The sequence below is a fragment of the Odocoileus virginianus genome, chromosome 17 (assembly GCF_023699985.2).
Source record: "Odocoileus virginianus isolate 20LAN1187 ecotype Illinois chromosome 17, Ovbor_1.2, whole genome shotgun sequence".
NCBI classification, from domain to species: Eukaryota; Metazoa; Chordata; class Mammalia; order Artiodactyla; family Cervidae; genus Odocoileus; species Odocoileus virginianus.
In genome coordinates this window covers 5,022,485-5,094,573 of record NC_069690.1, presented here as the reverse complement: position 1 = coordinate 5,094,573, position 72,089 = coordinate 5,022,485, and the positions used below count along the sequence as shown (strand labels likewise).

General features: G+C 41.5%; 1 protein-coding gene and 1 pseudogene across 1 annotated transcript; both read left to right on the top strand.

The window, feature by feature from the left end:
- Window positions 1-7,777: 7,777 nt before the first annotated feature.
- Window positions 7,778-9,510, top strand: LOC110147207 (growth hormone-inducible transmembrane protein-like; annotated as a pseudogene).
- Window positions 9,511-40,587: 31,077 nt separating this feature from the next.
- SMIM36 (small integral membrane protein 36) lies at window positions 40,588-41,095 on the top strand. The gene has a single exon (XM_070478389.1). It carries the CDS (start codon window positions 40,659-40,661, stop codon window positions 40,938-40,940), a length of 282 nt encoding a protein of 93 aa, XP_070334490.1. The 5' UTR covers window positions 40,588-40,658; the 3' UTR covers window positions 40,941-41,095.
- Window positions 41,096-72,089: the final 30,994 nt, after the last annotated feature.

The following is a 72,089-nucleotide window of genomic DNA, read 5'->3' as shown; positions in this document are numbered from 1 at the left end:
ACTTTGGACAAGCTATGCAGTACCTTTAACCTTCATTTCCCTCATCTATAATATAGTGATAATGATACTTATACACTGTAAGGAATAAATGAGCTAATGTATATAATGCATTCAACATGGTGTGTGTGTGTGTGTGTGCATGCTCAGTTATGTCTGACTCTTTGCAACCCTATGGACTGTAACCCACCAGGCTCCTCTGTTCATGGGATTTTCCAGGCAAGAATTCTGGAGTGGGTTGCCATTTCTTTCTCCAATTCAACATGGTGCTAGCTAATTAGAATGCCCTTACTTACTATCTCCTTCTTCTATCTTGACTGTTTTTGCATATCAAAGCAGATCAATGTCTCTATTTCCAGATTATCATCAGGAGTATTTCATCCATTTCCTCAATGAATTAAGTCTATTTTGAAAATGAGACATAAAACTGGTGAAGAGTTAAACTTTGAGAATATTTATACATAATATTGAGCCAAAGATAAAAGAATTTTAATTAAAAAGTACATGATTAATTCTCAAATTAGCTCTGTGTACAATGAAATTTTCAGAGAAGAAAGTAAGACCTTATGGGGGAGTTGGGATTTGGATTTGGTCTTTAAGAGTAGGTTCTAGATAAGGATAAGAGGTAAGAATGAGGACAGAAGGCTCTATAGGAAGCTAAAATTATCTCCAAAAAAAAAAGCGAAGACCTAGAAAGCAGGGCAAAGACCTGAAAGACCAAGAAAGCAGGGACATGGGAGAAGAAGAGGGGAGAGGGAAAAGTTGAGAGACAACGGGATGATATGGTTTTTCTAAATGTATATGAGCAAAAAAGATTAAGCTTAAAAGGTAGGTTGGTGCTAATAGAAAGCTAAACTGTTAGCTTGTCCTTATAGACCAGTGACTAGCAAATCTAAATGTGTGGGAAATCCTCTTGCAGGCATGGGGAGATACATAAAAGGAGGTGGAATGTAGGAGTTCCAAGTTCTGTACAAGTTCCAGAGCCACTGCCTAATTCGAACCTTGACGCTGCCACTTGAAGCCTGTGACCTTGGCCAACTTTGCAAACCTGTCTGTGCCTTAGTGCTCTCATATGAAAAATGAGGTGACGAACTTTCTTGGAGTTGTTGGGAGAGCTGGATGGCTAAGCTCATGCAAACCCATTGGAATAAGACTGGGCACATGGTAGTGGTGGTCTACCCATTAGGGGAGACTTTTTTATCCCAAGATTGAAGTCAGCCTAGCTCTGTGCAGTTTCTACTAATAGGATACCTTTCTCTCTTAGTGATTATGAACTCCCTGGAATCTCTGGACCTTTAGAAACCTTTAATTAGTGTATGTTTCCCACTTGTTGTCATATATATAAGCAGACCCAGACATTTGCAAGTCCAACTCAAAATACCACTTGCCTTATTAATTCACTAGGGCTACCATAGCAAAATACCACAGACTGAGTGATCTAAGCAACCCAGTTTTTCTTTTCACAATTCTGGAGGCCAGAAGTTCAAATCCCAGATCTTGGCCAGTTTCATTCCTCCTAAGGTCACCTTCTTATGAATCCTCACACAGCCTTGACACTGTGTGTACAGCCCTGGTGTCTCCCTGCATGTCCAAAGTTCCTCTCTTATAAGTATAGCAACCATACTGGATGAGGACCCACTGTAAGGCTTCATTTTAGTTTAATCACCTCTCTAAGGGACCTGTCTCCAAATGCTGTCCTTCTGAGGTACTGGGGGTTAGGGCTTCATCATATAAATTTGAGGAGACACTATTCAACCCACAATACCAGGCTTGACCTTTCTGCCCATTGTATGATATTGTCTCCAGTCCCCTGTCTAGGAGGTCTCTTTTCATGACCATCATCTCATAATAAGCAATGTGAAACTTCACCAAGAAAGCCGAGAGGTGTGCTTGTGATAGCCATCCCCAGATACATACTCAACACCTCCTGTGCCATGCTCTGGGTGGTGTGCGGGGATCCATCCATACGTGGAATAGACTGCCTGCCCTCATGAAGCTTGCATTCTAGGGGATCTACATCTAACAAAACACGTAACAGGGCTCGGAGTACGTCAGATGTGAACAAGTGCCATGGAGAACAAGAAAGAAAATAAGGTAGAAGGGGAGCCCCCTGAATGGGGTTGGGGGGGTGACTATTTTGTAAAGAGTGGTCATGGAAAGCCCCTCTCCTGTGGTCATGTTTTAGCAACGAGATGAGGAAGTCACAAAACAAGTAATGTGGATAATTGGAGGACGAACATTTCAAGCCCAGAAAACATCAGGTTCTCAGATTCTGAGGGGAGCTGAGGTGGATGAACCTAGAGCCTGTTATACAGAGTGAGGTAAGTCAGAAAGAGAGACAAATATCATATATTCACGCATAAGTATGGAATCTAGAAAAGTGCTGCTGATGAATCTATCTGCAGGGCAGGAATAGAGGTGCTGACATAAAGAGCTGACTTGCGGACACAACGGGGAAAGGATAGGGTGGGACAGGTTGGAGAGCAGCCTTCACACACACACACTACCACGTGTAAAGTGGATGGCAGGTGGGAAGCTGCTGACAACACAGGGAGCTCGGCCCAGCGCTCCGTGAGCACCTAGATGGGGCTGGGGGCTGGGAGGGAGGCTCAAGAGCAAGGGGACGTATGTATACTTTTGGCTTAAGACTCAGCATGCAAAAACAAGATTATGGCACCCAGTCCCATCACTTCATCGCAAATGGATGGGGTTTTCCATTTTTTAATGGAAACAGCGGTAGTTTTTATCTTCTTGGGCTCCCAATCACTGAGGACAGTGATAGCAGCCATGAAATTAAAAGAAAACACGTCTCCTGAAAAGAAAAGCCATGACCAACGTAGACAGTGGATTAAAAAGCTGAGACATCACTTTGCTGACAAAGGTCTGTGTGGTCAAACCTATGGTTATTCTGGTAGTCATGTAAGGATGTGAGAGTTAAACCGTAAAGAAGGCTGAGCTCTGAAGAACTGATGCTTTTGAACTGGGGCACTGCAGGCCCTTGGACCTCAAGGAGATCAAACCAATCAAACCTAAAGGAGATCAGTCCTGAATATTCATTAGAAGGACTGATGCTGAGCTGAAGCTCCAATTCTTTGGGCACCTGATGTGAGGAGCTGATTCATTGGAAAATTCCCTGTTGCTGGGAAAGATTGAGGGCAGGAGGAGAAGGGGACGACAGAGGATGAGTGGTTGGATGGCATCACCAACTCAATGACCATGAGTCTGAGTAAACCCTGGGAGATAGTGAAGGACAGGGAAGCCTAGCATGCTGCAGCAAAGAGCCAGACATGACTGAGTGACTCTATAGCAACAATAGTTGATTCACGTTGTGTACGGCAGAAACCAGTACAGCACTGTAACTCCACTTTCTCCCAGTTTAAAAAAAAAAAAAGCTCCTGAGGTGGAAGTGGCTCTGAACATCCACATGGCTGGAGCAGAACAGGTGAGGAGGAAAGTGCTTGGATAGGAGAGGAGAGCCAGGTCGGGCCCCGTTCTGTCATTGTAGGGATGTTGACTCTTGCTGGAGTGAAGTGGGAAATCCCTAGAAGGTTTTGAGCATGGTCTGATTTATGTTTTTAAAGGATCACTCAGATTATCATGTTGAGAAGAGACTGAGTTGGGGAGTGGGGAATGGCGAGCGTTCCAACTAGTGACAATTGTCACATTGGGAGGGAACAGTAAAGTAGAAGTAGTGAAGTTACTGAGAAAGGTATTAGAGTCTTGATGTATTTCCAAAGGAAAACCACCAGGAATTTCTGTTATTCCATCTTCTGCTTATGATGCCCTCTAGATTGCATTTGGCATCCAGCCAATTAGCACTGTCAAAGTTGCAGGTGCATCAGAGCATTCTCTGTATCCTGGAGACAAGTGCACAGCTTAAATCCATGCATGTCCTCCCAAGCTCAGTCTCCATATCAAAATAAATGAGCACTAACATTACAGAAATCCTCCTAGGGAACTGGATAAAGCAGCCATCCTTAACCATCTATACTCTGATCATAGGTTATAAAAAGTCCAAAGCCAAGAGGAATGCAGAATGCCTCCAGCCAGTATGATATTTGGATAAAAAATATAGAATTCATCATGCCGGTGACACATTCCCAACCAGAAAGGGAAAAGAGAGCAGAAGAAAGGAAGGCAGACTGAGAAAGTGATAGAATTTGCTCTTCCTAAAGTGAGTGACTAGAATGGTGCAACAGTTCTTGTCAATACTTTAAAAAGCAAGCTACAAAATTGCAATTGCTTTCTAATTGCTAACATTAAGAATTTGTATCTTGAATTATTCTTATTTAAGATGAAGACATTAGCATGGTTCTACTAATCTATTCCTTGCCTGATTTTTGTTCAGATAGACTGAGATTTTTGTTGTTGTAATTCAGTTATCCAGTTGTGTCCAACTCTTTGTGGCCCCATGGACTGCAGCACACCAGACCTCCCCATCCCTCTCCATCTCCTGAAGTTTGTCCAAGTTCATGTCCATTGCATCAGTGATGCCATCCAGCAATATCATCCTCTGACACCTTCTTCTCCTTCTGCCCTCAGTCTTTCCCAGCATCAGGCACTCTCCAGTGAGTCAACTGTTCACATCAGGTGACCAAAACACTGAAGCTTCAGCTTCAACATCAATCCTTCCACTGAGCATTCAGGGTTGACTTCCCTTAAAACTGACTGGTTTGATCTCCTTGCTGTCCAAGACTTTCAGAAGTCTTCTCCAGCACCACAGTTTCAAGGCATCAATATTTTGGCATTCTGTCATCTTTATAGTCCAGCTCTTGCAACCATAAGTGACCACTGGGGACACCATACTCTTGACTATTCAGACCAGTGGCAGCAGAATGTCTTTGCCTTTGAACACACTGTCTAGGTTTGTCATAGTTTTCCTGCCAAGAAGCTTCTGATTTGATGGCTGCAGTCACCATTTGCAGTGATCCAAGAAGAGGAAATCTGTCACTACTTCCACTTTATACCCTTCTGTTTGCCATAAAGTAATGGGCCTGGATGCCATGGTCTTCAGTTCAGTTCAGTTGCTCAGTCATGTCCGACTCTCTGTGACCCCACAGAATGCAGCACACCAAGCTTCCCTGTACATCACCAACTCCCAGAGCTTGCTCAAACTCATGTCCATTGAGTTGGTGATGCCATTCAAACCATCTCATCCTCTGTCGTCCCCTTCTCCTCCAGTCTTCAATCTTTCCCAGAATCAGGGTCTTTTCCAATGAGTCAGTTTGTCGCATCAGGTGGCCAAAGTACTGGAGTTTCAGCTTCAGCATCAGTCCTTCCAATGAACACCCAGGACTGATCTCCTTTAGGATGGACTGGTTGGATCTCCTTGCAGTCCAGGGAACTCTCAAGAGTCTTCTCCAACACCATAGTTCAAAAGCATCAATTTTTCAGCGCTCAGCTTTCTTCACAGTCCGACTCTCACATCCATACATGACCACTGGAAAAACCATAGCCTTGACCAGATGGACCTTTGTTGGCAAAGTAATGTCTCTGCTTTTTAATAGGCTATCTAGGTTGGTCATAGCTTTTCTTCCAAGGAGCAAGAGTCTTTTAATTTCATGGCTGCAGTCACCATCAGCAGTGATTTTGGACCCCCAAAAATAAATTCTGTTCCTGTTTCCATTGTTTCCTCATCTATTTGCCATGAAGTGATAGGACTGGATGCCATGATCTTAGCTTTCTGAATGTTGAGTTTTAAGCCTACTTTTTCACTTTCCTCTTTCACCTTCATCAAGGGGCTCTTTAGTTAGTTCCTCTTCAGTTTCTGCCATAAGAGTGGCGTCATCTGCATATGTGAGGTTATTGATATTTCTCCCAGCAATCTTGATTCCAGCTTGTGCTTCCTCCAGCCCAGCGTTTCTCATGATGTACTCTGCATATAAGTTAAATAAGCAGGGTGACAATATACAGCCTTGACATACTCCTTTTCCTATTTGGAACCAGTCTGTTGTTCCATGTCCAGTTCTAACTGTTGCTTCTTGAACTGCATACAGATTTCTCAGGAGGCAGGTAGGTGGTCTGGTATTCCCATCTCTTTAAGAATTTTCCACAGTTTACTGTCATCCACACAGTCAAAGTCTTTAGCATAGTCAGTAAAGCAGAAATAGATGGTTTTTGTTTTTGGTTTTTGGTTTTTTTTGGAACTCTCTTGCTTTTTGATGATCCAGCGAATGTTGGCAATTCTCTGGTTCATCTGCCCTTTCTAAATCCAGCCTGAACATCTGGAAGTTCATAGTTCGAACTGAACTGTTGAAGCCTGGCTTGGAGGATTTTGAGCATTACTGTGCTAGCGTGTGAGATGAGTGCAACTATGTGGTAGTTTGAACATTCTTTGGCTTTGCCTTTCTTTGGGATTGGAATGAAAACTGACCTCTTCCAGTCCTGTGGCCACTGCTGAGTTTTCCAAATTTGCTGGCATATTGAGTGCAGCACTTTCGCAGCATCATCTTTCAGGATTTGAAATGGCGCAACTGGAATTCCATCACCTCCACTAGTTTTGTTCGTAGTGATGCTACATAAGGCCCACTTGACTTCACATTCCAGGATGTCTGGCTCTAGGTGAGTGATCACACCATCATGGTTATCTGGGTCATGAAGATCTTTTTTGTATCATTCTTCTGTGTATTCTTGCCACCTCTTCTTAATATCTTTTGCTTCTTTTAGATCCATACCATTTCTGTCCTTTATTGTGCCCATCTTTTCATGAAATGTTCCCTTGGTATCTATAACTTTCCTGAAGAGATCTCTAGTCTTTCCCATTCTATTGTTTTCCTCTATTTCTTTGCACTGATCACTGAGGAAGGCTTTCTTATCTCTCCTTGCTATTCTTTGGAACTCTGCACTCAAATGGGTATATCTTTCCTTTTCTCCTTTGCCTTTCACTTCCATGATCTTAGTTTTCTTTTTAATAATTAGTTTTAAGCCTGACTCTTTGACTCTCCTCCTTTACCCTCAAGAAGTTCTTTAGTTCCTTCTTTGCTTTCTGCCATTAGGGTTGTATCTTGTGCATATCTAAGGTTGTTGATGTTTCTCCCACCTATCTTGATTCCAGCTTGTAACTCATCCAGCCTGGCATTTCTCATGGTGTGCTCAGCATATAGGTTAAACAAACAGGGTGACAGCAGAGAGCCCTGTCACACTCCTTGCTCAATCTTGAACCAATCTGTTGTTCCATACAGGGTTCTAACTATTGCTTCTTGATCAGCATACAGGTTTCTCAGGAGACAGGTAAGATGGTCTGGTATTCTCATCTCTCTGAGAGCTTTCCACAGTTTGTTATGATCCCCACAAAGACTGTAGTGTAGTTGATGAAACAGAAGTAAATGTTTTTCTGGAATTTCCTTGCTTTCTCTATAATCCAGCGAATGTTGGCAATTGGATCTCTGGTTCATCTTCCTTTTCTAAACCCAGCTTGGACACCTGAAAGTTCACGGTTCACATAGCACTGAAGCCTAGCATGAAAGATTTTACGCATGACCTTACAGCATGGGAGATGAGTGCCACTGTCCAATAGTTAGCACATTCTTTAGAATTTTTCTTGTTTAAGATGAAGACTTTAGCATAGTTCTACTCATTTATTTCTTCCCTGATTTTTCTTCACATTGTCTGAGATCTTAGCTCAAGATAATTTTTATTAAGTGAAAAGTATAGAATAAGAGGTTGACGGAAGGCATGGGACATGTGTGTGGTTGCATTTTGCCAGCCCTGAAGGGAGATTGAGCACTTGAGGTGACCAGGGACTGAGCATTTCAGATATGCTTGTTAAACCTGGTGCACCATGCTGGCTGCAAGACTTGTGTGTCTGCGGACACCACCTTCCAGGGTTTTCCACCCGGCTTTCACCTTCCCTGTTGTGAAGAATCCCATCGATGGAAGATAACAAGAAAAAGAATATATATGAATATATATTATAAACTAACTCACTTTGCAAAAGTCTGACATGACTTAGGGACTAAACAATAACAACAACACATGAAACTAATACATCATTGTAGATCAACTACACTTCAATAAAATAAATTTAAACAAAGAAAGTATGAACAAGTGTTTATAGTATGCTACCCTCTGAGTAAGGAATTAGGGAAGATAATTATATATTTGCATTTGCCAATACCTGGAATAAGAAATACTGAAAGTATATGCAAGGAAAAAAACATATATATATATATATATATATATATGCACACATAAGGGTAGGGAATAGACTAAACAAGCACAGAAGTAAAGTGACTTCACAAAGTATACTTTTAAATAGTTGGGTTTTTTTTTATTTGAATCATGGACTTATTCTTTTCTGTTGTTGAAGTATAGTTAATTTACAGTATACAGCAAGGTGATTCAGTTATATATATGTATATTTATATGGATATATGTATGTATTCTTGTTCAGATTCTTTTCCACATATATTCTTGTTCAGATTCTTTTCCACTGTGGGTTATTGCGGGATACTAAGTATAGTTCCCTGTGCAATACAGTAGGTCCTAGTTGCTTATACAAACTTATTCTTTTTATGTAAAGAATTGGAAACATTAAAAAAGAATTGCAACATAACCTAATCTAAAAAAAAAACCAGAATTCCATGACAAAGAATCAGTAGCTCCTAACAGCCAGCAGGGAATATGCCACAAAGACAAGAATTGGGATCCAGCATGGGAAAACTGGCCAAAAAACTCACAGAGGCAGCTTTGGAACCATCACTGGAAAAAATATTTTAAATAGATCTGATGGGAAGATGTTGGTCTATGAGCATTGTGTTACTGTGGGCTGGGAATGTCTAATGAGATTGGAGCTATGGAAAAGGCTGCAATTTGGCCTCAGTAAGTAAAGGATAGAACTCGTTCCACCTACATGTACTTAGCTGCAAGTATCGGTTTCGCAGCATTCCTCTTTTCTGGTGGTGAGCAGAACTGCTCTCATGAACTTAATGACGAGAGGCTGGGGTAACAGTTGGTGCAGCTTTCAATTGCACCTGCTGTCATACAGCGATGATTGAAGCTGAATTGTCAGTACAGTGGATAACATATGACTAGAGCCCAGGCCCAAAGCATCTTGCTTGGTTACTATATCCTGCTGTGATGTGTGCAGTGGTGGTTCTGATGATGTTAAGGGGGCCTCTTCTCAGAGCTGAGTGGTAGACAGTTGGCCATTGTGGGAGGCCTCTTCCCTGTGACCACAGGTGTGTTTGCCCAGTGAGAAGTTTCTGAACATGGGAGCATGTGGGGGTGGGCCTGGGTCTGGTCTGTGTCCTCACCGGGATCTATGTTTTTTGACCTACCACGGCGGCTGCTGCCACTCTGTACTCAGTAGCAATTTATGGTGGATTAGTTCTTTGCAGCATGTTTTTTCCGTATGACAAACAGAAAGTAATCAAGCATGCAGAAGTCATACAGGTGTATGGAGTTCTAAAATATGATCCCATCAGTCTGATGCTGGGAATCTACCTGGATCCAGTAAACATATTTATGTGAGTTGCCAGTATTCTAACAACTGGAGGCAATAGAAAGAAGTGAAGTGACCAGCTTCTGACTTCTTAATACATCAACTACCTGGCTTGTTTAATAGGGGCAGATATTAAATAGTTTGTCCAAGCAGCTTTTGTTGAAGTTTAGAAGATGAGAATGTGAGACTTCCCTGGTAATCCAGTGGCTAAGAATCCTCCTGCCAATGCAAAGGACATGGGTTTGACCCCTAGTCTGGGAATGTTCCACATGCCATGGGGTGATGAAGCCCCATGTGACACAACTACTGAGTCTGCTCTCTAGAGCCTGCAGCTAGCAAGCCCACGAGCTGCAACTACTGAAGCCCATGCACCTGGAGCCTGTCCTCTGCAACAAGAGAAGACACACAATGAGAGACCCACACTCAGCCATGAAGATTCAGCACAGCCAAAAATAAATAAAAATAATAAATTTTTTAAAAGAGAGAGAGTGCTACCAATTATAGGGAACAGGATAGTCTCAAAGTATCTAGAGAAAAAAAGAAGATAAGAACTCATTGCCATATGTAAAACAGATAATCAGTGTGAATTCGATGCATGAAGCAAGGACCCAAAAGTTTAGGGAGAGGGGAGGGAGGGAGGCAGAAGGGGGGTTCAGGATGGAGGGGACACATCTATGCTTATAGCAAAAAAAAAGAAAAAGAAAAGAAAATCACAATATAGTAAAGTAATAATCCTCTGATTAAAATAATAAAAAAAAAGAACTGTGAGCACGTTTCAAGTGTGCCAGTAATATAACGCTTCAGGTCTGCTTTTTCTTCTAGAGAATAAATTCTGTAGTTCTCTGCCAAGTAGCACACACACATTTTCAATTCTCATGTTGAGTAACTCGAAAGTGTTCTTGGAAGTGGTCAAACAGGAGATGGCAAGAGTGAACACCGACATTCTAGGTATCAGTGGACTAAAATGGACTGGAATGGGAGAATTTACTTCAGATGACCATTATATCTACTACTGTGGGCAAGAATCCCTTAGAAGAAATGGAGTAGCCCTCATAGTCAGCAATAGCAAAATGCAGTACTTGGGTGTAGTCACAAAAATAACAGAAATGATCTCTGTTTGTTTCCAAGGGAAACCATTCAATATCACAGGTAATACAAGTCTATGCCCCAACCACTAATGCCGAAGAAGCTAAAGTTGAACAGGTCTGTGAAGGCCTACAAGACCTTCTAAAATGAAACCAAAAAAGAAAAAAAAAATGTCCTTTTCATCATAGGGGACTGGTCAGAGATACCTGGAGTAACAGGCAAGTTTGGCCGTGAAGTACAAAATGAAGCAGGGCAAAGTCTAACAGAGCTTTGCCAAGAGAACACACTCATCATAGCAAACATCCTCTTCCAACAACACAAGAGACAGCTTCACACATAACTGTATTCTTTGCAACACCAAAGATGGAGACATTCTATACAGTCAGCACAAACAGGAACAGGACTGGGAGCTGACTGTGGCTCAGATCATGAACTCCTTATTGAAAATTTCAGACTTAAACTGAAGAAAATAGGGAAAACCACTAGGCCATTTAGGTATGACCTAAATCAAGCCCCTTACAATCACATAGTGGAAGTGACAAATAGATTCAAGGGATTAGGTCTGATAAACAGAATGCCTGAACAACTATGGATGGAGGTTTATAACACTGTACAGGAGGCAGTGATCAAAAGCAGCCCCAAGAAAAAAAAACGCGAAAAAGCAGAATCATTGTTTAAGGAGGCCTTACAAATAGCTGAGAAAAGAAGAGAAGCAAAAGGCAAAGAAGAAAATGAAACGCAGAGTTCTGAATCTGCAGAATTCTGAAGAATATCACGGAGAGATAAGAAAGGTTTCCTAAATGAACCATGCAAAGAAATAGAGGAAAACAAAATAATGGGAAAGACTAGAGATCTCTTCAAGAAAATTGGAGATACCAAGGAAACACTTCATGCACAGATGGGCAGAATAAAGGAGAGAAATAGTATGGACCTAACAAGCAGAAGAGATTAAAAAGAGGTGGCAAGAATACACAGAGTGAAAGTCGCTAAGTCACATCTGACTCTTTGCAAACCCATGGACTATACAGTCCATGAAATTCTCCAGGCCAGAATACTAGAGTAGGTAACCTTTGCCTTCTCCAGGGAATCTTCCCATCCCAGGGATCAAATCCAGGTCTCCTGAATTGCATGCAGAGTCTCTATCAGCTGAGCCACAAAGGAAGCCCAAGAGTACTGGAGTGGGTAGCCTATCCCTTCTCCAGCAGATCTTCCTGACCCAGGAATTGAACTGGGGTCCCATAAATTGCAAGATGATTCTTTACCAACTGCACTCTCAGGGAAGCCCAGCATACACAGAAGAACTATCCAAAAAAAATTCTTCATGATCCAGATAACCACAGTGGTGTGATCACTCAGCTAGAGCCAGACATGCTGGAGTGAGAAGTCAAGTGGGCCTTAGGGAGCATCACTACGAACAAAGCTTAGGAACACATCACTTCAGCCATTCTGTTTATCAGATCTAATCCCTTGAATCTATTTGTCACTTCCACTGTGTAATTATAAGCGGTTTGATATAGGTCATACCTGAATAGTCTAGTAGTTTTCCCTACTTTCCTTTAACTCTGAAATTTTCAATAAGCAGTTCATGATCTGAGCCACAGTCAGCTCCCAGTCTTGTTTTTGCTATGAACAAAGTTAGTGGAGGTGCTGGAATTCCAGCTGAGCTTTTCAGATCTTAAAAAAAATGATGTTGTTAAAGTGCTGCACTCAACATGCCAGCAAATTTGGAAAACCTGTCAGCAGTAGCCACAGGACTGGAAAAGGTCAGGTTTTTATTCCAATCCCAAAGAAAGGTAATACCAAAAAAATGTTCAAACTCCAGCACAATTGCACTTATTTCACCCAAAAGCAAGGCCGTGCTCAAAATTCTCCAAGTGAGTCTTCAACAGTACATGAACTGAGAACTTCCAGAGGTACAAGCTGGATTTAGAAAAGCCAGAGAAACCAGAGATCCAATTGCCAGTATCCATTGGATCAGAGAAAAAGCAAGGGAACCCCAGAAAAACATCTACTTCTGCTTCATTGACTATGCTAAAGCCTTTGACTGTGTGAATTACAACAAATTGTGGAAAATTCTTAAAGACATGGGAATACCAGACCTCCTTACCTGCCTCCTGAGAAACCTGTATGCAGGTCAGGAAGCAACATTTAGAACCAGACATGGAAAAATGGACAGGTTCCAAACTGGGAAAAGGGTACATCAAGGCTGTATATTGTCACCCTGCTTATTTAACTTATATGCAGAGTACATCATGAGAAACACTGGGCTGGATGAAACACAAGCTGGAATCAAGATTGCCGGGAGAAATATCAAGAACCACCTTTAAGATGGTTATTGGTTAAAGATGACACCACCTTTATGGCAGAAAGTGAACAGGAACTAAAGAGCCTCTTGATGAAGGTGAAAGGGCAGAGTGAAAAAGTTGGTTTAAAACAACATTCAAAAACCAAAATCATGGCATCTGGTCCCATCACTTCATGGCAAATAGATGGGGAAACAGTGGAAACAGTGACAGACTTTCTTTTCTTGGGCTCCAAAATCACTGAAGATGGTGACTGCAGCCATGAAATTAAAAGACTCTTGCTCCTTTGAAGGAAAACTATGATAAACCTAGACAGGATATTAAAAAGCAGAGACTTTACTTTGCAGACAAAGGTCTGTATAGTCAAATCTATGGTTTTTCCAGTAGTCATGTATGGATGTGAGAGTTGGACTATAAAGAAAGCTGAGTGCCGAAGAATTGATGCTTTCGAACTGTGGTGTTGGAGAAGACTCTTGAGATTCCTTTGGACTGCAAGGAGATCAAACAAGTCAATCCTAAAGGAAATCAACTCTGAAGATTCATTGGAAAGACTGAGGCTGAAGCTGAAGCCGAAGCTCCAGTATTTTGGCCACCTGAAGGAAAGAGCCAAATCATTGAAAAAGACCCTGATGCTGGGAAATATTGAAGGCAGGAGAAGGGGACAACAGAGGATGGGATGGTTGGGTGGCATCTCTGACTCAATAAACATGAGTTTCATGCATCCAACCTGGACTGGCGATCTGTTTCACACTTGATAATTTACATGTTTTGATGCTGTTCTCTCAGATCATCCCATCCTTGCCTTCTCCCATAGAGTCCAAAAGTCTGTTCTATACATCTGTGTCTCTTTTTCTGTCTTGCATATAGGGTTATCATTACCATCTTTCTAAATTCCATATATATGCGTTAGTATACTGTATTGGTGTTTATTATTATTATACTGTATTGGTGTCTATTATCAAGTGTGAAACAAATTGCCAGTCCAGGTTGGATGCATGAGACAAGTGCTCGGGGCTGGTGCACTGGGATGACCCAAAGGGATGGGATGGGGAGAGAGGTGGGAGCGGGGTTCGGGATGGGGAACACATGTCAATCCATGGCTGATTCATGTCAATGTATGGCAAAAACCATTACAATATTGTAAAGTAATTAGCCTCCAACTAATAAAAATAAATGAAAACAAAAATAAAATAAAATAAACATGAGTTTTAGCAAGCTCCAGGAGATTCTGAAGGACAGGGAAGCCTGGTGTGCTGCAGTCCATGGGGTCGAAAGGAACCGGACATGACTGAGTGACTGAGCAACAACATTGAAATGTTCTAATGAGTGTGAAAACCAAGGTTTATGATGCAGGAATTAAGTATTTTATCTATTTTTAAATTGATTTGGTTAAGTGAAATTTAGCAAACTTGTGAACCTGCATTTTTTTTGGAATGTGGAATATTAATGAGTAGTGTCCTAAGTAATATATGGGTTTGGTAAAGGGGCCAGAGAGAAGTAAAGAGTCATCTGCAGTCTTTTTTTGAACACTTAGAACTTAGCACTTAACATAATTGTGGTGAGTCAGTGAGGGTTTCTGGATATCTGAGGGAAAGTGATGACTTTACTTCCACTGAACTTAGCAGAAGCACCAAACAGAAAACAAAGACATAGGAGATTCTCCAGGTTGTCCTCACAATACAGATGTAATCATGTTTGGCTTCTCATTGTTCAACATTGTTAGGGCAGTCCACGAAGTTAATCATGTGCAGAATTTCTGATCTATGTTAAACTGGCCGTGTTAATCACGTCCAACTCTTTGCAACCTCATGGACCCCAGTCTGCCAGGCTCCTCTGTCCTTGGGATTCTCCAGGCAAGAATATTGGAGTGGGTTGCCATGCCCTCCTCCAGGGGATTTTCCCAACCCAGGGATTGAACCCAGGTCTCCTGCATTGCAGGCAGATTCTTTACTGTCTGAGCCACTAGTTCTATATTATATTTGTATAATTCTTATTTTTGAAACTTCTAAAACAAAATATCCTTAAAACACTTGGGACAAAAGCTCAAAGCATGAAAAGTGTTGCTTTTTTAAGTATACAAACAATATATGCATAATTGCTGAATATTTTTGCAAAATTTATTGCAATGTTTAAAGGCATACATGCTTGCCTTTCTCATCTCTTCAAGCTTTAAAGCTTTTATCAGAAAAGCCTGTTTGTTTTACACTTGAAATTATTAATTTTTCCCCTTAGGTCTGGTTTCTTGCAATGCCTCTCAGAGGAATCACTAAGAAACAGAACAAAAAGTGAGACTTTCTTCATGAACTATATCAATCATAACTGTAATAGAGAGAATGCTTTGTTAGTTTCCCCTAGCAGAATTTTCCTTCTCTACTCCACAGACCGTTATTTAACTCTCTTACATCATTTGTAAATTTTTGATGCAGAATTACTTTTGCAATTTCTTAGGAATGAAATTAAGTGTATGATTATTAAAACAGGTGTCTTGACAAAAGATTTATTTCAGTAATCCAGAAATTCTAACTGCCTCAAGTTACATACAAGTTACATACATGCTTATTTCTGAAATAATAAAAGTTGCAGCCAGACTTTTTCAAGTAAAACTTATCACAATTACTGTTATTAACTAGTATCATTTTTATTGAGAAATAACCACCTCTGAAGACATTGATTCCCCACAGTTTTCTCAAACAAAAGCTGATTTTTTTTTTTTTCATACTCCATGTGGTAGGCTAAAAAATGAGCTCTAAGAAGAGATTCACATTCTAATTTCTGGAATGTTACTTTGTATGGCAATGTTTGCAGATGCTATTAAATTCAGGATCTTGAGATGGGGAGATTATCCTGGATTATCTGGGTGAGTTCAGAATGCAATCACATATATCCTAAGAGTGAGGCAGAGATTTAACACACACACAGAGGAGAAGGTAATATAAACATTGTTGTTGTTCGGTCGCTAAGCCATGTCTAATTCCTTGTGACCCCATGGACTGCACCTTGCCAGCCTTCTTTGTCCTTCACTGTCTCTGAATTTGCTCAAACTCCTTTCCATTGAGTCAGTGATGCCACCCAACCGTCTCATCCTCTGTCATCCCCTTCTCCTCCTGCCCTCAATCTTTCCCAGCATCAGTGTCTTGTTCAATGATTTAGTTCTTCACATCAGATGGCCAAAGTATTGGAGCTTCACCTTCAGCATCGGTCCTTCCAATGAATATTCAGAACTGATTTCCTTTAGGATGGATTGTTTTGATCTCCTTGTTGTCCAAGGGACTCCCAAAAGTCTCCTCCAGCACCACAGTTTGAAAGCATCAGTTCTTCAGCGCTCAGCCTTCTCTATGGTCCAGCTCTCACATCTATCTGTGACTACTGGAAAAACCATAGCTTTGACTACATGGACCTTTGTGGGCAAAGTGATGTCTCTGCTTTTTAATATGCTGTCTAGGAATATGAAGATAGAGCAGAGAAAGATTTGAATGTGCTAGCTTTGAAAATTGGAAAGATGTCAAGCGCAACCCAGGGAGTGCCAGGAGACTTCAAAGTATGAAAGAGACAAGAGCACATTCTCCCCTAGAATCTTGGGAGGAAGCGCAGCACCCTGATTTTGGCCCAGCAATACTGACTTTGGACTGCTGACCTCTAACTGTGGGAGAATAGATTTCTGTTGTCTCAAACTACAAAGCTTATGTTACGTTGTTATACCACCTACCTGATAGGTGCAGTTTAAGTAGATGGTTTGCTACCCTGAGTGCCTCTTCTAACATATCTTTCCCCCCCACACCCTGTCCCCAGACCCGTCTCCCTCTGACTGTCATCTGACCACTCACTGCTCCTCATGGGCTTTAGTGCTCATCTGGCTTCATTCTCTTTGCTCTTACCCTTTCAGCCTTCTTAGCAATTTCAACAATCTTCTCTTTTGCAGACTTTTTACTACTCAGTTAAGAGGATGTGCCCTGTTCATTCCACTTCAGCCATCCACACTCTCATGATTCTCCCCAAATCATTTGATCATCACCAATAAACTTACACCCTCCAAGATTTCAGTTCTAGTCATGCTCCTCTCCACCCACCATCTCCAACCTTCATGATGAGGACTCATTTATCTGCCCTGGCCCTCTCTTGACCACATAGGAGCTGTCATTGCACTGACCCTACTATATATCACTACTTCACCCCCCTCCATTTCCCTCCAGCTTAAGAAGCTTTGATCTGAGAATCATTTCCTTTTCAACACCATTATTGGCCCTACCCTCTGTTTTGTTCATCTGATTAAACCTCCAATCTGCTTATCGAAACCATTTACTTACTTTGAGCTAAACATCTCACTTCATTTTTTTAATTTATCTTTTAAAATTTATTTTTAAGTGGAGAGATAATTGCTTTACAATGTTGTATTGGTTTCTGCCTTATAACAGTGTGAATCAGCCATAAGTATACATATATCCACTCCCTCTTGAGCCTCCCATTCCCCCATCCCACACACCTGAATCATCTCAGACTGCCAGGCTAGGCTCCCCATGTTATATAGCAACTTCCCACTAGCTATCTACTTTATGCGTAGTGTATACGGCAATACTACTTTCTCAATTTGTCCCACCCTCTCCTTTCCCCCACCGTGTCCACAAGTCCATTCTCCACATCTGTGTCTCTATTCCTGATCTGCAAATGAGTTCATTCGTGCCATTTTTATAGATTCCATATATGCGCATTAATATACAGTATTTTAAACATCTCACTTTAAATTCACAATGGCTAATCTCAACCCAACACTGCCCAGCACTCTTACCCCAGTTCCCTAGGATATTTGTTTTCTTTATCCAACACAAATATTTTAAAACTTCTCATTTTCAACAGACACACGTGTCCCTCACTCAATCTCTGTTGAGGACTTTGACTCATTCCTGAGTGGAAAACAAAACAAAACTCAGGAATCAGATGAAACTAACCTCATCTTCCTACCGCTATAGCTACTCAAAGCCAGTTTTCCGTCTCTACTGATACACTGGAAGGATTGTCCCGGCTCCCAGCTGGGACCCACTCTTTCACATTTGTACTTGGTCTCTTCTCTGCTCGAGGAATTTGATCCTATAGTTTTCCCTTTTCTCTGGCATTACTGACTGCCCTCTCACAACTGGACTTTCCCCATGACTCACATACATGTCTTGATATCATTCATCTAAAAAAAACTTCTTTTACACAAATACTTGTTCTTCACTCCCACACTGGTGTCCAGTTACTTCCCATTTCTCTGCAATCTTTCACAACCAAACTCCTCAAAACTATTTATACTCACTATCTCTAGTTTCTTACCTTCTTTTCTCAATCTACTTTTTTGGGGTTTTATTCCTCACCCCACCCCCTTCATGAAAAACTCCTCCAGTATTTATTAAATTCTCAAAAAACCAACGGTCATTCACTATTCTCGTATTACCCAATCACTCAGCAACTTTTAACCCAATTGGCTACTTCTTTTTCATACCCACTTTTTCCTGGGTTTTTCTGACAGCATGAAAATTGTCACCCTGAGTTCTATTTCTAAACATATCTTTCCCTTTTATCCATCAGGCTTGACCACCAGATACCCCTTCCTTTCACAGTCGTCTGGCCACCTTCTGACTTTTCCTCTTACCTAACTGGCTACTCCTCCGTTTCATTTGTTGGCTCCTTCTTCTCTGCTGAGTCTCTAAATGTTGGAACACTCTACCTGCTGTCCTTAGCCTTCTTCTCTTCCCTAACTACACTTTATTCCAATCTCATCTTGTCCAGTTCTGTGACTATGAATACTACCTACATATTGCTAACTCCAAAATTTGCACCTGCACCACTGTCTTCCCACTAAGATTCAGACCCATACATCCAGTTACCTCCTCAGCATCTCAAATTTAACTAATCCTGAGGAGACCCACCAACCCCGAGCAGGTAACTAAGCAGTGATCCCATACATGTGCTGTGCTGTGTTCAGTTATCCACTTACATCGGACTCTTTGCCATCCTGTGAACTATAACCCACCAGGTTCCTCTGTCCTTGGATGTTTTTCGGCAAGGATACTGGAGAAGGTTGCCATTTCCTACCCCAGGGGATCTTCCCAACGCAGGGGTTGAACGTGCATCTCTTGTGTCTCCTGCACTGGCAGGCAGATTCTTTACCGCGGCACCACTTGGGAAGCCTAACACAATATATGTGTATCAACTTGCTTGTGCTTAGTCATTCAGTCGTGTCTGACTCCCCACATATGGTACCACCCTAAATTCAGTTGCTCAGGCCAAAATCCTCCTTCAGTCATCACTTACACCCAGCCCTCAGCAAGTGCAGCATGTGTTTCTCAAACCCAAGCCACTTCTTAGCATCATCAATATTCTAGTCCGTGCCTTCACCACATCTCACCTGCAGCATTGCAGCAGCCTCCTTCATGCACCCCTCTTCTCCTACTCTTGTTTCTTGATAACTCATTCTCTGAAGATCAGCCATAGAGGGTCTCTCCAAGATTAAGAGTGACCACTGTCAGCCTATTGAAATCTCTCTGACAGCTTCCAGCAATTAGGGTAAAATCCACATTCTCTAGTAGAGCTTACCACATCCTCTGGGACCTGACCCTGCATGAACCTGGTACAGCTTTGTTATCGAGACGGAGCTTTCTTCTGCCCATTGTGCTTTCCTCAGGGTTCCTCCTATATTTTTGTTCTCTTTATTCTTATTTTTCTTTTCCTTCAGCTTTATTGAGATATACATGATCTATAAAGTATGTCAAATCATCCCATTGTACTCCTTTATCTTTAACTTGTGAGGAATGGATGCCCGTGGTGTTAGGCACCACCACCTCCACCACCCCTCCTCTCATCTCACTTCCCTTTCACTGAGGATGCTGAGGATGGGAGGAGAACAATAAAGTTCTGTGTCCTGGATCTATGGTACTGGGCCAGATGGTGGGTTTGGTTGGACAAATGTCCAACTCTCCTGAGACATTCTTTATTTCATAATGTCCTGGTTATGCGGCAAAGACTGTTTAAATACTGATAAATCCAGCTCCCTCTACCTGATGGTTAGTCAGGAATCTGTCAAACACTGGTATTAGGTTATCTTTCAATCTTACTTTAATGCCTGTATAACTTACAGGTGTAATTCAAGTACACAAAACCTTCATTTTCTATTTTACTTCATTTCTCTGTTAGTAGGATAAATGAGTTCAGAAGACTCCTTATCTGCCAAGGATGAAAATCCAATCTTGCCAATATAAAGAAGCTCAACAACTTCTTGTTTAGTTTCATCTTTGGGGAGTGCTATGGTACTTAGTCACTCAGTCATGTCCAACTCTTTGTGACCCCATGGACTGTAGCCCACCATGATCCTGTGTTCATGGGGATTCTCCAGGCAAGAATACTGGAGTGGGTTGCCTTGCCCTTCTCCAGCGGATCTTCCCAACCCAGGGATCGAACCCAGGTCTCCCACATTGCAGGTGGATTCTTTACCATCTGAACCACGAGGGAAGCTAAGGATACTGGAGTGGCTAGCCTATCCTTTCTCCAGGGGATCTTCCTGACCCAGGAATTGCACTGGGGTCTCTCCTGCATTGCAGGCTGATTCTTTACCAGCTAAACAACCAGGGAAGCCTCTCAGCTTTGGCAAAGTAAATACTGATTCAAGTTCTGGATTCTCCCTTGTCTCCTTCTTCCCACCCTCTTTCTGGGAGTCATCTAAGTTCCAGAGGTCTTAGGTCCCAGCTTTGGGAAAGGAACCTGTGGTCTACATATTTCCACTTGTCTTCAGACTCTGCACAGCTACTTCACTGCTCCTCTCCAAGCCTCCAGTCCTACCGCTGACAGCCTGCTCCCTCTCTGCCCTTTGGTAGAATCATTTTCAATCAGACATCTCTCAGCTCTTCCATCTTAATCCCATTTTGGAGTTCTGGAAACTCTTGGCTATTTTCCCAGCACCGTCTTGATTTGACTTTGATTGTAAGGTAGCCCTGGCTTCTCCAGTTATCTCCTTTTTTGGAAATTGTTCTCTGCTATTCCAGCACTCTGCTGCTCAGGGTCACATTGAGCATGGAGCTTCCCCAAGAATCTGAAAGTCTTCCACAGTCATACTATGAAGTCAAATCCCCAGCCTTTCTGCTTTGGAGTGCTAAAGCATGAATCAGTCTACAGTCTTTGGTGTGGGGAAAGGGAAGGGCCTTCACAGGGTCACACTACCATCTAAGCCCTTGTTACTGCCTCTTGGACTCCCCCTCTCAACTCATTGCCTGAAGAGTAGAAAGTTACTCACATTCTTTACCAACCCCCCCTTTCCTATTTTTGACTTGTGGTGTAAATTCTATGTTCTTGGTCTCCTGATACACAAAGCCATTATGTTGTAATTTTTAAAAATGGTCTTTGCCCTCCCCGCAATGCTGGCCCTAAGCCTATGGACTGTGGCATAAATTTACAGAAGTCTACAAAGAAGCTCAAGAATGATTAATTTGACTCCTGCAGGATGTATCCCTCTTGAGAGTCACTACCTTTAGAAATCCTGGATTATGTACGAGAAGAGAAAAGGGTTCAAATAATTCCCTTGAGAAGGGAAACAATACCTTAATATATTTAAAATATTATCCCCTGCTACACTGCCTTTTTTATTTCTGTTGTAGGCCTTCATAATTTTCCGTGTCTCCCAAGGATTTTATTGGCAATATATAAAAGGGGGTCATGTCAGGGACTGCCAGCCAGTTGTTATTTTTTTTAATTTATTTATTTTTTAATTGAAGGATAATTGCTTTACAGAATTTTGTTTTTTCTGTCAAACCTCAACATGAAACAGCCATAGGTATACATATATCCCCTCCCTTTTGAAATTCCCTCCCGATCCCACCCCTCTAGTTTGATACAGAGCCCCTGTTGAGTTTCCTAAGACATACAGCAAATTCCCATTGGGATGTATTTTACATATGGTAATGTAAGTTTCCATGTTACTCCCTCCATACATCTCACCCTCTCCTCCCCTCTCCCCATGTCCATAAGTCTATTCTCTACGTCTGTTTCTCCATTGCTGCCCTGTAAATAAATTCTTCAGTACCATTATTCTAGATTCTGTATGTATACGTTAGTATACAATATTTATCTTTCTCTTTCTGACTTATTTCACTCTGTGTCATAGGCTCTAGGTACATCCACCTCATTAGAACTTACCTAAATTCCTTCCTTTTCATGACTGGGTAATATTCCATTGTGTATACATACCACAACTTCTTTATCCATTCATCTGTCAATGGACATCTAGGTTGCTTCCATGTTCTAACTACTGTAAATAGTGCTCCAAGGAACAATGGGATACATGTGTCTTTTTCAATTTTGGTTTCTTCAGGGTATATGGCTAGGAGTGAGATTGCTGAGTCATATGGTGGTTTTATTCCTAGTTTTTTTTTTTTTCTTTTAAGGAATATCCATACCATCTTCCATAGTGGCTGTATCAATTTACATTCCCACCAACAAGAGCATTTCCTTTCCTCCACACCCTCTCCAGCATTTGTTGCTTGTAGACTTTTTGATGATGGCCATTCTGACTGATGTGAGGTGGTATCTCATTGTAGTTTTGATTTTAATTTCTCTAATAATAAACAAAACTCTTGAGAGTCCCTTGGACTGCAAGGAGATCCAACCAGTCCATCCTAAAGGAGATCAGTCCTGGGTGTTCATTGGAAGGACTGATGCTGAAGCTGAAACTCCAATACTTTGGCCACCTCATGCGAAGAGTTGACTCATTGGAAAAGACCCTGATACTGGGAGGGATTGGGGGCAGGAGGAGAAGGGGACAACAGAGGATGAGATGGCTGGATGGCATCACCGACTCGATGGACATGGGTTTGGGTAAACTCCGGGAGTTGGTGATGGACAGGGAGGCCTGGCGTGCTGTGATTCATGGGGTCGCAAAGAGTCAGACACAACTGAGTGACTGAACTGAACTGAATAATGAACAATGTTGAGCATCTTTTCATGTGTTTGTTAGCCATCTGTATGTCTTCCTTGGAAAAATGTCTGTTTAGGTCTTTTTCCTACTTTTTGATTGGGTTGTTTGTTTTTCTGGTATTGAGTTGTATGAGTTGCTTGTATGTTTTGGAAGTCAATCCTTTGTCAGTTGTTTCATTTGCTATTATTTTCTCCCATTCTGAGGGTTGTCTTTTCACCTTGCTTATGGTTTCCTTTGCTGTGCAAAAGCCTTTAAGTTCAATCAGGTCCCACTTGTTTACTTTTTTTTTCCATTAGTCTAAGAGGTGGATCATAGAGGATCTTGCTTTGATTTATATCACTGAGTGTTCTGCCTACATTTTCCTCTAAGAGTTTTATAGTTTCTGGTCTTACATTTAGATCTTTAATCCATTTTGAGTTTATCTTCATGTATCATGTTAGGAAGTGTTCTAATTTCATTCTTTTACAAGTAGCTGTCCAGTTTTCCCAGCACCATTTATTGAAGAGGCTCTTTGCCCCATTGCATATTCTTGCCTCCTTTGTAAAAGAAACAAGGTACCCATGGGTGCATGGGTTTATTTCTGGGCTTTCTATCTTGTTGCATTGGTCTATATTTCTGTTTTTGTGCCAGTACCATACTGTCTTGGTGACTGTAGCTTTGTAGTATAATTTGAAGTCAGGAAGGTTGATTCCTCCAGCTCCATTCTTATTTCTCAAGACTGCTTTGGCCATTCAAGGTCTTTAGTGTTTCCATACGAACTGTGAAATTTTTTGTTCTAGTTCTGTGAAAAATGACATTGGCAATTTGATAGGGATCACTTTAAATCTGTAGATTGCATTTGATAGTATAGCCATTTTCACAATATTGATTCTTCCTACCCAGGATCATGGAATATCTCTCCACCTGTTTATGTCATCTTTGATTTCTTTCATTAGTGTCTTATAGTTTTCTGTGTACAGTTCTTTTCTCTCCTTAGGTAAGTTTATTTCTAGATATGCAATTCTTTTTGCTGCAGTGGTGAATGTGATTGGTTCCTTAATTTATCTTTCTGATTTTTCATTGTTAGTATATAGAAATGCAAGTGATTTTTGTGCATTGATTTTGTATCCTGCGACTTTGCTAACTGACTAACTCTAGTAATTTTCTGATCATTTATTTGGGGTTTTTATTTAAGTAACGTATATTTAAGTACTAATGTCTATATTTTCATACAGTATCATGTCATCTGCAAACAGTGAGAGCTTTACTTCTTTTCTGGATTCCTTGTATTTCTTTTTCTTCTGATTGCTGTATCTAAGACTTCCAAAACTATGTTGAATAATAGTGGTGTTAAGGAAGTGGACACCCTTGTCTTGTTCTTGATTTTAGGGGGAATGCTTTCAGTTTTTCACCTTTGAGAAAAATGTTTGCTGTAGGCTTATTATATATGGCCTTTACTATGTTAAGATAGGTCCCTTTTATGCCCAGTTTTTGAAGAGTTTTATTCACAAATGAGTGCTGAATTTTTTCAAAGTCTTTTTCTACATTTATTGAGATTATCATACTGTTTCTATCTTTCAATTTGTTAATATGGTGTATCACATTGGTTGATTTGCGTATATTGAAGAATCCTTGCATCCCTGGAATAAACCCAACTTGATCATGATAAAGAAAGCTGAGTGCTGAAGAATTGATGCTTTTGAACTGTGGTGTTGGAGAAGACTCTTGAGAGTCCCTTAGACAGCAAAGAGATCAAACCAGTCCATCCTAAAGGAAATCAGTCCTCAATATTCATTGGAAGGACTGATGCTGAAGCCAAAACTCCAGTACTTTGGCCACCTGATGCGAAGAACTGACTCATTTGAAAAGACCCTGATGCTGGGAAAGATTGAAGGCAGGAGGAGAAGGGGATGACAGAGGGTGAGATGGTTTGAATGACATCACCAACACGATGGACATGAATTTGAGCAAGCTCCAGGACTTGGTAATGGACAGGGAGGCCTGGTGTGCTGCAGTCCATGGGAATCACAGAGTCGGACATGACTGAGTGACTGAAGTGGACCAATCACTAGTGCATGAGCTTTTTCATGTGTTGCTGAATTCTGTTTGCTAAAATTTTGCTGAGGATTTTTGCATCTGTGTTCATCAGTGATGTTGGCCTGTAGTTTTCTTTTTGTGTGTTGTCCTTGTCTGGTTTTGGTATCGGGGTGATGGTAGCCTTGTAGAATGAATTTGGAAGTGTTCCTTCCTCTGCAATTTTTTGAAAGAGTTTTAGAAGGCTAGGCATTAGCTCTTCTCTCAATGTTTGATAGAATTCTGTGAAGCCATCTGGTCCTGGGCTTTTGTATTTTGTATTTTGGGAGATTTTTGATCACAGCTTCAATTTCAGTGCTTGTAATTGGATTGTTCATAGTTTCTATCTCTTCCCGGTTCAGTCTTGGAAGATGGAACTTCTCTAAGAATCTGTCCATTTCTTCCAGATTACCCATTTTATTGTCATATAGTTGTTCATAATAGTCTCTTATACTCCTTTGGGTTTCTGCATTGTCTGTTGTAACCTCTCCTTTTTCATTTCTAATTTTGTTGATTTGATTCTTCTCTCTTTCTCTTGATGAATAAGGCTAAAGTTTTGTCAATTTTGTTATCTTCCCAAAGAAGATAACAGGTTTTCATTTTATTGTCTTTACTATTGTTTATTTCATTTCTTTTTCACTTATTTCTGCTCTCATATATATGATTTCTTTCCTTCTGTTAATTTTGCAGATCTTTTTGTTCATTTTCCAGTTGTTTTAGGTGTAAAGTTAGGTTGTCTATTCAATGTTTTTCTTGTTTCTTGAAGTAGGATTGTATTGCTATAAACTTTCCTCATAGAACTGCTTTTGCTGCATCCCATAGGTTTTGAGATATGTTTTCACTGCCATTTGTTTCTAGAAATTTTTTTAATTTCCCTGTTGATTTCATCAGTAACCTGTTGTTTATTTAGAAACAAATTGTTTTACAGATTTTTTTTCTTGTAATTGATATCTAGTCTCATAGCATGGTGTTCAGACAAGATGCTTGATATGATTTCAATTTTCTTAAATTTCCTTAAGTTTGATATGTGACCCAAGATGTGGTCTGTCTCACATGGAATGTGAAGAATGTTCCATGTGCACTTGAGATGAAGGTGAATTCTTCTGCATTTGGATGGGATATCCTGAAGATATCAATAAGATCCATCTCATCTAATATATCATTTAAGACTTGTGTTTCCTCCAGATCTGAAAGAGACACATGTACCCCAATGTTCATAGCAGCACTGTTTATAATAGCCAACACATGGAAGCAACCTAGATACCCATCAGCAGACGAATGGAAAAGAAAGCTGTGGTACATATACACAATGGAATATTACTCAGCCATTAAAAAGAACTCATTTGAATGAGTTCTAATGAGGTGGATGAAACTGGAGCCCATTATACAGAGTGAAGTAAGCCAGAAAGAAAAACACCAATACAGTATACTAACACATATATATGGAATTTAGAAAGATGGTAATGATAATCCTATATGCAAGACAGAAAAAGAGACACAGATGTATAGAACAGACTTTTGGACTCTATGGGAGAAGGCAAGGGTGGAATCATCTGAGAGAACAGCATCGAAACATGTATATTATCAAGTGTGAAACAGATCGCCAGTCCAGGTTGGTTGCATGAGGCAAGTGCTCAGGGCTGGTGCACTGGGGTTACCCAGAGGGATGGGATGGGGTGGGAGGTGGGAGCGGGGATCGGGATAGGGAACACAGGTAAATCCATGGCTGATTCGTGTCAATGTATGGCAAAAACCACTACAATATTGTAAAGTAATTAGCCTCCAACTAATAAAAATAATTGGGAGAAAAAAAAAAAGACTTGTGTTTCCTTAGTAATTTTCTGTTTTGATGATCTGCCCATTGGTGTGCTGCTGCTGCTGCTGCTAAGTTGCTTCAGTCGTGTCTGACTCTGTGCAACCCCATAGAGGGCAGCCCACCAGGCTCCGCCGTCCTTGGGATTCTCCAGGCAAGAACAAGGAGTGGGTTGCCATTTCCTTCTCCAACGCATGAAAGTGAAAGGTGAAGGTGAATTCACTCAGTCATGTCCAACTCTTAGCGACCCCATGGACTGCAGCCTACCAGGCTCCTCCATCCATGGGGTTTTCCAGGCAAGAGTACTGGAGTGGGGTGCCATTGCCTTCTCCACCATCAGTGTGAGTGGGGTGTTAAAGTCTCCTACTATTATTGTGTCACTGTCAATTTTTCCTTGTATATCTGTTAGTGTTTGTCTTATGTACTGAGGTGCTCCTATGTTGGGTGCATAGATACTGACAATTGTTACGTCTTCCTCTTGGATTGATCCCTGGATCATTATGTAGTGTCCTTAGGAAGGACACTCTTGTAATATCTCTTGTAATAGTGTTTATTGATGTATATGTTCCTATTGCCATTTTCTTAATTGTTTGTGGTTTGATTTTGTAGGTCTTTTTCTTCTCTTGTATTTCTTGATTACATAAGACCCTTTAACATTTGTTGTAAATCTGATTTGGTGGTACTGAATTCTCTGAACTTTTGCTTTTCTGAAAGGTTTTTTATTTCTCCATCAATTTTGAATAAGATCTTGCCAGGTAAACTAATCTTGGTTGTAGATTTTTCAGTACTTTCAGTACTTTAAATATATCCTCCTATTCCCTTCTGGCCTGCAGATTCTGCTGAAAGATCAGCTGTTAAACATATGGGGTTTCCCTATTATGTTACTTGTTGCTTTTCCCTTGCTGCTTTTAATATTCTTTCTTTGTGTTTAATCTTTGTTAGTTTGATTACTATGTGTCTTGGCATGTTTCTCCTTGGGTTTATCCTGTATGGGACTCTTTGAACCTATTAGACTTGATTGACTATTTCCTTCTCCATGTTGGGGAAATTTTAAACTATAATCTCTTCAAAAATTTCTTCATACTGTTTCTTTTCTCTTCTTCTTCTAGGACCCCTATAATTCAAATGTTGGTGCATTTGATATTGTCCTAGAGGTCTCTGAGACTATCCTCAGTTCTTTTCATTCTTTTTACTTTACTCTGCTCTTCAGAAGTTATTTCCACCATTTTATCTTCCAGCTCACTGATTTGTTCTTCTGCTTCAGATATTCTGCTCTTGATTCATTCTAGAATAATTTTAATTTCAGTAATTGTGTTGTTTGTCTCTTTATGTTTATTCTTTAATTCTTCTAGGTCTTTGTTAATTGCTTGTTGCATTTTCTCCATTCTGTTTTCAATATTTTTGATCATCTTTGCAATCATTATTCTGAGTTCTTTTTCAGGTAGTTTGCCGATTTCCTCTTCATTTATTTGGACTTCTGTGTCTCTAGTTTATTCCTTTATTTGGCAGTACTTCTCTGCCTTTTCATTATTTTTTTTAATTTATTATGCTTGCAGTCTCCTTTTCCCAGGCTTCAAGGTTGAATTTTTTCTTCCTTTTGGTTTCTGCCCTCATAAGGTTGGTGCAGTGGTTTGTGTAAGCTTCATATAGGGTGAGTTTTACGCTGAGTTTGTTTTTTTTCTGCTTTTCCTCTGATGGGCAAGGCTGAGTGAGGTGCTAATCCTGTCTGCTGACGATTGGGTTTGTGGTTTTGTTTTGTTTGTTATTTAAGTGAGGCATCCTACATAGGGTGCTACTGGTGGTTGGGTGATGCCAGGTCTTTTATTCAAGTGGTTTCCTTTGTGTGAGTTCTCACTATCTGATACTCCCTAGGGTTAGTTCTCTGGTAGTCTAGGGTCTTGAAGTCAGTGATCCCACTCCAAAGGCTCAGGACTTGATCTCTGGTCAGGAATGAAGATTCCACAAGTGGTTTGTTATGGCATTAAGTGAGATTAAAGCACATACCTAAAAGAGAGAAACCAAAGATGAACCCCAGACAAATGGCAGTTACAAAATCAGGCAAATAATAATTAAAATAATGCAACATACACATATACATATATATCCATAAGCAAAATCAAAACAGTCCAACAAAAATAAAGCACAATAGATTGACCCAGCGAACAAAGGAAACCAAAAATTATATCTACCAGTTAAGAACAAAACTAACTAAAGCACAAACTGGAAAACAAAACTAAAAGAAGGTGCCAAGTGAGGAATAAACCAATGAAAACAAAACTAACAAATATGTTGAGAGGAAAGGAAAGAAAGAAGAGAAAGAATAGATATGCAAAGTTAAATAGAAGTAGATAAAGAAGATTTATATATATATATTAAAGATTAACTGCAAGGGGAAAAGAACAGTAGGAAAAGCAAACAAAAGAATGAATGTAGAAAAAATAATATGTTTAAAAAATTAAAAACTAAAATTTAAAACAAATGAGAGAAAAGAAAAAAAAAAGGAAAACTCCACAGAACTGCAAAAGCCTAACGCAGAGGCAGAGGTTTATGGCAACAATAAAAAAATGTGATTGAATAAAGAAAAAAAAAAACTCAGAAGCTTAATTAGATTTCATAGTGCCGATAAAATTGACAATCTACAACAGGGTGCAGGGGTGTGGGGAGAAGAAGAAAAAAAATCCAAAAGAAACTACAGAACAAGTCAAAACATAAGAATAAATGTTTTTCTTGAGTCACTGCTGTTAGGGTCCTTTCCCTTGTCACAGCCCACCTCACCTCCCTAGTATGCCCCCAACACTGTGCTGGCCTCTGGACCTGCTGTGGGGGCAGCTCAGACTCTAATCGGGTCCTTCTCCTGTGTGTTCTTGCCTCCAATGTCCACAGCTATGAGAACTAGTGCATTTTCTTTTGTGGCAGCTCTCAATGTCCTTTTATATATTCCATAGACAGAGTCTGCCTAGTTGATCGTGTGGATTTAATCTGCAGCTTGTGCAGCTGGTGGCAAGGTTTTGGGTCTTCATCCTTAGCCACACTGCCCCCGGATTTCAATTCCGGTTTTATTCCCACCTCTGCACGGGGGTCATCCCCTGGGCCATGCTCCCGAGGCTGCCCTGGAGGACCTGGGTTTGCCCCTGTGAGGGCCAGGTGTGGAGCTGGTGCAGCTGCTTGGGTCGCAGGGGTTCCGGCAGCACCAGGTACTCAGGGGGGTTGGCAGCTAGGGCAGCAGGGAATACAGTGCTCTAGAAGGGTATGGTGATCAATATTGGCCAATATGCTCCAGTATTCTTGCCTGGAGAAACCCCCTGACAGAGAAGCCTGGCAGGCCACAGTCCACAGGGTCTCAAAGAATTGGACACGACCGAAGCGACCCCGCATGCATAGACACAAATGTGTGTGTGTGTGTGTGTGTGTGTGTGTGACTGTGGCAGGTCTGCCTCAGTGAGGGTTGGGCGTGAAGGCGGCGCAGCTGACTGGGTCATGGGGACCCTGGTGGTACCAAGTGTGCAGGGATATGGACTGCCTCAGCTGCGGGACTTACGGCGCCATCGGTCTTTTTTTGAGCCTCTTGTAGCTGGCGACCAGAAGGCCTCTTTGCTCGTCTTTCTTCACAGCCCCACCCATTCAGGCACTTTGGGAGCTCCCTTGCCTGGGGTCCTTCTCTGTTGTTCCACGTATCAGGCGCGTAGAGGGGCACCCCCGACTGGGGTCTTGCTCTGTAGATCGGCGCATCAGGCACTAAAGGGGCCCCCTGTGTGGGGGCCTACTCTAGTTCCCTGCGTCAGGCGTTTAATGGGCCAGCCTCTCTATTGTTCAGCTGCCCATGCTGGCGTGTGGGGAGAGAGTCTATGGTGATGGCTCCACCCCCTCGCGTGACCCTGCAGTATCGCCTTGCTTCCATGGCTGCCTGGCTTTCCTCCACAGGCGTTTCCCACCAGTCTCCTCCCTCATATCCCCTAGATCTGTCTCTGCAGTCAACAGCTGCCATCACTCTGAGATTACTCCACCATCCCTAAACTCCAGCTCCCAGCCACTGCACCTTCTAGGGGACCCACATCCCTGTCCAGGGTAGGTTTGACTGCGGCAAGGACGGTCTGATTCTCATTCCATTTAGGCTGCCACAGATCAGCTGTTTCACTCTCAGCCTTAAATGTTTCTCCTCTAACTCAATCACCCTGCTGGGGGGTTCGGACCCCTGCTTCAGGTTCCCCATCAGCCAAGGGCAGGCCCAGTCCTATCGACACTCCTGTCTTTCCCCCTGTTCCTTCACCCTATCAAGTTTTGCGTGGTTCTGTGTCTTCTTCTCCACAGGTCAGGTGCTCCTGTTTGCCCTCAGCTGGTGTTCTGCATGCACTTCTGTGTCTGAAGGTGTAATCCTGATGCACCTATGGAGAGAGATGTACTCCACATCCACCTTCTCCTCTGCCATCTTGTTCTCTCCCAGTTGCTGGTTTTAACTGAAATGTTTTGTTTGTTTTTGTGGAAGCAAATTTCACATACAGGAATTTTCTTCCATCTCAGGCATTTTCTAAATGGAGCTATACCTGAGCAGAAGGAGCCAGGAACCACAGCCAGAGCTAGAAGAGCAACCGTCTGAAGGAAGTAGAAGGGAGTATATCCACAGGAGAGCTTGATTTTTCTCCAAGCCACACCATGCTCTGTGATTGCTCCACAATCCCTAAACATTATAGAGATGGTTTATTCATTTTTAAGTACTGCTATAACAGAAATACCACAAACAGAGCCAAGTAAAGCAACAGGATTTTATTCTCTCCCAACTGTGGAGACCGGAAGTCTGAATTCAGAGTGTCAGCAGATTTGGTCCTTTCTAGAGGCTCTACACGATGCTCCAAATCTTCAAAACTAGGCTTCAACAGTACGTGAGTAAAGAACTTCCAGACACACAAGCTGGATTTAGAAAAGGCAGAGGAACCAGAGATCACATTGCCAACATTTGTTGGATCATAGAAAAAGCAAGGGAATTCCAGAAAAACATCTACTTCTGCCCTACTGATTGCACTAAAACCTTTGAGTGCGCGGATCACAATAAACTGTGGAAAATTCTTAAAAAGATGGGAATACCAGACCACCTTACCTGCCTCCTGAAAAACCTGTATGCAGGTCAAGAAGCAACAGTTAGAACCAGACATGGAAAAATGAGCCAGTTCAAAATTAGGAAAGGTGTATATCAAGGAAAGGTGTTTATTATCACCCTGCTTATTTAACTTATATGCAGAGTACATCATGTGAAATGCTGGGCTGGATGAATCACAAACTGGAATCAAGATTGCCAGGAGAAATATCAATAACCTCAAAGATGCAGACCACCCTTATAGCAGAGGCAAAGAGGAAGCAAAGAGCATCTGATGAAGGTGAAAGTGGAGAGTGAAAAGCTGGCTTAAAACTCAATGTTCAAAAAACTAAGATTGCCAGGGTCCAGCCCCGGCGGGTCCAAGAATCGCGAAAAGAAGTGCACGGACTCTCGTTGCAATGCAAGAACTGTCTGTTTATTTTTTAACAGCTCAGATTATATAGAATTATTTTTCTTGCCTCCCCCTTACCATCACCCCATGTTACATCGATGTTGGTTTCATACTTCCGTCAACATTTTCCCTCATATCTTTTCCAATGACTTCATCTGGAACAATCCCGATTACAGGGTTTTTTCCTTGAATGTCCCGTACATAGTCTTCTTGCCTCAATGGCCTAACATTTTCACTCTGACAAAAACAATGTTCCATAGATTCCAGATATAGTATGAATTCTTTGGATAATAAAGCAATACATGGGAAGGGTTATGAAAACATGTTTGACATTTCTGAGAATAGTACCATGAGAAAACCTCGATATTTTTCTTTGTGTAAGACCATAAAACCTCAGTCTACAATCTTTAACTATGAAGCAGAAAAACACCTCTAAAGCAGCAAAACACCTCTATTAATAGTGAGGTAATGGCATTAAGGCTGGTCAATATAAATCTTTTATACTATTGAAATCCTAAGTTACACATTTTCTAATTCTACAAAAATACCCATAATATTCTATGTTTATTAAGGGAATAGAAACAGTGAACAAATAGCAGCACTGAAATAGCAACAATGAAAACCCTCTTGACCAAAGAGCAAGTAAACTGAAGCAGTACATCTACTTCTGAGTCTAAATGTCTCTACTCTTCTAATCTAGAATATTATAATATTCTAAGCAAGCAGCCAAACTATGCCTGTGGCCTTTTCCTTATTTCTGCCCATAGCTATACCCTCGGCTTGGGCTATTCCGGGGAGGCCTGATTACTACATATTACATTTCCAAGATTAGTAGAAAGCACAATAACAGTAAGACAGAAAGAGAAAGGGGACAAACTGGGTCCCCGGGGCGACCCCGAGGGGAAGAGCTGCTTTACAGGCTCCTCTCTCGTCTCGTGACCTTGTCACCGTCTGGGCACGTCCCAGCGGCTCCTGACATAAGATCATGGCATCTGGTCCCATCACTTCATGGCAAATAGATGGGGAAACAGTGGAAGCAGTGTCAGACTTTATTTTGGGGGGTTCCAAAATCACTGTAGATGGTGACTGTAGCCATGAAATTAAAAGACACTTACTCCTTGGAAGGAAAGTTATGACCAACCTAGACAGCATATTAAAAAGCAGAGGCATTGCTTTGCCAACAAAGGTCCATCTAGTCAAGGCTATGGTTTTTCCAGTAGTCATGTATGGATGTGAGAGTTGGACTATAAAGAAAGCTGAGCACCGAAAAATTGATTCTTTTGAACTGTGGTGTTGGAGAAGACTCTTGAGAGTCCCTTGGACTGCAAGGAGATCCAACCAGTCCATCCTAAAGGAGGTCAGTCCTGGGTGTTCATTGGAAGGACGGAGGCTGAAGCTGAAACTCCAATACTTTGGCCACCTGATGCGAAGAACCGACTTATTGGAAAAGACCCTGATGCTGGGAGGGATTGGGGGCAGGAGGAGAAGGGGACGACAGAGGATGAGATGGCTGGATGACACCACTGACTCAATGGACATGAGTTTGAACAAGCTTCGGGTGCTGGCGATGGGCAGGGCGGCCTGGCGTGCTGCAGTACTTGGGGTCGCAAAGAGTCGGACACGACTGAGAGACTGACCTGAACTGAACTGAGGTGGAAAAATATCTTAAATTTGCTGTGATAATTTGTGGCAGTTTTTCCAGTAGGTCCCAGGTGAACCACATACTAGATTCTGACTGGAAAGTTGAGAGGGGCTGTGGGTTGGAGGTAGAGTTATGTTCTCTCAGGGAAAATGTTTAGGTCAAGTAGACTTTTGAAAATATAGATAGCTATCATTTTACTTTTATGATGATTGCCATTCTTGATATTCTAGCATGTACTACAGCTAGACCTCTTTCATTTTCCTCTCTATCTAGTTAATAACTCCAGTGAAAAAGCACTAGATTAGAATTCAAAACTTGGCTTTAAGTCTTGATTCTATCATTTACCATCTGCTTGGCTCTAAGGCAAATCACTTCCATGAGCTTCACTGTCCTCAACTGTAAAATAATTAGACTTCCAATGACTGTTTTGTAAGTTTGTGACTTTTTTACCTCTGAAGTTATTAAAAATTGAAACTACACTTCCTAAGTGTCACTAGTGGTAAAGAACCTGCCTGCCAATGCAGAAAACATAAGAGACACAGATTCAGTACCTGTCAGGAAGATCCCCTGGAGAAGGGAATGGCAACCCACTCCAGTATTCTTGCCTGGAGAACCCCATGGACAGAGGAGCCTGACAGGCTACAGCCCATAAGGTCGCAAAGGGTCAAACATAACTGAAGCAACTTAGCTTGTACATAAGGCTTTTGGAATCCTGTATTTTATTGAAGAAGCAGGGCAGTGTGAATATCGGAGTTAAACTCCTGTCCAGCATGGTTAAAATACAAAAGTATTTTGGAGTTTCAAGGAATAAGTTCTTGGACTTCCCAGGTGGCCCAGTGGCTAAGACTTCATGCTCCCAAGGTAGGGGACCTGGATTCGATCCTTGGTCAGGCAACTAGATCCCATAAGCTGCAACCAAGAGTTCACAGGCCACAACTAAAGATCTCTCTCATGATGCAACGAAGACCCAGCACACAGCCAAAATAAATTTTTTTAAAAAGTAAATAAACACTAGCTGCCTGAAAAATGCATTTACATGGAACACATTTTGTTTTAAACTTTTATTTTGTCTTGGGTTATAGCCGATGAGCAATACTGTGGTAGTTTCAGGTGAGCAGCAAAGGGACTCAGCCATACATATACATGTATCCGTTCTCCCCCAGACTTACGTGGGACACATTTGTCTGGCATTATTAGGTGATGTTCTAGGTCAACAGACAAAATGGTCTAGATTATGAATAAGTGTGTCCATAACTGGGAGCCCAGGGAAAAATCTATCTGATTAGAACACACAGCATAAGGTATTCTATGTAAATATTTTATTTATATTTCACCAGGAGAAAAGAGAGGCAGAAGGGTGAGAGGGAGAAAGGGACCAAGAATGAGTTAATTAGAATTCCAATGCTTCTATGAGCTTCAGTTTCTACATTCCTAAGCTGCAGCTGATGCTCGCCCTGCTCACCAGCAGTCTCCCTCCAGCTTCTGCGTTCATCACATCGTCAGGCAGGCTGCCAGATGGTAAGTGCACAATACACGTTTGTAAATGAGTAAAGGATGACTGTGTCCTGACTACCTCGAGGGGTTGTTCTAACTGTGACTCTGTCACCCTCTACTGCTGATTAGAAAGTCCTTCCAGCTTGACATTGCCAAGTTTTTCCTTTATTTAGCAGTCTCTGCTTTGGCCACTAGATGGCACAAAAGGAAAGTTCTGTAACGATCAGGCATCACGGGGAAATGCTTTGGAGATGTTGGGCTGCAGTAGGAATAAGGCAGCCAACCTCTGGTTGCCAGCATTGCAGGGAATACTTTGTAAGGAAGCAAAGCCTCCATAAGGCTGGATTTGAAATGACTTTTTGGGCACTGGTAGATGCAAAAACAAAAGTGCTGTCTGCAGATAGTAATAAGATACTGATCCAAACACAATAAATAGCCTTGAACAAAATATTCTGGGACATCACAAGAGAATCAGTAGAACTGAGACAGTGCAAGAGAGATGGCCAGACCAGATCACTCACCATGATTGCTGGTCATCACTGTCACACAGAGAAACGAGGAGCTGACGTGGAAACTCCACTACATGTGGCAGAGCTGCTGTCAATGTGGACTTAATTAATTAATTAGTTAATTCAATGTGTACTAAACTATATACAGGCTTCCCTGGTGGCTCAGAAGGTAAAGAATCAGCCTGCAATGCAGGAGACCTGAGTTCAATCCTTGGGTTGGCAAATCCCCTTGAGAAGGGAATGGCTACCCACTCCAGTATTCTAGCCTGAAGAATTTCATGGACAGAGGAGCCTGGCAGGCTACAGTCCATAGTGTAGCAAAAAGTAGGCTCAGTCTCACAAACTGCATCTACTTCTCATTTTTAGCAAGTTTTTGTATCATTTGTTTAAAGTCCTCAAAAAAAGAAAACCTTCTCCAAATAGTATTATACAGAAGAGCCTGTGCTGTGTGGACATCAGTTTACTGTAGAAGTTAGGAATCTAGAGTTCAGTGTGGACAAAACTAAGTAAGTACCTGGTATACACTTGCTTTAAAGTAGCCTTCCTGTGGTCTGTGATCACTGCTGCCACTTACAGAAGCACCAGACAACCCTACTTGCCGAGATTCTGTGCTCAGTATTGAAACTTTCTATTATAAATGAACTTTGTTGATCTGCCTCCAGGGAGGAAAAACTATGGTCATTTCAGCACAAGACCTCCCAACTTTGTGACAGGTGTATTTTTCACTGTAACTGAATAAACTGGTATTCTGTTTTGAACATCAGTCTCCTGTGAGCTTGGTAGATGTGAATTACCACCAGGAAAAGGTCTTTCCCTTGACAAAATGAACTGTCTGAGCCTCTTTGACTCAGAACCTTGGATGGTCTGATGTCTGTGCTGTACGCCTCCTCCGACATCTCTTGGTGGCCGACAATTGCTCTGGTGATCCATTTTCTGCACATCCTTCTTTCACACGTCTGTTAGCCATGATTCTCCATCCTGGTCACCTGTCAAAACTGTCCACAAAGATTGTTGCTAACGCAGCTTCGCAGATTCCAGCTCCAAAGATTTAATTCAATAGATGTGGCGCTGATCTGGGACTCTGTATTCCTAAGCAGCCCAGCTGATCACCGTGAGGGTGGCTCCGCACCTGCAGTGTTTGAGAACCATTCATCTTCTTCAGTACAATTCCGCAGCTTCATCTAGAACCACGGCTTCATGAAATACTTTATTTGAAAAAGGTCTCCAGATCAATAAGAATGCTTTTCTACAACAGCCCTGAGCCCTCCCATTCCCAGAGAGGCTGAGTATAAAGGAATAGACCGAAGGTGCTAGGATATTAAAGCTTAACTGTGATGATAAGCCAGAAGATCTCTGGGACCTTTGACCTTTAACCAGCAGCATCAAAAGAGTCCCACGAGCTCTTGGAGAAATGGCCCTGTCCGGCCAAAACTGTATATATGAGACCAAGCAAGATACATAGTTTGTGAGCCCAGCACATAATAAAAAATCTATTAAAAATTTGAAGATGGGGACAGCAGGGCACTAGACTAAGTGTGGAGTTCTTCTGAGCAAGGGATCTGTGCAACTGCCCAGGTCCCACGCCTGGGACGTCTGTTAGGAGTCTCTCCTCTGAAGGGCTATTGGGACAGGCTGCCCTGGGCCACGGGGAGAGGAGCCTGGTGGGCTGCAGACCGTGGGGGGCAGAGTCAGGCACGACTAGCACACACACCGCTCTGAGACAGGAAGATGACTGTAAATCAAGGGAGGTCTGTATTTTTCTTTGATCTCTTCACTTTGCTTATTTTCTTGCATGCACACGGTAACTCAGGGGAGCTCTTTGGAGTCCAGCCGGCCCCTCCCTCCCCTGTGTCAGCGGACAGGGGCCCCCGTCGCCCTGGCCCCCACCCTAAAGCCCTGAGCAAGGCACACGCGCCCCTTTGGTTCTGGCCCCGCCCCACTCTCCTCTTATGCTCCCCATTCTTTCTCTGTACCACAGTTACGCTGCCCTTGCTTCAGCTCCTCTAATTTTCCAGGCTTTTTTCTGCTCAGAACTTTCAAGCATGCTCTTCTCTGTGGCTTAAAGAATCTTCCCTCCCTGTCCTGACCTGGCTAAATTTTGCCTATCATTCGGGTCATAGGTTAAATGTCTCTTTCTCATGGAAACTTTCTCACACTCACGTTGGGACACACTCTCCTACCACCCTCTCCTTGTCTTTTATAAACTGATTCCCACTGTTCTTAAATGGGGACTTATGTAATTATTTGTTTAATGTCTGTCTCCCCTGCTAGACTAAATACTTATGTCTTATTATTGCTTAGCACAGTACCTAGAACGTATGAGGAGCTCAAAAACTATTTTTGAATTGAAGAATGAAAAACACCAACAAAGGCAAAAAGAGTGAAAACATCAGGGGCTGTGTGTTCTTTTCATTCAATAAAAACATCCATTCTCAAGACTCAAATCATTCCAAAGACGGATACTTGGCATTAAAATATCTCTTAGCTAGAAAAGGAAACAAAAGGAAAGAAAAGCAAATGAAATCTAATTAAACTTAAAAGTTTTTCCACAGTAAAGGAAATCATCAACAAAGTGAAAAAGACAGCCTGCTGAATGGGAGAAAATATTTGCAAAAGATAGGTCCAATAAGGAGTTCATATCCACAATATATAAATGGCTCATACAACTCAATATAAAAAAGAAAACACCTGATTAAAAAACAGGCAGAAGACTTGAATAGACGCTTTTCTAAAGAAGATATGCAGATGACCAACAAGGACATGAAAAGATACTAAACATCCCAGATCACCAGGGAAATCCCAAAGCAACACCCCAGTGAGAGAGCCCCTGACACCTCAGGATGGCTATTGTCAAAAAGGCCACAAATAACGGCAAGAATGTGGAGGAAAGGGAACCCTTGTGCACTGCTGATGGGGATTTTAACCTGGCACAGCCATAATGGAAGATCGAGTATGGAGGTTCAACCAAAAAAAAAAAAATCATTAAAAATAAAACTACCACATGATCCAACAATCCACTCTTGGGTATATATCTGAAGAAAATGAGAACATTTGAAAAGATATATGCACCCCAGTGTTTACAGCAGCATTATTTATAATAGCCAGGACAAAACCTAAGTGTCTGTCAGTCAACAGATGAATGGACAAAGATGTGACTGACTAATACATATATTAGTCAGCCATAAAAAGAAGGAAATTCTGTCATTTGCAACAACCTGGTTGGACTGGAAGGTATTATGCTTAGTGAAGTAAGTCAGACAGAGGAAGATAAATAATGTATATTATCACTTATATGTGGAATCTAAAAAATGAAGCAAATAAAACTGAAGCAGACTCACAGATACAGAGAACAAACTTGTGGTCACCAGTGGGGAGGGGAAAGCAGTGAAGGGCAGGGTAGGAGTAGGGGATTAAGAGGTACAAATTATTATGTATAAAATGAATAAGATAAATAGCACAAGGAATACAGCCAATATTTTATAAAATTTTAAACAGCATTATCTATAAAATTATTGAATCACTATGTTGTACACCATGAAACATATAATATTGTAAATAAACAATACTTTCACTTTGAAAATAAAATTAATAAGCCTCTCTTTTGTTAAAGATGACCATACTTCACAATTTTTACAGAACAACCCAAGTTTTAACAGTATGCACTTACTTCTGAAACAGTTAGAATGAGGCATGGAACAACGGACTGGTTCCAAATTGGGAAAGGAGTACATCATGTGAAATGCCGGTCTGGATGAAGCACAAGCTGGAATCAAGAGTGCCAGGAGAAATATCAATAACCTCAGGTATGCAGATGACATCACCCTTATGGCAGAAAGTGACGAACTAAAGAGTCTCTTGATGAAAGTGAAACAGGAGAGTGAAAAAGTTGACTTAAACTCAACATTCAGAAAACAAGATCATGGCATCCAGTCCCATCACTTATGGCAAATAGATGGGGAAACAATGGAAACAGTGACAGACTTTCTTCTCTTGGGCTCCAAAAATCACTGCAGATGGTGACTGCAGCCATGAAATTAAAAGATGCTTGCTCCTTGGAAGGAAAGCTATGACCAACCTAGACAGCATGTTAAAAAGCAGAGATATCACTTTGCCAACAAAGATCCATCTAGTCAAAGTTATGGTTTTTCCAGTAGTCATGTATGGATGTGAGAGTTGGACCACAAAGAAAGCTGAGCACCGAAGAATTGATGCTTTTGAACTGTGGTGTTGGAGATGTGAGAGTCCCTTGGACTGCAAGAAGATCAAACCAGTCCATCCTAAAGGAGATCAGTCCTGAATATTCATTGGGAGGTCTGATGCTGAAGCTGAAACTCCAATACTTTGGCCACTTGATGTGACAAACTGACTCACTGGAAAAGACCCTGATGCTGAGAAAGATTGAAGGTGGGAGGAGAGGGGACGAGATGAGATGGGGGGATGGCACCACCCACTCAGTGAACATGAGTCTGAGCAGGCTCTGGGAGTTGGTGATGGACAGGGAGGCCTGGTGTGCTGCAGTCCATGGGATCGGAAAGAGTCGGACACGACAAAGTGACTGAACTGACTTTCTTTTGCTCACCAAAACTGGACATTGAATGGACCTCCTGCTTACATACCACACCTGGGTAGCGTATGAACCATCTCTCTTTTCCTCTTTCTCTCTCTGTGTAGGTGAAGTGATGAGAGACAGTGTCTGTGCTTTGGTGGCTGTAGTATTAACAGAAGAGCTTAAGTTATTAAACCGGGCAGCTTTAATCTGTGAAGTCTCCTGGAGCAGTAGGGATTAATGTATTTTTATTCCAGAGCCAATGTAGCTATTCCATCGAGCTAGGGTTTGCTCCCAGAACCCCCAACTGGCCCCACCGCCTTGCTCTAGACCCGCTTCCCAACCGTGCGCCATGTGATGGAGTTCTACCTGGAAATCGACCCTGTCACCTTGAACCTGATCATCCTACTCTCCAGCTACGTCATCTTGCTCCTGGTTTTCCTCATCTCCTGCGTGCTCTATGACTGCCGAGGCAAGGACCCCAGTAAGGAGTACGCACCCGACGCCTCCCTGGATGCCCAGCCCTCCATCCGCCTGGTGGTGATGCAGCAAGGCTCCCCCGGGGCCTCCTGGGCACGGGGGTCCAGCCTCCACTTTGGGAATCCTGCCCCACTGGGGAAGAAAAGCACCATGGTGTGAGGCTGGCTGGGGATACTGGGAGAGAACACTACATGTTGTGGGCAAACTGGTCCTCACGGGCTGCAGTGCTGTCTGCACACACGTCTTGCTGGGCTATGTCAGCGGGAGCTCTGCCTTCCTTTCTGCTTTCTCGTCATCCTCCTCGTGGATAAGGCAACTATTTAAGGTAAGAAGCCCACGGGGGCCTTTGGTCAAAGCCTCCAGGTACAAAATTTTAGCGATACTATTGTTTAGTCAAAGCTGGTTACAAGCACATCCCTGATGAAGCTGTCCTTGCAACTTCCAGGAGATACTGATGTTTGAGTAAGGGTCTAAAGAAGAGAATGCAATTGTGTGTGTGTGTGTGTGTGTGTGTAAAGAGAAACGGGACTAGCTCGAATCTACCCCATACTTTGCATATCCTCTTTGCAAGGCAACCATTGAGTTTTCGCAGACTTGAAATTATGACAATTTCTATAAATACCATCGCTCTTCACATTCTGCTTCTCACTGTGGGTCAATAAAATGAACACAGTAATTGAAGAGTGTGGTGATTAACCACAAAGCTTGATTCAGACCCTGCCTCCCCCACTTAGGAGCTATATGACCACAGCCATTTGCTGTGCCCCAGAGCTAGTGGTGGGACCTCCAGGCTGTTTGGGTTATCTAGACGAGTTCATTCACTGAAAGCACTCGAGGCGATGCTTGGCACGTAGGGTGAGCTGTTATGATGAATATTAGCATTATTCCCTTTCACCCCTCTCATCAAGATGTTTAATCTTCAGTCCTCAAGTCTGACCCGGTCCAATGCAAAGTTACCGAGGACTCTGCACAAGTTATCAGGGCCGTGGCTTGGTGTTTCAGTGCCCCGGCACTGCTTTTCTGTCTTCTTGTCCCCTTTCTTTGTTGTTGCTGCTGCTGCTAAGTCGCTGCAGTCGTATCTGACTCTGTGAGACCCCATAGATGGCAGCCCACCAGGCTCCCCCGTCCCTGGGATTCTCCAGCCAAGAACACTGGAGTGAGTTGCCATTTCCTTCTCCAATGCATGAAGGTGAAAATTGAAAAAGAAGTCGCTCAGTCGTGTCCGACTCAGCGACCCCACGGACTGCAGCCTACCAGGCTCCTCCGTCCATGGGATTTTCCAGGCAAGAGTACTGGAGTGGGGTGCCATTGCCTTCTCCCTCTTTGTTGCTACTAACCATAAATTTATTTTCCTGCTCATTCATTTATTTCCACAATTTCGAATCAGCACCTCCATTGTATATATGTGTTTTTATTAATCCTCCCTTCTCTGAGCTCAGAACAACCTACATGTTCACTTGTTGATTTACTAAACCCTTTCGTCTAGTCAGGCCCTGTTGGAAATACAAACAAATGAGTGTGTCGTGACCCTCCCTCTGGTCTTTTTCTGCCTAAGAGGAAAAGGAGTCAGGCATGACTCAGAGGATGAAGGACAAGAAAGTCCTGCGGAGCCTCTGCTAGAAGTCTGCCCAACACTCAGGAGTCTGAAGAGTCGTGAGTGCCTAGCACACGGAAGGGGCTTTTGAACAATGTTGAGTGAATAATACCTTCTTAGACTCAGGCTTCAAAGACAAGATGATTTGTCTTGAAAGATAAGAATCCATTTTCTAGGGAGACAAAAGTGTGTTGAGGGCTTGTCAGTAGGACTGGAGATGGCATTTTAGACAGAACAGATAGTATAGACAATGCTTGGAAGCAGAAATCAGAGAGTTCACTGATTGTGACAGTTTGATGGCTTCCAAAACTTGGGAGGAAAAAGTGAGAAATTAAATTTCATTTTAACTTATAGAAAACTTAAAGAGGCGGTACTGTCCCAGTCTGCCCTGTTAGCTTCAGCACTGAGCCTTTGGATAAAGAAAACCCCAGTAATTTTGTTTTTCATATTTTAAAATTTTTCTTTATATTTTATCACAAAATCATATTTTCTCTTAAATGTCTGATTTGAAAATAATGCTGAAAATCTCCCAGGGGAACTTTTTTCTTTTATAGTCAAAAATCATCTTTACCTTAATAGTGGAAATATAAAATGAACGGGAAAATAGAGTAAATTCACAGGCTGCTTCTAAGAACTTGCCCTTTCCCTAGTGTGAACTTCACCTGGACTAACCTCATATATTTCCCTATAGTGGGGATATGTATATAAATTAGTGGAGACAAAAATATATCAGTGAAGAAAAAAAAAATCCATGGGCCACAAAAGACTGAAGACAAAAATAATAATTGTAATCATAGCTTTCAATTATATTTCAATTCCATATTGTGGTCAATTGAGAAAAAATTAATAGGTGGAAGGAAAGAAAAATACATTCTAAGAGAAAGAAGGAGAACAGAAAACCAAATAGTTAAAGTAACAACTACAACAGAAAAGGGAATAGAAATAAAGTCTGAGGAGAGAAAAACAGGAAAGGTGGAAACTAAAAACACTCTAAGGTGAAGGTTGGAATAAAGGATTTTAAGCTTTTCCAAGTCTTCGTTTCATTTGATTTGTGGTTCATTTGGAGTTGTGTTCTCCAAAAGGAACAAGCTTTTCAGCTTTTAAAACAATCCTTTCTGTATGGCAACGTACACTTAGAATCTTACAAGAAGTATCTTTAAGAATTTTACCAATGAGGAAACTAGCCCAGAAGGAAGAGCGATTTCCCCAAGAACACTTGGCTTCAGGACAAACACAAAGATCCGATTATTCCCTTTCCCTTATTTGTCCTCCAGTCATCTTTCAGGAAAGCATGATCTCTTACCTGTTTGTATTTTAAGACTTTATGATTTATTTCTTATTTCTTAAATGAAGTTTTAATTCCCAGTGGAATTTTTAGTTGCACAGTTATGAAATGGTAACTAATGTCTTAAAGCCTGGTGAAATGGATGCCAGCTAGAACCAAGGAGTTCCTTTTATAGTCAAATTCCGCAGCCTTATTTTTGCTTCATTTTGGAATTAAGGCTCCCTTATTCCACCTTCTTTTAATTTTAACATTATTCTCCCATCATGCACAATTTTTATTACAGCAAATGCAGTATTTTGGCTTTATCTGGATGACAGCCATGGAAGGAGACAAACAAAACACTTTCAAGGCAAAGGAAAGGAGGAAGAGAATGGAGGCTTATCAGGAATCTGCTGCATACCAGATACTTTTTATTCACATCTCGCTTAATCCTCACCCTCCCCTGTGAGACAGACACAATTAAAGGCAGCTTAAAGATAAGAAAATGGAGGCTCAGGGAAACACTAGAACGTGTGCAAGGCCACACAGCTGGTCCGCGTGGGAGGCAGCATCTGAATTCAGTTCTCACTGTGTCGCCTCTGCTCTGGATGTTTTTTCAGCCATCCAAAAACAGTAGCAAACCCGTGTTTGTTCTTCCTCTCCCATGCTAGAATCACATACCTGGGAGGCTGTGCAATAAAAAGCTGTTAAGCAATCTAACGGTTTTTCACATTTTCTCTTCTGAATAAGATGGCTGCAGTTTCCAGCAAAGAAAAAAAATAAATTACGATAATTGGGCCAGAACATTATTTTCTGATGTTCCAAAAGACCCCGAGATGGAGTGGCCTAAGGCAGAGCTCTGTACCAGAAACGCCAAGCCCAAAACCTTCTGTCACTACCTGCTGTTACTGCCGAAACCTTTTCCCAACTTAAACATGTTAATGTTGGTGAGGTTTAGAATGACTGGCATATGGTAGGATTTCAACATAATGAAGTGAAGTGAAAATCACTCAGTCATGTCCAACTCTTTGTGACCCCATAACTATACAGTCCAAGTGAATTCTCCAGGCCAGAATACTGGAGTGGGTAGCCTTTCCCTTCCCCAGGGGATCTTCCCAACCCAGGGATTTAACCCAGGTCTCCTGCATTGCAGGCGGATTCTTTACCAGCTGAGCCACAAGGGAAGCCCAAGAATACTGGAATGGGTAGCCTATCCCTTCTCCAAGGGATCTTCCTGACCCAGGAATCGAACTGGAGTCTCCTGCATTGCAGGCGGATTCTCTACCAACTGAGCTATCAGGGAAGCCCATTAAATATAAGGTTAATGTTGATGAGGTTTAGAGTGATATCCATAAAATATCTGGCATATGGTAGGATTTCAACACAATGAAAGCCACTGTTATTATAATACCAGCTGATAAGGTGAAATTGGGTGGGAACCTCATCACTCCAAGGCGGAGATGCTCCTGAAGACCCAGGCTTGTTTATGGGAGCTTCAAGGAGAAGCAGGATGAGATTGGAGAGCTGCCACACACAGCAGGAATTTGGAAGTAGGAGAAAGTGTCTGTGACAAGTTGAAGATGTGTGTTCAAGTCTTTACCCCTGGTACTGCAGAATGTGATCCTGTTTTGAAATAGCATCAGTGCTGGTGTAATTAGATAAGAGGAGGTCATAGTGGAGCCAAGTAGACTCCTAATCCAACATGACTGGTGTCCTGAAAAGGGGGAATCTAGACACAGACACACACATAAGGGGAATGTCTGTGAAGAATATTCTACCACTTGTCAAGGAACTCAGACAGTAAAGAATCTGCCTGCAATACAGGAGACCTGGCTTCGATCTCTGTGTCAGGAGAATCCCCTGGAGAAGGGAATGGCTACTCACTCCAGGATTCTTGCCTGGAGAATTCCATGGACAGAGGAGCCTGGCAGGCTACAGTCCATGGGGTTGCAAGCAATCAGACACAACTGGGCTATTAACATACACACCAGAGGTAAGAGAGAGGTCCAGAACAGATCCTACCCTCGTGCCTTTGAAGCGACATGACCCTGTCAACATCTTGATCTCAGACTTCTTGCCTCCAGAACTGTGAGACAATAAATTCCTGTTGTTTAAGCCACTTGAAAATGTTAGTCACTCAGTCACATCTGACTCTTTGTGAACACAAGGGGAGTAAGTAGCCCACCAGGCTCCTCTGTCCATGGGATTCTCCAGGCAAGAATACTGGAGTGGGTTGCCATTCCCCTCTCCAGGGCATCTTCCCAACCCAGGGATTGAACCTGGGTCTCCTGCATTGCAGACAGATTCTTTACCATTTGAGCCAAATTTGGAGCCACTTGGTTTGTGGTAAATCGTTAGGATAGGTTTAGTAAACTAATATAGTCTCTAAAGATAATGTTAGCAACTCATAATGAGATGCTTAATATTTCAAGGTCCTTTGGAATGTCATGTCACCATGATTCTTTTGGCTGTGATATCACTCTGAGTTGGGGCCTTGGGCAGAAGCTAGAAGGCCAAGCTTTATCACAGTTACCTGGGAAATAGACCTACACAGAATAGTCATTTGCTGTGATTTTAAGGAGAGTAGACTACAGGAGAAATGTCTTTAGAAAGAAGATGTACTGTGGTTTTGCTTCATAGAATGTAAAGGCTAACTGAGAGGCCTAAGAGTAAGGAACTCTGATTCCTATAAACTGGAAGGGACCAGTCACAAAGAAGAGATACTACTGAGCCCAAGTGCAAACCTACTGGGTTGAAGGAAGCAAAGAAACTAAGATCTAGCCCTCAGAACGAGCCCTAAAGAACCCAAATCCCTCCAGCTAGACCATCGTTACTTCAAAAGCCACTTAGTGAGCGCCAGATACTCACTGTTCTCACTGCCAGAAAATCTGCAGGCGGAGGAACCCATTGCTCTTAGTTTAGGGACAAGGGAATTTCAGATGGTCTTGTCTGAACCTTTAGGGGGCAGAATGGGATGCACAGGGCCCTGGGATCCTGACTCAGCCCCAAGTTTGCCTGTAGGTTCACAGCAGCTCAGAATCTCTGCAGAGTCGCAGAACATACTGGGTCTACTGAATGCACACTTTTGCAGTAAGTCTCTCACTGTCTTTACTTTCAGGGAACACCACTAACACAATCCTCTTGATGAGGGCAAAAGCCCCTGAAAACTAGAGGACACAGTCGAGCGTTGCTCAAGAGCACCGGGGACAGGCCTTTTCTCGTTATTTCACTTTCCCCAGAGAACAGTGTCTCCCTTAGCTGTAACAGTTCATCTTGACTTTGACCTTTCGGGGCAGATAAGGGTTTTGTGACACTAAGATTAAGGAAGATCTCAGCTATTTCACCTCCTCCCAAGATAGTGGGAAACTGTCTGCACATACTTGTTTTTCATTCAAAGTTTCTCAGTACTTGACTGTTAGTAAATCAAACACCAGCCATGTCATAGGATCTGCTGGTTCTCGGCTAGGTGTATCCATAGCTCGGGGGTCTCACCTGTGATCTAAGGTTGAAAGCTGTGCAAGGCTTATGAGAGACTAGAAGAATATGGACTTTGTGAGGATGAAGGAGACCAGGGAGAAAAAAGCCTGTCGCTCCATGGGGAGGCTTAGAATTGGCCAACAGGATTGCAGGGGAGACGTGGCAGTGGAATTTGGAGTCTGAACTGTTTATCAGAATTGATAAGGACATTCTCACCATGGAAATTTATCTGTGACAAGTTGCTTACCGTTAAGGAAGGGAGAATAACTAATATTACAACAAAATTTTGGAGAAGAATTTCTATGTAACAGTCATTAGACACAAAATCAGGAGGAAAATCAGAAGGTCCAGTTAAGAAAACAACCAGTTTCTTAAACAACAAGAAAGTCTCCCCTAGTTTAACCTAAACCTCTTCTGTTCTTATACTTTACCATCATTTTCTCTCATTTGCCCTTTCTGAGTTTTATTTTTTTAAAAAAAGCACTGTTTATATGGTGATTTGTATAAACATGTCTCATGAAAGAATCCAATCAGATTAGATCACAGGATATAGTAAGTTTGGTGATCACAGTGATAGCATATTGATGAATCACCATCAGTTGTGAGGTGTCCAAAAGTCATCTGTTAACTAAAAATAAGTTACCTAAGTTTGTGAATGATTTACCTATCTTTAAATTTGGGGTGAATTAAAGGTAATCTCAATCACAAATGCCATTGTCACTTCTGTGTATTCCCATGTCGCTGCTGGGGCAGCACAGATACGAACACAATGGCAGCTAACACGGAAGCAATTGTGTATATTATGGCTATTGATCACTCATTTATTTGACAAATATTTGACCTACTTTTTACAGGCCTTGTGCCAGGCCCAGGAAATACATTAAGCACACAACAGATGCTTTAGTTCCATCCTCACAAATCTTGCCAAGTAACCAGAAAAACTCCTAAACACTTTACATATATTGTCTGCCTCTTCACTACAACTCTAAGAGGTACTGACCTTTTCCCAATCTTATGCATTTTTGGCAGCTAAGAATCTAAAGCCCATTCTCCAAACCAGTGACCTCCAAGCAACTCTGCGCCTGTGTTCCTTTCAGTAAAGAAAAATTTATTATTCATCTCTGTGTGTATATTTAAATAAGTATACATTGATTTAAAATATATATTTATATAAGTCTAGATTTGTAGCTAGTTATACTTTATATATACATGCTATACTTTATACATACACATATGTATTTGAGCATTTTATTGCATTACAAATTCTCTTATTCACTTCACCTTGGAGACCACCGCTCCACAGCCTTCCACCACATTGCCCCCAGGTTTTGTCTGTGTATAAGGGAATAATCTGCCTCCAATCTCTCCCCATCTAACTCCAGGTTTTGCTCTGGATGAATGGGGTTGGGAACCTTGTCTAAGAACTTGATCTAGGAAATTTTTTTTTTTAAATGAGCAGTAATTTTCAAGTTTGGACTAGATCTTTGTACAGCTAAGGCTGCTTTGGCAAATTCCTTGATGAGTTTTTTTTTTTTAATATGCAATGACAAGTTCTTCTACTTTGTAAATCCTATTCATTTACTTTGAATTCTCTTTCCTGGCTGGATCGTAAACACCTCCAACAAAAGAGTGAGTGTCCAGTGCGCCTGTTTCAGTCCCCCCAGCACCCAGTAAAGGACTGAACACGTCAGGAGATATTCATCCTACTGGAGAAAGGGAGACTTTTTACTTCAATTGTAAAATAGGAATGACCATCCCATGGAAACAAACCGCCCCAGATGCAGAAGGGAGGTATCTGGGCTGCTTTGACGTCCCCACGCGGTTTCTAATCTTGTAATGAACGAAGCAGCCAGGATGATGCTGGGCCGCTGCCCTCTGCTCCCCCACAGGCACGTGGAGAAGAGGCCAGGCAACCAGAGCAGTGGAGATGAAGCCCTCCACCCCTCCATCCATTCCCGGCACCACCAAACCACCCAGCTTCCTCTTTCCCTCTGATGTCTCCTCTACGGAGATGCCTCTACTGAACCACCAGGAAGATGACTGCAAGTTCGGTACTTTGTCCTGCCACATGCTGACTCTGCTGCTGAAATAGGAGGAAAGGGAGCAGGGTGCAACCTTTGAAAGAACGATCTAGCCATAGGACATGACAAAGACTGGTTAGAACCAACTGGGTCCAAGATGGCAGAAGGTTTGACTTCCAGGGGACCTTGAGCTTCATTATATACTCATTTAATATGTTAGCATATGCTAAGTGAATGCCCACTAGGGCTGTGACAGTTCTGAGGCTAATCATAAAAAGTCAAAAAGTGGGCAGTGGCCCAGTTTCTGGAAATCCTGGCTCCTTCCCCAAAATAATCAGAGTAATCCTGTCACTTATTAACATATGAAATTACCCAGCCCATAGAAACTAACCACACCATCTTTCAAGACTTTCTTGCCTTCCAAGATGGCCCACACTGTCTGTGGAGTGTGTTCCTCTCTAAATAAATCCACTGCTTATCTGTCACTTTATTCTCCAGATTCTTTCGTGTCTAAGCAAGAACTTTAAATTCACCAGAAATGATGCTGCCCTGACTTCCAGTTCTAACCCAGTCACTCACTTCCTGGGAGGCTTTAGGCCCCACTTGCTCACCTAGAGAAGAAAGCACTGAAGTTAATTAACAGCTACCAAGGTCCTTCCAGCTCTGGCTTTTTTGACCCCACATCTCTCCTTTCTCCTGACCTTTCCTCTCTCCTGGCATTTTAGAATGAAGCAACTACAGATAGGAAGATTTGTCCTGAAAATTTGCCTCTGGTTGGGGCATTGTTGTTGATCAGAGAGCCTCAAAGGAGTCTTAATGGAGGGCTGAGTCCTTTTATTCCACAGGAGTCGTGTACACACCTCATTTTCGAACATGTTTTCCATCTGACATTTCAAGTAACTACCCCCACGTTGGTACTTCTTCAAGTCAAGGTCTGTTTTGCACTCTTTGGAAGGAGCATAAACTGTGACAAATGGTCTCAGTTAGGCATATGGTGATGCATTGATTTCCTAGTTGCTGGGATATATTAACAAACTTATTGTCCCCAAATGTAAAAATAATGAACTTACTGCCAAGCGTGAAACACTGACAATGTGAAACAGATTAGATTTATTGGAACCTGGGAGACAATCCTTAATTTTTAGTAGAACACTGCCTTTTATTTCCATCCTAAGTGAATTCAACTGCCTTCCCCCTAAAAACTCATTTTCACATAGCCGCAGTGGTTAGGAATTAAAATGTTTTTTTGTAAGTGGATGTATTGGTTAGAAATCGTGCTCAGCTATGACTAACAGTGACACAAAACACAGTGACTGAAACATAATGAAGACTGTTAACTCTCTTGCATCTTGAAATTGGGAGGGAGATAGTTCAACCAAGTACAATGGCTCCAAGATACCCCCAAGGGCCCAGGCACCTTTATTTTTCCCCACCAGCTTTACTTCATGATTTCTAACTCTGAGGTTGTCTTCTTATCACATAATGGCCGCTGCAGTGCCAAACCTTTCATCTGAGTTCCAGGCAAAGAGAGAGAGAAATAAGAGGGGAAGGGCGAAGTGGCGTCATGCTCATGATACCAGTCAAATCAGCTAAGAGGCCCACTCAACAACTTCTACTCATATTTCATTGGCTAGAACTTAACCAAATGTCTCCCCCATCTGCAAAGAAGTCTGGAAGGTGCAGTTTTTGCAGGTACATTGATATTCTCCCCCCACCCCCACCAAATCAGAGTTTCTTTAGAAAAGAAAAGGGAAAGAATGAATTTGGTGTAGTCAGCTGCCCTAGTGGGATTGTTTTTCCTTCTCAAATTAATACCTGTTTGTTAAGGTAAACTTTAAAACTCTGGAAACAGAAAAGAAAGATAATGATGATTTTATTTCAACTACCCTAAGTGATCTCAGGTAGTATTTAATGTAATTGCATGCTTGGTTTTTTTTACTAGTATTTGTGTACTGCTGATTGTATTTTTCCAAGTGTAAAAGGACTATCTCTCCTTTAGGGAAAATTTGAGCAAAGTATAGAAAATAAAATAGGAATCACCCACAACACAGAGATAATCACTACACTCTTTTGCTGCATTTTCTGCCACTTTTATGTATATTTTTCATATTAATAATCAGAGTGTGTGTATGAATAAGGTGGTATCTTTCTTTTGCTTTCTAAATAAGTGAATTTACGTTTGACCCTACTGAGTGTCTCCCTTTTAATGGCATTCCAAATTGTGGTTGCAAAGCTGTTTGGAAGGTGCTTAAAGTAGGAAAGAATGAATAGCACAGACTGGTTTTCTCCAGCTCTGCTTCTGGGAGGCCATACGGCAGATTTGGCTTACTTCTCACTCTCATTCTAAGACTGTGTCATATGCTGTCTTTTCTGTATTTTTCCTTCTTAATAAATGTCAGGTATGCATGCCAAGAGTTAACATGATTCTTCAGGGAATGTGAGCTATCATGCCTGTTCTTACTGCATAGCTCACAGAGGTGGTTATCACTCTAACTTATAAATCATAGAATCAATCTCATGGCCCCAGTCCCAAACCCTAGTGCAACAGTAGAGAGAAGCTAAAAGGAAAAGTGCCCTGCTCAAGGTCACATGGCAAGGTCAGTACCAAACCCCAGGCCTCCCAAATACCTTTCTAGTGATTTTCCAATCTACTTGAGATGCTTTGGATGGTGCAACTGATTGTTAAACTTCAAAGATGTTACGAGTCACAAAAAATACACAACTAAATAGAGCCAGTTGCTAAACACATTAAAATAACTTTATTTAAAATAACTTTAAAGAGTTTAGTAACTTGCCTAAGGTGACAATTCTCAGACGGGCTATTCCATTTCATATACCTGAATTTTCAGAGAAAAATACACACTTTACCGTTTTTCCATCCATTGTTCACTTTCTATGAGCTAAAATCTTGCTAAGTGACAAAGAGTTGTGCTACAGATAATAGAATTCACAGCCTGGTCAGAGAGATGAGAGAGACATGAGTCAATATGGCACATTCATACAATGGAATGTCATGCAACTGTGAAAGGGAATGAGGTCCATCTGTGGGAACTGCCATGGGAAAGTGGCCATCATGTATCATTAGAAGGAAAATGCTGATGGCAGAGGAGTTTGATTGTATATGTAGCATGATCTCTTCTGTGTTTAAAAAACAAAGTACATTTACACACGTTATGTATGCTTAGACAATAGCTAGACAAATACACACAAACTTTTAACTGGTTATTCAATTGAGTGGGATTTTAAGATGGGGAAATAGCTTTGTATTTACTTGCTTTTACTCACACACTTCTAGATTTTGTGTGTGTGTGTGTGTGTGTTTTAATCGTTTTTTTGGTGTTTTATTCAGTTTTGGGTTTTTGTTTTTTCTTGATTCTTGTTTTTGTTTGTTTGTTCTGCTGGGTCTTCCTTGTGGCACACAGGCTCCTTGTTGCTATGCTTGGCCTGTTTTTTTCTCTGGTTGTAGGGGTTGGGGCCTATTCTCTGGTTTCAGCTGCCTGGGCTTCTCATTGTGGTGACTCCTCTTGTTGTGGAGCATGGCTTCTAGGTCACACAGGCTAACTAGTTATGGACCACAGGCTTAGTTAGCCTGCAGCATGTAAGATCTTCATTCCCAATGGAATCAAGTATCCCCTTGATCAAGGGTTTGATCAAGGGATCAAACCCACATCCTTTGGGTTGGCAGGCCGATTGTTAACTTGTGGATCACCAGGGAAGTCCCACACATACTTCTGTTTTTAAAATACAATTATGTATAATCAGTTTTCCCATCATATGTTTTGAATAATTTTAGTAATTACCACACAGAAATTTTGACAATTAAGTGAATTGCTGTGAATAAAATGCTTAGAACATTGTCAGGCACATACTAAGGGCTCAATAAACACTAGCTGTTATGATGATGTTGGGGTGGGGGGTGGAGGTGAGTGCTCACATGCTCTTGCTGAGCATATACATATATACAGGCTATTTGTAGGGCAACTTGACCAGAGGCATACACCAAAAGCCTTTAAAATTTGAGAGCATCTTAACCCAGCAGTTCTACTTTCATAAATTCCTTCTATGGAAACATTTGAGTAAATATATAACAAAGATGAATAAGGAGCAAAATGTTGGCAACAAGCTAAATGTTCAAAAGCAGAAATGGTCTAACAAATTGTGGTGCATCATTACAATGGAATAGTAGGCATTCATTGTAGTAGTGAATTTATTGACATGGTAATTTATTAATGATATAATAATAAGTGAATAAAAACAAAGTTCCAAATAGCATATACAATATGGTTCCATTACGGTACAAAAATTATACATATGTCTGCCTAAAAGTACATGTACTTAAGTATTATTAGTTTGATGCAAAGGTAACTGTGTTTGGTTTTGGACCATGAATTTTAAATCATTATAACTAGGTTCAAGCACATCTTTATTAATCAAAGTAGGAACCATTATAATTTTTCCAATGAGAAATGTTTGTTTATTCCCGTAGGGTAAAAATCAGTGTTTTGAGATCCTGGAAAGCATTTTCTGCCTACTGTTGGTTTCGGAAGCATTTTTCCTGCTAAAAGTTGTCGAGATGCTTGAAGAAGTGGTAGTCGGTTGGTGAGAATTCAGGTGAATGTGATGGACGAAGCAAAACTTTGTATCCCAATTCATTCAACTTCTGAAGCATTGGTTGTGCAACATGCAGTCAGGCTCTGTTGTGGAGAATAACTGAGCCCTTTCTATTGACCAATGCAGGCGTTATAGTTTTCAGTGCATCTCATTGATTTACAGGCTTCCCTCGTGGATCAGACGGTAAAACGTCTGCCTGCAATGTGGGAGATCTGGGTTCGATCCCTGGGTCAGGAAGATTCCCCTGGAGAAGGAAATGGCAACCCACTCCATATGGGCATCTGAGTTAAATTCACCCATTCCAGTCTGTCTTAGTTCACTGATTCCTAAAATGTCGACGTTCACTCTTGCCATCTCCTGTTTGACCGCTTCCAATTTGCCTTGATTCATGGACCTAACATTCCAGGTTAGGAATGTAAACATCATTCTTTACAGCATCAGACCTTGCTTCCATCACCAGTCACATCCACAACTGGGTGTTATTTTTGCTTTGGCTCTGTCCCTTCATTCTTTCTGGGGTTATTTCTCCACTGATCTCCAGTAAAATATTGGGCACCTACTGACCTGGGGAGTTCATCTTTCAGTGTCCTAACTTTTTGCCTTTTCATACTGTTCATGGGGTTCTCAAGGCAAGAATACTCAAGTGTTTGCCATTCTCTGTTTACCTAAAATACTTCTCAGATGTAGTGGTTTCAGTGGGATCCAGAAAGCTGTAGTGGATCAGATGGGCAGCAGACCACCAAACAGTGACTGTGATTCTTTTTACGATGCAAGTTTGGCTTTGGGAAGTGCTTTGAAGTTTCATCTCAGTCCCACCACTGAGCTAATCATCGCCAGTTGTCATATAAAATCCACTTTTAGAACAGTCGACATTGAGTTCTTCAGCAACTTCTCATGTAGTTGTAAGAGGATCAGCTTCAGTGATCCTCTCATTTGGTCATTGTCAAGTTCCTATGGCCTGCCACTACCCTCCTCATCTTCAAGGCTCTCGTCTCTTTTGCAAAACTTCTTGAATCACCACTACACTGCATATTCGTTAGTAGTTCCTGGGCCAAATGTGTTATTGATACTGTGAGTTGTCTCCACCACTTTATGACCCATTTTGAACTCAAATGAGAAAATTGCTTGAATTTGCTTCCTGTCTAGCATTTCCCTAGTCTAAAATAAATATAAAATAAATAGAAAGTGAAAAGCCATCAGCAAAAATACATACATAAAGTGAGTATTGTGCATTAAAATGATGCATAACCACATTTATTTAAGAATGTACTTCAATATCAAACAGCAAAATTCAACAACACAAAACTTCTATTACTTTTGCACCAACCTAATATTAGTTTTGCACCTGGGAAATTGTGAAAATTTTCTTCTTTGTATTTAGATGTATTTTTCCATTTTACTACAATGAATTTCAGTCATTGTAGTTCTTCAGTTGCTAAGCCATGTCCAACTCTTTGGGAGTCCCATGGACAGAAAGGTGTTGGGGGAGCATTTCATAATGCAGCCCCCATGCCCACAGATGGGCATGGGGCCACCTCTGCCTGGTGGCCAGACGAGATGCAAGTTCTTCCAGCCTCCAAGAGTCAGATGGGCATGTTTTTGCAGTCTTCACTGCAGACTCAGCAGACGTAGAACTTGTATCCTTGTCTGACTCAGGAGACAGACTTTTGAATGTTATTTGAACACCAAAAGAAGGAAATAGGTGAGCAAGATTGGGTCATGTCACTGCAATCAGAAAACTCCATTTTTATGACCATTCTTCTACTTTTGCCTGGTACAGTTTGTCTTTTGTCCCAGCGTAATTATGAATAACACCCTTCTGTTCTTGGTCACCCTACCCACTTGGAGTTCATCCACTTGTTTCATTTTTTACTTGTATCTATTCTTCTAGCTACTGTATTTCCTATACATTGAAGTTAGTTAAAGGCTTGTTCAAGTAAAACTTCTTTTTTGGCAAGAGTTGTTCATTAAAGGTTCTGTTTGCTGTATATTGCCTCATGTCAAGAGATACACAATATCTGGTTGTCTCACTTTTAGTGAGAAGCAAATTGATGGGTGGATCCACGTGGTGTTCACACGGTCAAGCCATCATAAAGTTCTCCATCGACCTTTCATCTCATGGTTTCGTCCATTGCTGATCATTGCCTGAATGATTGCATTGTTCAGTCACTAAGTCACGCATTAGAAGTTAAAAATAATTCTAGCTCTATCACTTCTTCCACATTTATTGACTGGAATTCTTTTGCAAAGAAGTATATCTCAACAAACAAGGACCTACTGTATAGCACATGGAACTCTGTTCAATGTTACATGGCAGCCTTGATGAGAGGCAAGTTTGGGGGAGAATGAATACATGTATATGCACAGCTGAGTCCCTTCACTGTTCACCTAAAACTAACACAACATTGACGATCAGCTATACTTCAATAAAAAAATAAAAATTAAAAATTTAAGAAAAGAAGAGAAAAAAAAGAAGCATATTCTTCATTGGTTAGGGCTGGGTTACTTTCAGTACAGTTTACATAGGAAGGACAGAATAAACACTGAACTCTTTCCTTGTGATGATCAATTTTCAGAGTAAGGAGTTGAAACTCTTCCAATCCTGCCCACAGTTTTTGGGTATTGTTGTTGTTGTTGTTGAAGTATTTTGTTTGTTTGCTTTCAAAAGGGAAGATTTCTATTTCATTTTTTAAATGTTTTTGTCATATGAATTCATTGAGTTCTTCTATGTTAAATCTAAACATATTTATAAAACTAGGTATCTTCATAAATTAGAAATTGTCAGTATTAGGGTTCTCCAGAGAAATAGAACTAGTGAATGTGTGTGTGTATACAGATACACACACACACACATACTGTATATGTATGTATGTAGAGCAAGAAAGAGATTTACTCTAAGGAGTTTCCTCACACAATTGTGGGCCTGGCAAGTTTAAAATTTGCAGATCAGGCAGGCTGACTGAAGAACCAGAAATGATCCAATGTTACAACTCAAGTCTAAGGCTTCTGGAGGCAAGATCCTCTCTTAGGGAAACCTCTTCTTCTCTTAAGGCTACCAACTGATTAGATTAATCTCACCTACATTATGGGAGTTAATATGTTCTACACCAAGCCAACTGACTTAAACATTGATCTGATCTAAAAACACATACCGTCACAGCAATATCTAGACTAATGTTTGACCAAATACCTGGGCACCATGGCCTACCTAGTCAAGTTGACACATAAAATTAACCATCATATCACCTCTATGAAAAAAAAAAGCATTAGCAATAGAAGTTAGGACATGCAAAATGAGTGATAGAAGCAAGGCTTACTGTGGGTGTTCACAGATGCAGAAGAACACTTGGGCTGAACCAAACAAGAAAGGTTTGGATTAGTCATTGCTGAGTGTTCTGCTGGCTTAGGTGCCAGACTGAGAGCTGGCAAGAAAGGCACTGGTTGTGGCACTGCTCACGTAACTTCTCTTCTGTAATTTATATTAGTTCACTGAGATTCAGAGTCTTCACCTGAAAATTACAGATTGTAACATCTGTCCTACCTGCCATTACACTTTGTCACTACAGCCAAAAGAAATTATGTTTATTACCCTCACGGCAGAGAGTGAAGAGGAGCTAAAGAGCCTCTGATGAAAGTGAAAGAGGAGAGTGAAAATGTTGGCTTAAAGCTCAACATTCAGAAAACTAAGATCATGGCATCTGGTCCCATCACCTCATGGGAAATAGATGGGGAGACAGTGGAAACAGTGTCAGACTTTATTTTGGGGGGCTCCAAAATCACTGCAGATGGTGACTGCAGCCATGAAATTAAAAGATGCTTACTCCTTGGAAGAAAAGTTATGACCAACCTAGGTAGCATATTAAAAAGCAGAGACATTACTTTGCCAGCAAAGGTCTGTCTACTCAAGGCTATGGTTTTTCCAGTGGCCATGTATGGATGTGAGAGTTGGACTATAAAGAAAGCTGAGTGCCGAAGAATTGATGCTTTTGAACTGTGGTGTTGGAGAAGACTGTTGAAAGTCCCTTGGACTGCAAGGAGATCCAACCAGTCCATCCTAAAGGAGATCAGTCCTGGGTGTTCATTGGAAGGACTGATGCTAAAGCTGAAACTCCAATACTTTGGCCACTTCATGCGAAGAGTTGACTCATTGGAAAAGACCCTGATGCTCAGAGGGATTGGGGGCAGGAGGAGAAGGGGATGACAGAGGATGAGATGGCTGGATGGCATCACTGACTCGATGGACATGTTTGAGTAAACTCTGGGAGTTGGTGATGGACAGGGAGGCCTGGTGTGCTGCGATTCATGGGGTTGCAAAGAGTTGGACAGGACTGAGCGACTGAACTGAAAGCACTTTGGAAACTCTTTGTTATGCAAATATAAGGTATTATTAGACTGCTTTTGTTAACAGCCAAGGGATCACAGTGTCTAGCAAGTGTGCTTTAAAGCTGCAGTCATTAAATAGAAAAAAATAAATAAATAAAGCTGCAGCCGTAACTACAAGGCCACAATATGATGATAATCAATGACTTTCTCTGTGTTTGAGACAGACCACCATTCAGCCCCATACTTTAAGAAAAGAGAAAGCTGTTACTTCCCTAAAGGTAAAAGAATCAGTGTACTAATTTTCCATATTAATACCTCTCTCTCTGTAAATTCATGTTTCCCCTAGAGTCCCTGGTTTATTTCTGCAAGACAGCAATGTAGCATTGACAAACGCAAATGACACATATCTGGCTGGCTTGATTCATTCATTTATTTACTCGATAAGCATTTATCAAATGCCTGGTATTTGTGAAACACTATGCCAAGTGCTTTTGGAGACACGGAAATGAATCAAATCCAGATTCTGTCCTCAAGCAATTTACAATTTCTTAAGAGGAAGAAGCCATAATTTAAAAACAAAGTGCTGCAATATAGAAATTGAAATGTACAATGAGAGAGATTAGTAACATACCATGGAAATTCAGAGAAGGAGAGATCAGTTTCAACTGAAAATTCCAGACAGCGTCTTGGAGGAGGTGGCACTGAGCTAGACTGAGGAATAGAAATAGATCTGTGCCTGGGTGGGTGGGTGGACAGGGGCTTCCCGGGTGGCTAAGTGGTAAAGAGTCTGCCTGCCAGTGTGAGAGATGGGAGAGATTCAGATTTGATCCCTAGGTCCAGAAAATCCTACCTAGGAATCCGAAGATCCGACCTAGGGATCCAAGTAGGAAATGGCCACCTGCTCCAGTATTCTTGCCTGGGAAATCCCATAGACATAGGATCCTGGCAGGCTACAGTCCACGGAGTCACAAAATCAGAACGACTGAGCGCCGGAGCACACACGCATGCACGGGTGGCCAGGATGGAGCAGACGGTATACAGGTGTGCTAGTGAACACAGGGTTCTTAAAGGGAAGAGGCAGGAAGCCTGTCTGGACATGTGCTTCGCGTGAGGCCTTTTATAAATTCTTTACTGCTAACTTCCTGCTCTATACTTTTGGAGAGGATCTTAAGATTCCTCTAAAGAGGGCAAAAAGACTTCCTCTGTCTAGCCCACCAACTTCTATTAACAGGCAACAGTAGGTCCTATCTGGTCAGTCAGCTCAATTGTGAAGGTTATTGTCAAAACAGTACTTAATAAATTACAATTTTATTGTGATTATGACACTTTCCAGTTCTAAAACAATGTGATTCCACTGATTCTCAGAAATAAAATCTTCTCTGAAGGCTTTTAAGACTTTAGATATACATCTTTCCTAGCTAGAGTACCCATGTCCGTGTTTCTCCAGCCTAAAATACAGAACTTAATTTAGCCGCCTTGATGATTCAGAGTCAGTCTCAGAATCAGAAAGGACCAGACTGCTGTATCACAGCATTGCCAGGCTCCATGGAGGCATAAGGGATTATTATACCTAAACTCAGTGTGTCCAGATTGCTTTGTTATCATTTTTTTCTTTTTCTCTCTCTTTTTTTTTTTTCTGCCTTTTTTGCTGAGGATACAGCACTCAGATTTGGATGGTCTCAGCATCCCACCTATCTCATCCCATGTTTGTTCTGTTTGCTGTTTCTCTTCTACATGAGGCTTAGTGGTCAGATCACCAAGCTCTGTTAGAATTACACATAGAGTAAGAGTAAATAAGCTCCGAGTAAGGGTCTAAGAGGATTACCTACATGTAAAGTATCTTGAGACTTAGTGCCATCTGGTCTGGCCTTTAATTAAAGGGGTGTGTGAGAGAGAGAGGGAGAGGGAAGCAGAGACAGAGAAAGAAAATGGATGTTTGTATGCATGTGCACATCAATGTGTTTTTCCCCTGCAGTCATTTATTGTGATTGTGTGACAAGCTAAGTTCAGTATAAGTGAAATGCTACAGTCTATAATTTGCCTAAAGAAATTGAGAAGCATTGAAAAATCTAAGTGAGAAGAAATTTTGTAACATTTCGTATAAGAGATATGCCCCTGCTGTTACACAGACTCTGTGATGATTATAAGGCAGTGCAAGAGCAACTATTATCTCTGAGAAACAGCAGTTATGTGGCTAGTCCAAATTGTCGCTGGAAATTGAAAGAAAATGATGATTAGACCTGAGGTCTCCAGCTCCCAAACCAGAGTTCTTTCAACTACTGTGAAATGCTACCCACACAATAATTATTATTAGAAATCAAAGGAAATCTTGCACCTCTGTGCTTTTAAACCACATGGATTGGGGGGATTTAACCAAAAGATGTGAGTTATGCATCCCAAAAATCCATTCAAAGAGCAAGCTAAGCAGAAACACCTGAAAAGCTTCTTTAAAATATGGATGCTCAGGTCCCATTATTGAGTCTATTTTAGCAGATCTGAGATTGAGCCCAGAAGTTTGGGAGAGGTTTTCACCCTTAAATCTAACTCCATAAGAACTACAATACCATTATTCCAGTGGGTTTTGATTTTATGAGAAACCCAAACTGCCTTTGTGTTCCCAACCATTTAGTTCTCAGGCCTGGGATTTATATAATCTGCAGGTCATTGTTCTTTTCACAGCACATCCTTCTTCCTGCCCTGCCTTTCCTGTGCTGCTCACTGTGTGCTTCTCAGCCCCTTCACCCGTGCTGATGCCAAAACAACAGAATATCTAGGCAGGCGCGAGATCCCACCCAGTTTCCTTCTGTTCTCCCTCTGTTTGCGGTGCTCAGCTGGACACGGTGACGAGGCTACTACAGGACATTCCCACTAGCCAGGCTCTGCCTCACAGGAAAAGTTAAGAAGTTTTCAGCAATGATTAAGTTTTTGAAAGAAGGGTCAAAAAGTCGAGGGTAAGGTATATAGTAAAAATTATGTCAGTGATTGAGCTAGGAACTTAAAGTACATGATGGGGTTGAAGGCCCACGGGCTGGTGCATGCACCTTATTCCTTTGCAGTGTCCCTTAAGACACCTTTGTGGAAGGACTCAGCCACCTTGGAAGTTCAAAAACCACAGGGTTAAATGTTCGTTGGTGAGGATGCTGCTTTCAACCCCTCCCCACAATGTCTTTATCTGATCTTGAGTCTGGGAAGGAGAATGGAACCTCTCTACAGTAAAAAGGAAGCCCACAGGCCACTTCTCCAGGTCCCGCAAACCCGTGGGCAGCCTCTTTCTCTGTGGTTTCTTCTGAATTCTAACCTGCTCCATTTCCCCCAAAGAGAGGGTACTCTCTGCTCCCAGTGGAACAGCAGGATCCCCACATTATTCCCAGACCTGAGTCAGTTGCAGATCCTGCACTAACGTCAGGGAACAGAGACTTCCTGGTCTTCTGATGCATAGACAAAGCTCCCAGCCAGTGTTCCCACAGAATTTTGTATCTGTACAACATCCGAAGGTGTATGAACAGAACTGACCTTCTCCATAGCATTGCTTGGAACCACAGGCAAGCATTCGGATCCTTGCAACATCTAGATGTGTATACAGATCACATTCTGGCACAAATCTGGTTGTATGTCAATGTAATCCATTGGCTGGGAGTAAGACCCTACACTTACTATGCTGATTTTGAACCGTTTTGCCTCTTGCTACTTGTACAAATTGGACAAATTACTTCTCAGCCTTAGTTTCATTCTATAATAAATTGGGTTAATAGTATTCCCATGTAACTTTAAATGAGATGATATGAACAAAAACACCTATTCCAGTATGTACTCTTGGTGAAAGTAACATCCTCACCAATGAATATTTAACCCAGTGGTTTTCGAACTTCCAAGGTGGCTGAGAACTTCCAAAAAGATGTCTTCAAAGACACTACAAAAGAATAAGGCAGATGCATCAGGCATGATGGGCTTCCCAGCTAACCTATTTCAAGCAGACTCAGTTCAGTTCAGTTCAGTCGCCCAGTCGTGTGCAACTCTTTGTGACCCCATGGACTGCAGCACGCCAGGCTTCCCTGTCTGTCACCAACTCCTGGACTTACTCAGACTGATGTCCATTGAGTTGGTGATGCCATCCAACCACCTCATCCTCTGTCAACCCCTTCTCCTTCTGCCTTCTATCTTTCCCAGCATCAGGGGCTTTTCTAATGAGGCAGTTCTTTGCATCAGGTGGCCAAAGTATCAGAGCTTCAGCATCAGTCCTTCCAATAAATATTCAGGGTTGATTTCCTTTAGAATTGACTGGTTTGATCTCCTTGCTGTCCAAGGGACTCTCAAGAGTATTTCCCAACACCACAGTTCAAAAGCATCAATTCAGCCTCTTCAATAAATGGTGCTGGGAACACTGGACAGCTACTTGTAAAAGAATGAAATTAGAACACTTCCTAACACTATACACAAAGATAAGCTCAAAATGGATTAAAGATCTAAATGTAAGACCAGAAACTATCAAACTCTTAGAGGAAAATGTAGGCAGAACACTCAAGGACATAAATCAAAGCAAGATCTCTATGACCTACCTTCTAGACTAATGGAAATAAAAACAAAAGTTAACAAGTGGGACCTGATTAAACTTAAAAGCTTTTGCACAGCAAAGGAAACTATAAGCGAGGTGAAAAGACAACCTTCAGAATGGGAGAAAATAATAGCAAATGAAACAACTGACAAAGGATTAATTTCCAAAATATACAAGCAGCTCATACAACTCAATACCAGAAAAACAAATGACCCAATCAAAAAATGGGGAAAAGACCTAAACAGACATTTCTCTAAAGAAGACATACAGATGGCTAACAAACACATGAAAAGATAGTCAACACAACTCATTATCAGAGAAATGCAAATCAAAACTACAATGAGATATCAACTCACATCAGTGAGAATGGCCATCGTCAAAAAGTCTACAAACAACAAATGCTGGAGAGTGTGGAGAAAAGGGAACACTCTTGCACTGTTGGTGGGAATGTAAATTGATTCAGCCACTATGGAAGATTGTATGGAGATTCCTTAAAAAACTAGGAATAAAACTACCATATGACCCAGCAATCCCATTCCTATACATATACACTGAGGAAACCAAAATTGAAAAAGACACATGTATCACATTGTTCCTTGCAGCGCTATTTACAATAGCTGGAACATGGAAGCAACCTAGATGTCCATCAACAGATGAATGGATAAAGAAGTAGTGGTACATATACACAATGGAATATTACTCAGCCATGAAAAGGAACACATTTGAGTCAGTTCTAATGAGGTGGATGAACCTAGAACCTCTTACACAGAGTGAAGTAAGTGAGAAAGAGAAAGATATATATCGTATTCTAATGCATATATACAGAATCTTGAAAAATGGTGCTGAAGAATTTATTTACAAGGCAGCAATGGAGAAACAGACATAGAGAATAGACTTATGGTCACGGGGAGAGGGGAGGAGAGGGTGAGATGTATGGAGAGTAACATGGAAGCTTACATTACCATATGTAAAATAGATAGCCAACGGGAATTTGCTGTGTGTCTCAGGAAACTCAAACCAGGGCTCTGTGTAAATCTACAGCGGTGGGATGGGGCAGGAGATGGGAGGGAGGTTCTAAAGGGAGGGGACATATGTATACCTATGGCTGATTCATGTTGAGGTTTGACAGAAAACAACAGAATTCTATAAAGCAATTATCCTTCAATAAAAAAATAAATAATTTTTTTAAAAAACATCAATTCTTTGGTACTCAACATTTTTTATGGCTGAAATATGTTTTATATATTAGTCTCCTTTGTAAGCTTCTATTTGAAAAAGGAATTCCATGCTAAGAAACATTCTTGAAAAGAGCTTTTCTATCCTCCTGAATTTATGTACTATCATTCCTAAACTCTTCTGGGTAACTGGGGACCTGAGGCCTAGTTTGTGAAGCTGAACAAAATCTGAGGGATATGCTCCCCCTATAATAAGCTTCCAGCACAGCTGGTTGGTCTCTGTCTTATTCCTTTATTGAGATGGTAAAGGGACCAATGTATCAGGTACCCTTGATACAAAACTGTGCTCTTCTCTGAGGAAAGGGTCACATATTCAATTTAGTTTGGTGATTCAGGTCACAAGGGGTGGAAGGAAAATGCCATTCAGACCCCTGAAGTGTGGGGAGAGGAACCCCAGCCAACTCTACCACTCCCCACCTTTAGTTGACTCATGCCTGAGCACTTATTATATAAATACTCAGAGAGAACCCCAGTTCTTTGGGGGAAATGGAAAGGAAAGGAATAGGAAAGACACTGCTGATTGCCTACCTGATGAACATTTCCCACCCAAACCTTACCTCTTATTTGCTTCATTGACCTAAAACAAACAGGCCAGAAATCTCCCCAGCGAAGATGGGTTTTCTCAGAGTCAGCAGATAATTGCAATTTGGGATCTGCAACCAGGTGAGCCACATGTGAGTCTCCACAGCACAAGGGGAGGAACATGCTTTTGCAGAGAAGGAAAGGATGGTGGGAGGCTGTAGTGAGCAAAGAGCCCGTAAGTGAGTCCTCACCAAGACAGAAGAGTCTTTCTTCTCCTCATTGGGCTCTGCGGTCATCTGGGGTCCTTTACTGGTCTCCCAGCTCTCTTTAACTGAGGTTTCAGCGTATTAACTTTTTTATAGCTGTCAGGGCCGATGTCTCATTGTTGAGAGTAAAAATATCAGACATCCATTTCCCCAGCCTTTCTTTTACTGAGGACATGGGAATGTGGCCCACCCTTCTGGGGGCTTGGGGAAAGGGTTTTCCTCTCTCTAAAAATCAGTGATATGTCTGTGAAAATGCCCTTCTCCTTCATCATTTGCCAGTCACTTGAAAAATGTATCCTCAAAACAACCTCATGAGGTGGTTAGTAATATAGTCCTGATTTTACAGATGAGGAAACAAGGCTTAGAGAGATGAATAACTTGACCGAGATCATATCTAATAGAGGGCAGGGTCAAGGTTTGAACACAGGTATCCATGGCACCTATCATAGGTTGAATTGCATGCCTCCAAAAAGTTATGTTAAGGTCTGAATCCCCACTATCTAAGCTTATGATCTTATATAGAAATATGATCTTAACAGAGGTAATCAAGCTCTAATGAGGTAAGCTCATTACAGTGGACCCTAATCCAGCATGACTAATATCCTTATAAGGGAAACTGAACACAGAGGGAGACAACATAAAGGGAAGATGATGAGGAGACCCACAGAGATCTGACAGCCACATGGCTGGAATGATATGTCTGATAGCAAACCCCAGAAGATGAAAGAGGTAAGAAGAGATCCTGTCCTAGAGCCATCAGAGAGAGCATAGCCGGGACGACAACTTAGCCGCTAGACTTCTAGACGCTAGAAATATGAAACAATAAACGTCTGTTGTTTCAAGCCACCCAGGTTTGGGTACTTCGTTACAGCAACTCTAAGAAACAAATAGAACTCCCAAACCCTTATACACCTTCTTACAATGCTCCCTGAAAGCGTGCAAATTTAGACATGTAGCTGGGAACATTGCTAGAATAGTGGAGATGATCCTGGAAAATAGTAGTATCTTCTTGAAGGCACAAAGCTAGGGCCGTGCAAATCGCGTGCTAGCTCAGTCAGAGAGCCAAACTACAGTGGAGAATAACATGAACTCAATCTGTATTTGTCAAACTATAAGTATGGTCATAGGTGCTTCACCCACAAGGCTCCCAACACCCTAAAAGGTTGGCATCTCTACCTCTAACAGGTGATGGAACTGGCTGGGCCCAAATCCCACAGCTGATAAAGGCAAGCAAGACCTTAAAAGCAGAGCTTCTGACAAGCCCCACTCTTCTTTCTGCCCGCTGAACCATCTTCGGGGACGCTGTCGCAGGAGGCGGGCAGATATGAGAAAGAACACTGTGAAATTACAGCATTTGCCTTATATGTTGCACTTCTTTGGCTCCTGAGGACTGGGCAGTAGGTTTCTGTTTTAGATTTTTGTTTTTTAAGACTTAAATTGGCCAGTGTGGTCAGTTGCAGTTCCTCCCTTTGCTGTCTCGGAACACCCAAGGGTTATCTCCCTGATGACCTCATTTCCTGCTTCTTTACTGCGCATTCTCATGCAGTAGAGCTAATAACTGCAACTAATTAACTTGAGAATTGCCTTGAGATAAAAACAGAAGTGCTTACATTACAGAATTCAGTAGCTTGAATGTAGGCAGGACTTGACCCTTAAGGAAATCCCCGAACTTTGGCTTCCAGCCATTGGCACATCTGACATCATCAAGACTGTGATCTCGAGACTATTGCTTTTCACTTGAGCAGATCTGTGGGTGCTTCCTCTACTACCTTGAAGAACTACCTACATGAAAGTCCTCACTTTCTTTCCACAAACTGGGGATGCAAAGATGCATTAAAAATGTATCATGGATCTATCACCACACATTGTCCAACTGATGGTAACTCAGAAATGAAGAAAATAGAAAGTGATGAGTCAAGCTACAGGTTCCAAGATGGTGACCTCCAAGAGGAATGAAATACAACATCTGGAATTGCCTTTCTTCACCCTTCCAGAATGAAGGATTTTTGCAAATTCCTTTGTGTCCCATTTCTCACAGAACCCTGCCTGATACAAGCTCAGGCCTCCATACCTCACACCTAAAGCTCTGCACACACTGGCCCTAACTGCACTCCAACAAGACTTCAACCACCCTTCTATGTGAAACATCCATTCGACCCCAATACTCTGAGGTATGTTTGGCACTTTTTTTTTTAATCTTCCTGTCTCCTTGCTCCCAGGACCTTGCCACCAGAATCTCATCACAGTCAAACGTAGGTACAAACAGACCCATCGTCCAGTCCAAAGGGTCTCAATTTCCTGTGCAGGTACTGACTTTATTAGAAATACCTGAAGTACTTAGAGATTCCTGAGCCCTGATCCCAGATGATTCTGAGACACAGCCAAGTTTGAGAACCTAAAAGCCCAAACTCACTCAAAATAGGACTCCCCTCTGTACCATCCTAAGGCATGGAAGTCAGCACTTGCCTGAACATTCTGGTATGATCTTGAATTGCATTTTTTAACAGTGCTATTTGTTAAAATTTTCTGCCATATGTTTAAAACAGTATCATCTTCTTCTCTGCAAATCCTACTATTTGACCTAATTCTGTCATGAAAATCATACAAAATAAATTCAATAACTCTTCCTAATAACAGTTGTTTAAATGTCTAAAGATAGATCTCACCTCCTTTCACTTCCCTCATCCTTTCCCCATCAAGTCTTCAACTTTCTGGCTGAACAATTCTAATTCCTTCAAATATAGATCATAGTTTATCATCATCCTCATCGTTCTTGCCATAGCTCCATAAGACAGGTACCGTTATTTCCATTGCCTACATGAAGAAACTGAGGTTATGAGAGATTAAGTAACTTCTCCAAAGTTGCACAGTAAGTGTCAGAGCTTGAACCTGAGCAGATCTGTCTGATTGCAAAGTGGATGGCTTTAACTGATATGCAGCCACCAACTTGTTCATTATTTTTTGAACAGTCTCCAATTTTAATGTCTCTCATTAAATGTGATATCCAGAATGGGATGCAATGTTTGTGAATGTGTCTGCCTAACACAGAATATACAGTTCTCTTACTGCCCACTGCAAACTTCTGTTAATACAGGCCAAGATGATCTTAGTATTTCTTGGCAGTTCTATCACATGATTCACTGATATCAAAATCCACATGGACTATTGTAAAATCAGGTATTATTTCCATTGCATTAATTGCCTATAATGAGATTCCTCTCCCCATCTACTGCATCTAGGGAGGGCTTGGAGTGGGACCCTCATTCCATTTTTCAGTGTCCCTGCCCCCCTGGGCTGGAGGGCTTTTCCTTCTTTGGTCCCCAAATAAAGAGCAAATTTTCTCCAGAAAAAAAAAAAATTGCCTATTATAAGTAAATCAAAGAACTATGGACCAGAAATGCAGGTGTGTATACAGTGTAAGATAAGGCACACCCTGCTCTCAAAGGAGCAAAGAAAAAAAAGAGGGGATGGGAGTAGAAGAGATGATAGAACTGGTGCCCAGCCACATCGCTGGTGTAATAAAACTATCAAGCACAGAGGTCTTAGGGAGACTCAATCCTTCTCCTACTTTGTGACTAATGTTACTCTGTGGCTCTTTAACCTCTTGAGGCTGAGCAGAAAAGTGTATCAGATGCTTAAAGCTACCACCCAATACGTCTTATCCTGTACCTGCAAATCTGATTTATTTTAAACCTTAGTTAAGGATTTTCCTTCCATCTGTACTTAATTGTACCTTATATATTTATCTTGGGAGTTTTGGTCCATCTTCCTAAATTTTAAAAGTGCTTAGTTTGTTATTGAGCCTGATACTTCAAGAATCAGATTCTACAATGTCAGTGCTCCCAGCTCTGAACTTCCCACAAATGGAATGAACATGCCTGAGAAGTCATTGATAAAACTGTTAAACAGAAATTGACCCCAAACATGCAGCATTGTGACAGAGATACAAGCTCAGGCTGGGAGTGGGCTGGTCTGGCTTGTTCCTCCCTGTCTGCCCGGAACACAGCACAGGCCTCCGTGTAAGAGTGGATACTCTCAAGCTTTGTATTGGGTTGGCCAAAATATTCATTCAGGCTTTTCTATAATATTTTATGGAAAAACCCGAAAAAAACTGTTTGGCCAATTCAGTAGAAATCAACCAGTTAAGATCCTTCTCCAGTTTCAAACCAAAAAATATTAGAATATCTTTAACTGGAAAGGACCTTAAAAGTCATTTAACTCAACATTCTCTCTTCATGTAGTAAGAAAATAAAACCCAAAGAGGAACAATTATTTACCTCAAATCATCTACTTAAAGGAGAAAAACAGATAAACAAAAACAGCTCAATAACCCCAGGCTTCTTATTTTCTAAAGCAGAACACCTCCCAACACAGTAAGCAGCAGACTCACCAATCAATACTCCCCTATTAGGTGTGTTGACCCCATAATTGCACTACTATCAAGCCTGAGGGGATCCTTGGAAGCCCCAATTAAGGCAGAAGAAAGAGCTTTTCCTTTTGCCTTAGAGAGCAGATGTTCCTAGGTGAATTCAAATAAAACTCCAGCCCTTTGGGTACTAAATTTGTTGTCAAAAGGGAAAGACTCTTAACAGAGTGATCCAGAAAGTAGCTCTGGGGTTCTAGAAGAGAAAAAAAAGTCTTCCATCATTACTTAGACACAGCCACTGGCCTCCAAAGATGCTCTCTAGAGTCTTAGACCACATCAGAAGCCGGTGATCCCATAGGTCAAGTGCTGTATCTCTGGACCCGACCTATCCTGAACTCTGCTCTTCAAATCACAATGCGTAATAAATGCTGTAGATTGTTGAGTCCCTACAAAACTCCCCAGGCCGGTGTTTTACATTCTTTATTTCTAATCTGCAGGACAACTCTGAATTCTGGCTCTCATTTACTCATTTTCCAGATAAAGAAATAAAGATCCAGAGAAGTTAAATAACTTTTCAAGATAATAAATGGAGAAGCCACTATGGAAACCCAAGCATATTCATCTAAGTCCGAGGTTCAGCTTAAGGCCGTATGCTTTCCACAGCACCGACGTGCTTGCCCTCAAATCTGTCCTCGGTTATTTCGAGTTTGATCTCAACTAACCCCAGACAAGAGGGCAAGAGGAGGCTTAGTTCTGCTTTACCCTGAACAGTGGGGATTTGGCCCCTACCAGAGGCTCTTTACATCCTCTCCCGTCTGCTCTTCCAGACCATTCTCCCAGTGGGTTCCCAATGTAGCCCACATTTGCAGCTTTCCTCCTCAGGAACTCTCTGCCCTGAAGTGTTCTATTAACCATATTACAGAATCAAAAACAATATGATTTCAAGGATACTCTTAACTCATTCAGTACTACCACTGTGAGGGAGATGTCTAGGGATTTTTTTCCTCATTAAAGAAATAGGTCATAAAAATTCACAAGTTGTAGGTTTCTGGACACTCAATGGAAGTTATTTGCTTAAACCACCTCATCTGTGATATTTTATCATAGAACCTCTAGCCAACTAACTTAGCTGTGTAACTTCCACCATGATCAAGAGGCAGAATGCTTCCATCATTCTAAAAAGCTCTATCTTTGCAGTCAATCCTCTTTCCCCACCTTCAGCCTCTGGCAGCCATTGCCCTCTTTTTCTTCCTATGATTTTACCTTTTCCAGAATGTTATATGAACAGAATCATACAATAGAGAGCCTTTGAATCTGGCTTTTTTTCACTTCGCATGATGCATTGTAATTCATCTATGTTGCTGAATGGATAATTATTTCTTTTTCATGAAAATATTTTGAGAGTATGTGAACAAAAGAAAAGAGAAAGAGAAGGAAGAGGGAGAGGATGTTGGTTTTGAGGAATAAGGGGATGTTGAGTCAAGAATTAGGTATTTGAGAAATTGAATGTACTCAAAATATCATACAAATAATTACTTTAGGTTTTTCCAAAATCTAATACGGATGAATCTCTCTCTCCTTGGTCTTAGGTCAGAGCTGAGATAATCATATTTCTCAGTCCTCAGTTTCCTATTACCATTAGTCTGTGTGAGGAGTCACTCCTTCTTAATTGTATTATGTTTCTCAATTTACTCTCTACACCACTGCTATTCTCCTCCCAAACTCTCTCCCTTTCTAATATGCTTATTGTATGTGCTCAGGTGTGTGAGGATCTCTAAAATCTATAAAGCACCGATTTTTATATTCATGTGTTTTAAATGTAAGTCAAGGATGTTATGATATAGAGCTTGAAGGGTTCCTTTATCACTCAGCACTGTTTTTAAGTTCTATCCATGATGAGTTAATGTGTAGCACTTTGTAAATTGTAAATAACTCTACAATACTTGCTACTACTACTTTTAAAAATCATAGTCATAATAATATTACTAGTAGTGGTAGTAATAAAAATAATTATTCAAGAAATATTTTTGAGCATCTAGTTTGTTAAACTCTAGATATGGAGGACTATATTGGTTTTTTTCTTTTTTTTAAAGACAAAGTTCTGGGATTTCCCTGATGGTCCAGTGCTTAAGAATTCACCTTCCAATATGGTGAATGTGGGTTTGATCCCTGGTCAAGGTTTTATTAATAAGATCCCACATGACTCAGGGCAACTAAGCCTCTCTCTCCAGCTAGAAAAGCGTGGCAATGAAGACCCAGTGCAGTCAAAATTTATAAGGTTCTAAATGTACTGATTTAAAAAAAGAAGAAGAAGAAGACACAGCTCCTTATGGAGAAATACAGAAAACAAGCAAGTCCATAATTAGCTATATAAATATGATGGTACTAATCTCAAAATTATGAAGAACTAAGCATTATGAGAGTTTCTAACTGGAGGGTCCAACCACAGCTTGAGACTAGGGACTGCTTCTCTGAGATGAGGGCACTTTAGCCAAATTTTCGCCCCTTAACTAGGGCTCCTATACACTTAAGTCACATATATTGTGCATATACCAGATGGGTTTTGCATTTTCTTCAGAAAGGCAAGTTTGAACAAAAGAAATCTAGGACTGAGCAGCAGAAAACTGGCTCCAATGACCACCAGACATGAGTGGCAGAAATGAGTCAAAGCTGGATGACCTATAGATGGCAGAGCAACCCAGAAGAATCATCAGTAATGGGCTATCACCTTCTTATTCTGTGTAAATACGTGTCATCACAATAGGCCTGCATCATCAAAAGAAATATTGAGTTCCTGCCATGCATGGTGGGTCAGAGGGCAGATCTGTTTGCTTGCTTGGATAGAGGTGAAATTAAAGAAAGCAAGTAACAGAACCCCTGGACATAGGATCAAGTCACTGCTCTCAGCTCCAGCTCTGAATTGCACCAAGAGGGAAAATCCAAGTTCAAAGCAAGGATTGAAGCCCCCCCCTCAAACTGACTAAACACTTTATATTGCATTGGTGGTGATGATTTAGTCACTATTGTGTCCGACTCTTGCAATTCCAGGGACTATAACCTGCCAGGCTCCTCTGTCC

Coding starts and splice junctions, on each gene's coding strand:
- SMIM36 (XM_070478389.1), top strand. CDS start 40,659: ATGGAGTTCTACCTGGAAATCGACCCTGTCACCTTGAACCTGATCATC.